Here is a 72089-nt window from a genome sequence, read left to right as displayed (position 1 = left end):
TTGACTATATATTCAAAATAAACTTATTAGAATGAGTACTAGTAGTAGTAGTTAAGCTTTGTGATTAATGGGTAGTGGCAAAATTAGGAAAAGATTAATGAAACAATAAAAAGGTTATGCCCAACTAATCAAAACCTTCATTCAACTGCCTCTCATATCACATATGTTGTCTAATCACCATCATTCGATTGTCATCATCCAACCATCATCTCTTGATCATCATCACCCGATTATCATAATTCATTCATCATCATCCGACCGCTCTCTCTCATCTATCGTCGTCTGAATAATATCATATAATCATCATAATCAAATCACTGTCATTCGACCATCATTATCTTATTGTCATCATCAAATCATCAACAATAATTGTTTCTAATAACGCTAACTATTACCTCTTCAATATTCTTCCTCATATTTATAGAAATACAATCATGTATTGCATATTTTGTAATCATGTTTTTTTTTTTTTTTCCAATTGCAAGAAAGAGCAAACTCTTATAATATATCTTCATAATGGATCATCTCATCTAGGTTCAGCTTCATGATTTTTTTTTTCTTTTATCAGATTTTTTATGCAATAATTCGATCGTCTACTATTTTGTTGTTATTTGAATGTGTTGGATCTTCATGAAAAGTTAAGACCTAAAAATTCTAAATGCAACAATGAAAAAATTTTTAATGAGATGGATCATGTGTTGACATTTTTAGAAACATGCACAAATAATGTAAGAATTAGAAAATCGGCAATACCCAAACATAGATTAAATTAATAATGAATAATAGAAAATGAACTCCAAACATAGCCTACAAATATTTGATATGATGTTATTGTTGATTTTGATCATGACTGCAACAACCGTAGTAGAATGTTGAGGACAAGATGCCATACACCAACTGAAGATACTTGTAACAAAACCTCCCCCTCTTCGACTAGCAATCTACATGCAGGCATCTACTGTTTCGTTTGAGATAAAATTTTCTTATTGCTTCTTAAAATAGTTTTTTAGTAAAAAAAAAATTATTTTTATACTAAAAAAATTGCTTTAAGAAGCAATAAGAAAGCTTCCCAAACGAAGCCTTCATCTCACATCAAACCATGCACATTAAGGCTTCGTTTGGGATGTCTTTCTTTCTGCTTCTTAGAGCAGCTTATTAGTACAAAAAATTTTAATTTTGTATTAAAAAACTACTTTAAAAAGCAATAAAAAAGCCGTCCCAAATGAACCCTAAATCACAATACTGTGCTACCAACCAAATATCTAGGCACAAGGCCTCTAAACAACAAAGTAACCTGCATACAACATTTAAAGCTCCTCACAGTAGTTCAAGCACAGAAAATACAATAACTCATATAGAAAATTCCTCACAATGGAACTACAAGCTGGAATAGCTAAATTATAGACACATGACAAAATTCGCGTCTAGGAATCTAAGGCTTCATTTTGGACGACTTTCTTATTATTTTTCAAAGCAACTTTTTAGTACAAAATTTTAATTTTTATACTACAATATTGTTTTAAAAAACAATTAGAAAACATCCCAAAAGAAGCATAAGACAATTATCACCATTCATAGAGTCTTGTATCATATTCAGATATTTCTTATAAGAGCCATTGCGAGGAAATTATTAGATTTTTATCCCACAAAGCAATCTAAAGAAAAGTTTCGTTATTTGACCGTTGAAGCACTTGATGGACGCCTCATTCCCTCCCTATCCCGAGCAGCTTCCAAAGGCGACGAGATGACGATTGTGGGATGAATCTTCTTCTTCTTATTATTATTATTATTAGATCTCTTCGTCTCCCCAACAACACCGCCCTCTTTTTCTATACTCTTGAACTTCTCCTTGCATTGCTTTCTTTGGACTATAAGATTAGCATAAGCCAAAGCTATAGACATGTCTAGCTATAAATGGAAGAAAGTAATGCTTTGAGCTTAATTTTCTTATTATATGGGGATTGATCTTCATGAGTGCAATTTATAGGCCGACTGAAGGAGCTTTAATTATGTCAACTTGTTTGGTTTTGACATTGTGGGGGAAGAGCTTAATTTCTTAATTAGTGGCAGCTTAGTCGGTGATGACTCCCTAATGAGTAATTTTAGCAAGTGTGGGTTATTGTGGGATGTCATTGTCGAAAACAATTTATCTCAGTGCTTATCTCTAAACTAATTGTTAAGGGTAATATGCATTGTGATTAGGACTAATCAAATGTATCCTCCTTAGGTTAGATAAGGAAAGAAATACTGGTGGCTAATCCAGTTTGCTAATTCTGCTATTCTGTATCAGCCATCAGCTCAATGCCTTTTCTCCACTAACTTGAATGGATATTCTGTCTAGAATTATGTTTATTAAACTAAATGTTTGTGGAGAATAATTATATTAAATAAGGGTGCTAATGAGTCAAAGATAAATGAATTGGAGTTTTGTTCGACTCTATTTATCAACAATTGATTTGAATATTTTTGCGCCCTGGAATATTTGCGGCGATAGAAAAATATGTAGTTTAACATCTTAGCGTTGTACGAAGATCCAGCACACAAGCAGATGAATGAGATACGTAGTGTTCATAAGAGACACCAGAGTTTTTACATGAAAACCCCTGAAAATGGGAAAAACCACTGGGTGTGGCCCAATTTTAATGAATCCACTAGTATTTGCAGTCGATTTTAAATGAGGCCCTTCCTTGGGAGAAGGCTTTGGCTAGATGTCTCAAATGTACATCATATAGATCACATTACATGGTGGGAGTTACAATAATCAACATAGGCATGTTTGTTTGGTCAATAGGACCATAGTTGATAGGATGGAGGGTGGAAAGACTGTAGTAGGTCACAGAGGTCAAAAGGACCGTAGTCGACAATAGACAGGGGTCAAAAAGACCGTAGTAGTAGGACGGTACTCTAATAGAACTCTAGGCGTCCGGTGGTGGTTCGGCAGAATTCAGGGACTCAAGTGGTGGTCCGACAAATGTTCGGGCCTCCACATGGTGGTTCGGAAGAAGTTGAAAGTGCTCTGCTGGCACTAGAAAGTTCGTTAGGGATGTTAGGCCCTATGAACCGGCCCAAGGCTAATTAAAAGAGAAAATCAAAATCGATCAAGGTCGAAGTCAATAGTGGCAAATAAATATTTTCATTGTCATAAAGAAGGCCATTTTAGAAGAGATTGTCCAAATCAACAAAAGTGGCAGTCAAACAAATCCAATGATGAAGCCAATGCGAGAGTTGTGGTGAATTTTTATGGATACGAATCATCAGACATTCTGGTTGCTTCAGTAAAGCATTCATATCAAGATTGGATTATAGATTATGGATGTTCATTTCAAGACATCATTCTCAGCCCTTAAATTTTTCTTTTTCTCTTCAGATTTCTTACAATCAGATTTAAGTAAGGTGTGTGAAATTTTTAATGCATCATGCTCATTAATTAATTCTGAATGTTTTTTGTTTAACTCATCAAATTCAACGAGAAGAGCCATGTGATTTGAATCAATTGTGGAATGATCTTTAAGAATAACTTCATACTCTTTTTGTAAATTTAAAAGTTCTATTTTCATATTAGCATGAGTCTTCTTGAGTTTTTTGTATGATGCATGAATTTTCTCACAAATTTCAAACAATTGATCATAGGTTGGTTTACATACCTCTTCTTCATCACTTTGATCAAGATGGTCTTCTCCCATATGGCACAAGTTTGTTATCTCATTTTCAGGTTCAGTTTGTGATGAATCAAAAGCAGATTCTGCTCAGAACGACTTTTGTACTTTCTTCTTGTCCTTCCTGAACTTGAGTTTCTCTTCACTCTTTTTTTTTCTTGAGTGATCTTGAAGTGTAGGACAATCAGTTCTCACATGTCCAGGTTTCCTGTATTCATAACATACAACATCAGAAGATCCTTTTGAATATTTATTATCCTTACCTTTTCTCCAATGATGATTTTGCTTCTTTCTTAGAAAGCTTTTGAATTGCCTTGTGCTTAAGGCAAAGTCATCGCTTTCAGAACCGGAAGATTCAGAATTTGATTTATGCGCCTTCAATGCCACCGTTTTCTCCTTCTTCTTCTCACCTGCATCAAGATTTCTTTGATTCGCTCCTTACTCGTAATCAATGAGTGAGCCAAGTAAGTTGTCAATTGAATAGGTGTTTAAATCCTTAGATTTAGTTATAGCAGTGATTTTAGCATCAAACGACGAAGGCAAGTATCTTAAAATCTTGTTCACTTTTTCAAAATTTGAAAGTTCTCTTCCTAATGCATGCAATCAAGTAACAATATGAGTGAACCGTGTATACATGTCAGAGATAGATTCATAAGGTTTCATACGAAAAAGTTCATAGTCATGCAAGAGAATGTTCAAACGGGATTGTTTCCCTTCATTGTTTCCTTCATAAGTAATACATAACCTATCCCAAATTTTCTTACCAGTTGAGCAAGTGGAAACACGCATGTAATCCTCAGATTTCAAAGCACAGAAAAAATAGTTCAAACATTTTGCATTTAATTGAGCTAAATCTCTTTCATTGAAAGTCCATTCAGTAAAAGCAACTTCGATTTTAATTCCGTTAATTTCACGAGAAGGTGGAGAATACCCTTCTTTAATTAACATCCATATGCGATAATCAGTAGATTGTAAAAACGTTGCCATACGGGTTTTCCAAAAATCAAAATGTAGGTTATCAAACAAGGGAGGTTGTGTAATCGAATATCCTTTAGTAGTGTTACGATTCTTAAAGATAGCCATGGATCAAATTCAAAAAGTTTTCAAACTTTGTTTTTATGAACCCCGCTCTGATACCACTTGAAAGTTCGTTAGGGATGTTAAACCCTATAGAACTGGCCCAAGACTAACCAAGAGGGGGGGGTGAATTGATATTTTAAAAACTTTAAGCAATGCTCAACAAGATTCACAAACCAAAACACCACAAAACAACATTACGGAAATTTAAGTGCGGAAGCAGTAAAAAACAATAACACAAAGGTTTATAGTGGTTCTGTCAACTCGACCTATGTCCACTCCCCGGAGGCGCCCTCCAAGTATTGCACTACAATCGTGACTCTCCTTTAGCCCCCACAGCTAGACGGAGAATCCTTTACAAATACCTCTTTTTGCCACAGCCGGCAAGGCAAAGAACCTTCCTCTTTTTGCTTCCTCCTGAAGCAGGCAAAGAACCTCGATCTCTTGCTGAAACTTACCTCTCCCAACCCTTCCAAGGACAAGAAACTCTAGGGAAGAAGAAGTGGAACAATGCTTGGAGCAACCCCTTGTGAATCCCCTCACAAGCTCCCCCTCACAAGATCCTCTCTCTCTCTCCCTCTCTCTCTCTCTTTTAGGTTTTCTCAGGTCAAGACAGCAGCCAAGGATGTTCAAAAATGTTGACCAAGAGCTCTTAAATAGAAGAGCTTCAAAGGAGCTCATTAATTGCAAGTTGTCAATTTTATCGTCCAGGACGATATGTACATCATCTTGGCTGATCAGTACAACTCTCGGAAGATCGGCCAGAGCATCGCCCTGAATGCAAACTGGACGATTGAAAATTGGCTTGATCATCCAGGATGATCTCACGATCGGCCTGGCCGATCTGTTCAAATCAGAGACAAATCGTCCAAAGCATCGTCCTGAATTCAAGTTGTACGATCCATATCGTCCAGCTCATCGCCCTAAATTTGTGCTGGCCGATATTTAGATCGTCCAGGAGGATAGGATCGTATCAATCATCCTAAATTACCTCCTTGATTGTCTGATCAATTAAGGCATAATTATGATTTATCGTCCTGGCCAATTACCAAAAAATACAGAATACCTTAATTGTTTATGGCGACAATTTTTTCTGTTTTGAGCCTATCGTCCTGGCCGATACATGTATCATCCAGGCCGATTGGCTAATGACGGCTGCCTTAATTAAGAACCCCTGATTAGATTCACTATTTTAAGCCAGATTGTCCAGGACGATGTAAATATCGTCCTGGCCGATATGAGTAAAAACATAAATTTTAAGTCTCTCAAGTGTGTATGTGTGTGTAGGATTACTTTGCATCAGTCACACCAAAGATTACAATAGAATCAAGAAGGGAAAAAAATAAAATTACAGACTGACTCAACCCTGATCTACCCATTCTTGAGCTGGCTCCATTTTTCCGTCCAATCTTTGATTCCTGAAAAGTTAGTAGTAAAAGGCAGTAGTAGTGGAACAAGATTTGTTTGCTATCATCAAAATCATAATCCAAAAATAGGTTTGTAACAACCTTTGGATTAAGGTTAGTTGTTAAACAAAAACATAGTATCTGGTGTATAGAAGTAACAAAGTTTAGGTATTTGAAAATTTTAATACTTAAAGTTAAAAATTCACCACCTTACATTTAAAGTGGATAGTTGGGGGAATGATGATAGACTCGATAAAGATCTCATGGTTCTGTCATCCCTAGTCATCATGATCCCTAGTCTACTTAGTTAGAGGAGGTAGTCGACCCAACATAACAGAATAATCCTTGTTGGTTGACATGGGCTTCCTCGTCTAAGGATATCTTGTAGACAGTGGTTGAGCCAAATATTTCATTTAGGGGAGGGGGCCTAAATTGAAATAGTTTTATTTTATGTCTCATCTCGAATGTTTGTACATTAAAATATGTCTGTTTACCATACTAGAGTTAAGAGGATATGTAAGAACAAAATTAAGAATGCAAATAGCATGGCTCTTAGAGCTTAGAAGACATAAATATCTGCCACGGGTGGTCTCCATTTATGGGTGAGAGAGGAGCGAAAGAGAAAAGAAAAGCCAAGATTGAAGTCATAAATCAAGAGTCGTGAGAGACGAGCAAAGGGGAAAACCAAGTAGGTTGTTTAGATCGAGGGAAGCAAGCCATTTGGGGGCAGTCTACATTTGGGCACGCGCACGCGGAAGAGACACCCGCTTGAGGTTGCATATGCCTATCAAATTTAAAAATCACTAATACAACATTATTAAATTTTTTATCAAATTTGAAAATCATTAATAATAAATTTCATATGTGTGTAGAAGATTGATATATATTAAATTATATATTAATATTAACCATGTTTTAGTTTAATATTATCCATAAAATATATACTTAATAACTTTTTTTTTTTTTTTTTTGGGCGGGGGGGGGGGGAGAGAAATTTGACACCTTAAGATAACAAAGGGCTTTGTGCCCTATCAATATATCCTATTGATTCATTACTCAAGGATTTTACGCCGTTGGGGAACATACGAGCTATAACCATGCCCGTAATATATTGGTGCCATTTGGTGGTAGATCCACCCAATTAGAGGGTCCTGGTCATAACCGTTTATCTATTGGGCTATTTGGTAGTAAAACTGTAGGTTATAGAACACGTACCACATCCTTACTGGAAAGAGATAGTTTGAGAATGAATTCTAGTGATATTCTCGACCATACATTTTCTCTTGTTAGCTGAAGTGACATTCAAATTTGTCTACCTTAACAAACTATTATGGAAGGTGGATAAGTATTTTAATGATTTATTTCAATTTTAATTATTGACATTATTGAGTGTATTTTATGTGAATTTGGAGGCATTTTGAATTTTTTAGGTCTCTTAAGGATGAGTTTTCTTATTAACACGGTCATCATCAGGGTACTTATGACTAATTTTACTTTGTGAATTAAACCTTGCTGACTCTATCAAGTTTTTGCAGAGGATTGAGTTAGTTGTTAGGTTTATGCCTTTATTAGTAAATTTTCTTTGTTATAATCCTTGAATATATAATATGAATGTATAAAAAAAAATCTTAGTCAATGTTGTGAGTGTATGTTTGTTTAATAGTTTAAGCTATGCTGACTCCTATCCATTCGTGTAGATGGATCAGGCTCAAACTTAAGTTCATTTATGAACCCACGCATAATCCTCAGATGTCACCTATGTACATCACGCTCACTAGGGCCCATGCGTGTAATCATATTTTAATATATGAGGAGGAGCATCTAAATATATAAATATAATTATTTGCACTAAGTGATTATCGCTAATGTTTGTGCAAAATTCCATTTAAAGTTTGAGAGACGCTTTCTATTTGCTTGTATGAGTGTTACAGACTCGATGGTATTATTTGATAGTGTGTTAGGCTTCATTTGTCATGCGTCGGCAACGTCGTTAAGTTTACTTCATCTTTTGCATATTGCCATCTTCTTCAATACTCAACTTACGAGAGTGTACTTCATCCTGCAAGTGAGCTGCATATCGCATCAAGAGTCTTCTACCTATTATTTGTAAGCGAGCTAAATCACCTAGTGTGATAGCTTGGCGTCATTAGTTTACTGCTTCAATTTTTCTATGGCTCACAATTTTTAATACGATTTCCCAGATTCTGCTTAGAGGTGAATTATAGCATTGCATTATGGGTCATACGTTTCCACTTGATTGCGAGTTATTATGCATTGCAAGATTTGTTAGATTTGTTCATTGGTAGTGCACCATCAACAACCATTTAAAAGTCATTCATTGTTGCATACTAGTGGACTACATTCAATGTGTATTTTTCTTGTAGGAGGGTTGTAGCGTTGCACTATAGGTCACCCATTATTTCTTGCAGGCGAGCTGCCGTGTACTGCTAGCTTTATTGAATATGTTTATGAGTCGTCAGTGAATATCCAAAAATCACATGCTTAGCTTGTAGGGGGTCATCATATTTACAACACATCCACTGTCATTTCTTTTAGACAGGGCTACTGTATGCATTGTGGGCCTTTTATAGTCGCATTCAGGCAAGTTACAAGGAATGTAGATCTTCTAATATTACTTACAGGTAGTTGCATTTACCATAACTCTTCTATATTTGCTCATAGATAGCATGTTATGCATATCAAAGGGTCTCCTACAGCGGTTTCCATGTGTCTACATTTATCACAAATTGATTGCCTCTATCTGCAGGGTCATGATATATTTGCTTGACATTGAATCAACGTTTATCGTAGGAATGTTGTAGCATTCACTACATGTTCTTGGCTAGCACTTGTAGGTATACTATTTTGCATATGAGAAATCTTTTGTCATTGCCAGCAGATATTCATATTCATCATATGCAGCACCGTATATGCTTGCAAGTATCTTTGTTGTTTGCAAATGTTTTGGTGTATCCACCTGCATATTGGTGCTGACTACCAAATGGCTTTCATTTATTATATAATTTTTCTATGCACCTCTACTGGCAGATTATTGTATTCATTTGCATGTATTTTATTGTCACCTATGTACATATCTACTATAGGTTCTATTATTTGTGGGAGGTTAGTGTGGTTGGTTGTATTTCAATGGAATTTACTGTGCGCAAACTTCTCATATTTTGAATTATGAATGTATTAAACCATCATGTTCATTATACATCAGTTCCATCTACTTATAAGCAAATTTATTCTGAAGTGTTACTCACCACATGTCTTTTATTTGTTCGTTGATGTTCATCAATAGCATTTCCCCCGTTCATTGAGGTTCGTCAAAAGTTCTTATTTGTACATTAATGTTAATTTGGATGTTCATCACAAGTTCACCAAGCATTTGTATCTTTAATAGGATTGTGTATTTATTAGTTTAAGGTCTAGTTCCCTGTTTATTAATATAAGTTATTTTCCTTGCAATTTATATAAGTTAGGTCCCGTGTTAGTTAAAATTTCAGCAGCCTCCTGGCATCTCCCCCATTTAGGGGAAATTTAAGTACTCGGGCCTTCTCACTCTGCTAAGAAAAACATGTATGGTAGGTGTCAGACGACACTATGACCATGGTTTTTAATCCATCCACGCTAAGAAAAGCATATATGTGTCTTCGAAGTACCTATTTAAAATGCATAATTTTTCCCTACATGCATAGAAGCAAGTGCACGGGTACTTATGTGATGTCCCAGAATCTAATTTAGAACAATTATTTATTTATCTTTTATTAAATAACAACAAGAGCTATTTAATATCATCTATCAATAATAAACATATTTTATAATTTAAAACATCAATATAATACTAAAGATATATATAATCATTATAACTTAGGAGTGTCCCTGCCATATTAAGAAAAGCCTGTACATGGCCTACCCTCCTCACTACAAACTTCGCATCAGGTTTCCTCCACCACGCTAAAAAATGTGTATAGGTGGTCCATAGGTGCGCTGCAAGCACCGAAAATATGGTTATGAAATTTTAATGGTTTTGAAAAAATTATACCTTCATAAGAGTTAGCAACAGTGATGATGACATTGATCATGCACAAGAAGAAACTCTCTTTTCTTTCTTTTCTTCATATTTTCTTTTTCTTTTTCTTTTTTGCTGAATTCTTTCTTTTTTTACTTTATTTTATCTTTTTTTGGTCTTTCGCCTTCTTTTCTTCTTTATTTTTAGTAATAATAATAATAATAATAATATACAAGGGGAAAGGTTGTTTGAGGTTGCTGTGTAAGTTACAGTGGAGGAATATTTAGGCTTTTGAGAGGAGTTATAGTTAGATCGGGTAGAGAGTGGTGCGATTGATGGGGTGAGTCAAATAGGAGTGTTAGAGGCAACAAAGATTTTTAGGCAGGATCATGCATCTGCATTGGAATTTAAGAAGGTTATGGAGATTTTGGCCGTCTATTAGAGACAATATATGTAGTGGATCTTGTTGGGTGGGGTTCAAATATCAAATGTTTGGTAGAAGTTGGAGTGGGATCATATGAGAGGTGAGTGTGGTCGGTTCTGGAAGGAATTGTAAGGAGCTCGGATGGGAAAGGGCACGCGTGAAGAGCTCGGCTATGTAATATCAACGGGTAGGTGAAGATTGGTATCTTTACTAAGGAACAGGCATGAGTGTTCAGTTCAGAGATATGGTTGGGGCTTGGGTTCGGTGGGTTGTTTGGTTGTAGATTGAGGATCAGTTGGGGGAGTTATGTTGTTGGAGTGATATTGGGCAGAGGTGGATGAGATTCATTCGATTGGGGTCAATTGTTAAAGCTACTTGTTGTTTTGGCATAGGAGAATGAAAAGCTTCATCCATCGTAGTTTTAGGCTTCGTTTGGGACGGCTTTTTTATTGCTTTCTAAAACGGAGTTTTAGTACAAATTTTTTTTATTTTTGTACTTTAGTACAAATTTTTTTTATTTTTGTACTAAAACTCCGTTTTAAAAAGCAATAAAAAAGCCGTCCCAAACTACGCCTTAATAATAGTCCCAGGAATGCAATTGAGGCAGCTGTATTTTGTGATTTAAGCAGATATTATGGGAAGGGACTCAAACGAGTGACATTGGTGCTGAGCAATACGAGGTATGTAGGATTTGAGCAGGATTTGCTGGCCTAGTGTCTTGGCTCTCATATGAAGGTCAATAAAGGCTCCTACACGAATGTGGTACGCACCTAGAGTGAACCATGTTTGTTGCAACCTGGTTGACCTTATGGATCTCCAAATATTTGTTATAGATGTCACACCGAGGATTTCATTTTGCATGTTTTTTGGAGTTTGTGTCCTGACATCATGGCAGTTCTCTGTCTTCATGGATTTTCACATATTGATGTTATTAGATTTGGCTACCTGCTCTTATTCCTTTATACCAACATCACTTTAGCATCTAGCATTTTTTTTATACAAGTTAGCAGGACTTTGTTGTACCAAATTTTTCTTTAATTTATATTCAGCAAAGGTACGCACCATTTCCTTTTTCTAGTATTCACTTTGTGCTTGTAACGCTGAGGCTTTATACCTTATGTTGGTTCCTAGATGAGCAGGATGATAGTCAGTTGTCACATGAGCTTTAGTTCAATACTTTTTTCTATTTTACATGATTTTCTTTCTTTCCCTAGTTTTACCAGTACCCTTATTACTTTACATAAGTTCTAGGAGTAGCATGTTACTAGTCAGGCAACTACTGTAGGAGACCTCGATTCATGTACACTGCCCTTCTTTGTACCTTGTATAGTTCCATCTTTCTTTAGTTATTTTATTGATACCCCCATTATCCTACATAGGATCCACTTTTGAATGTTCCAAACTTCAAGAGTTGCTTCCTTAGCGTATTCTCTTCTTGTCAACTTGTTTGATTTCACCTAGATGACTTGACACGTTTCCATGAAAAGTGAATCTCTACTAGTTTCTTCTACTTCATTTATTTTAAGCCTTGATGTAAAGTCTCCAAGCTTAATAGGTCACCTCACAGTTTGGTAATATTCATCCAAATTGTTAATAGCCTTTTGAGCTACTGTCCTCTTTTCCTTTGTCCTTTTCTGTTCGGTTCTTCTCTTTGAGGATTTTGATTTTGGCTCACTAGACCTTGAGGAGCTAACTTGATCAGGGTGCTATTTACAAGTAAATGCATCTATAACATGCAACCCATTCAAGTCAATCACGGGCTCGGTAGGAGACTTCCACCTAACACCAAGAACTCCTTTGAGTTGCTTTAACAGCTTTACAATTTTCTTAGAGATCGTAGTCTCCCACTTGTCATCCTGAGCTAGCTCTTTTTTGGCTTTTTCTCTAGTCGGGGGGTACGAAAGTGGACGTGATCAATTGAGTTGATTCTCTTTTAGTATGAGCTAGCATATTGTGTGATAACGTTAATTCTCCCATACTATTTTTTCTTTCAAGCCAGTCCTTGAAGACGTAGAAATCTTCAATAGAATGGCTAATTATTCGATGATATGGGCAATAATTTGGGTCGCCATTGTGATCAGATTCTTTGGCTCTCCTGCATTTTGGAAGTTCCAAACCCATTTTGAGTGTCTATCTAAACAACTTGATGATACTTTTCCTCTTGAATATATATTCATTATTAATCTTTTCTTTGAGGGATTGGAACATTCAATCACTAGATCTCATTATTTTCCTTGGTTGTTCTTCTCCACCAAGAAAAATTTGAAGCTTGCCATTTCCCCTGAATACTAGCTTTGGTTGAAGATTAGGGTTGTAGGCCTATTTTGGCTTATTTTTATACGTCATCAGCTGCTTGCCTTTATCTATGTTATAAATTGCTTTTTTACCTTTATCAACATCATACACCGCCTGTCTTATCTTCTCTGCTCTAAAATAAAATGTAGACTAGGTTTCACCTTTTTTGGCTTATGGAGCTTTGTCCTTCTAGATTTGTCAATGTGGCTTTCTAATGTTGATAAAGTTAGCTTTCAAAATTTTCCACTATATCCATCAGATCGTTATGGCGGCCATGCATAAGAATGATTTCATATTATCATTGATGTTCCCCATCAATAATTAAATTGTATGCTCTTCCACTAGCTGATGCTCACATTTCATACTCAAATTATGCCAACGGGTTAAATTTTTGGTTACAGGCTTCTCCCTTTTTTTCTTCTCTAGGGTGAGGTTTTCAATGGTTGTCTTCTCCGTTGCACAGGCGAACCTCTTCACGAACAGTCTCTAATTCTGTGAACAACTTCGCAGAATCATTCGGTAATTCATCATACAATTCGAAAACAGTCGAAGTTAAACAACTGATAAACTATTGAAAGAGTAAGGCATCACTGCCCTTAGTGTTTTTGCAAGTTGCTTTGAATTGCGCCATGTGTTGCTTGCTGAAAGTATAAAATTTTGGGCTATAATACCCCTTTGATATGACACTTGGATGTACTTTTCCAGGTACAGTTGACCCTTACCTATTAATTTCTTTGTCTAGTTTAAAGCTACGAAAGCCTTAATCTTTTCATTAATGATTATCTCCAGTTGTGTCGCTATTATGAGCTTAGACACGCTTGCTATGTTTTAAGGTATGGCTAGCATATCAAGTTATTAACCTCATTTCCACCTTCAGGGAGATTTTGGAGATTTGGAGGGTCAGTAGGTGGAGTGGGCATAGGACTTGTGACATCAATTCTTTGCATCATTTGAATCATTATGATCATTTGGGTCATCATCTCAATCATTTTTTTATTCAACTGAAAGATTTCCCTAAATTTTGCCCTCATTTTCTACCTCATCGTTCTTCACATATTTGTTAGCGTGACAATGTCAACAATAAAGGAGATTTCTTGAGGCTCTTCTTCTCTTTCTTTCGAGGAGTAACCACCTCTACTAGTGATTGTTCCAGCCTCATAATGTCGTCAGTATGTCTGTTTGGGTGCTACCGATTGCCCATCATCATCATTGCCTTCATCACCATCGTACCTTACTATGTAGAACACTTTAGCGTCTATGATAATGTCGTCAGTATGTCAGTTTTAAGTATTTTGAAGCTTTATTTAAATTTTAAATATTGACATTGTTGAGTGTATTTTTTGGGAATTTGGAGGCATTTTGAATGTTTTAGGTCCCCTACATTTGAGTTTTCTTGCCAACACGACCATCATTGTGGTACTTATAAGTAATTTTACTTTATGAGTTAGACATCGTCGACTCTATCAACTCGTCGACAGAAGATTGAGTTAGTTTTCGACTTTGTGCCTTTATTAGTGAATTTTTTTATTATAAACATTAAAGGCCTAATATGAACTTATAAAACAAATATCTCGGTCAATGTCATGACTGTAGGCTTTTTTAATAGTTTGAGCCATGCCGACTCCTATCTATTCACGATGAGGTGATTTGAGGTTGCTGTAGAAGTAATAGTGGAGGGATATTTAGGCTTCTGTGTGGAGCTATTGGTGGATCAAGTAGAGAATGGTGTAGCTGACGGGGTGAATCGAATGGGAGTATTGGAGGCAACGAGGATCTAGAGGTCAAATCATGCCGCTGCGACGGAATCAGAGCAGGTCATGGATATTTTGGCCAGCTACTAGAGACGGGATAAACAATGGATCTAGTCTGCTTGGGTTCGGTGGGTTGTTTGGCTAGAGATTGAGGATCAGTTGGGGGAGTTCGGTTGTTGGAATGATATTGGGTAGAAGTCAATGGCATTCGTTCGGCTGGGGTTGATTACGAAAGCTGGAGATTGTATCGATGCATGAGAACTAACGAGAAGACGTTCAAATGGGTGAAAGAAGCGTTAGGTGAGGATCTCGATTGATGGAGAGGGAGATGGGGTTACCAAGGAGGATTAGGGCCTGGTAGTGGCTTTTAAGTGTCGAAGAATTGAAGAAACGAAGAGCTTTGTCCATCATAATTTTAATAGCAGCCTCAGGAATATGATCGAGGCAATTAGATTATATAATTTGTTTTTTTTTTTTTATATAATTTTTTTTTTTTTTTTTTTTGACTAATTTTGATTTGGAAATATCGAGGTTGACATTTTTCAAAGGAGAGGAGAGTTGTGAGACTTCTAGATTTAGATCTAGAGTTCTATTCATTTTGTTCATGAATCATTTGTTTTAAGTAATTAAATATGTTTGAAAAGGTCTCTCCAATCTTTTCACGTTGGAGTAGCTCTAGTGGAAGATAAGATTAGATAGAGTCGTCTTAGATGGTTTGGTCACATAAAATAGCAGCCATCTGATGACCATGTAGGAAAGTATAGGTATTAAATTTGACTTATGCTAAGAAAGGTAGAGGTATACCTAAAAAGACTTGGTTAGAAAATATTAGAAATGATTTTTTTATTAGATTTAAACGAGAATTTGATTTATAATGGGACACAACAGAGAAAAAAGATTCATGTAGCTGATCCCACATAGTGGGACAAAGGCTTGTCGTTGTTATTGATATTAACTTTATAGTCATTCTATAGTCCATTACAATGATATATGGGTGGATCCAGATTCATTTTTTAGGATGGGCAAAATTTTACTTAATAATAATAATAATAATAATAATAATAATAATAATAATAATAATAATAATAATAATAATATAAAATTATTATTTTTAATTTAATCAAATTAATACTATCAAATTTATAAGAGAAATATTTTTTATCATTTATCTTTCCAATATAGATATTGATTTTAAATAATAAAAATTGGAGGTATATATCATGTAAGTTAATGCTGAACCTAGACTCAATAAAAATTCATACACTGAAAGCATATTGTTTTTCTTTCTAAGATCTCTAAACAAAAACAAAAATCAAGAAATTTCTCTCCAACTCTACTGCCAGTAAATGCTAGCAAACCGTTTGTGTTAAATTCAAAAAATGCTAATAACTTTGCTATTAATTTATTGCTTACAAGAAACGTTATGCCATAAAAAAGAATATTATTTGTTACTTTTAAACTACATTATAGTCTTTTTTTAGAGTTTTGAAGAAATGCAGATAGCAAAGTTCAGATTATTGCTGCTACACGACGCTTTGGGCAATCTGAAAAAAAATTTCAATTTGAAAAGTTTTTGAAGGGATTTGCTACGTTTTTTATTCTTTCCCGAAATGTTGGATTGATAGTGTTTTTTTATTCTTTCCAACCTTCAAAACTTTGCTACAAACTTTGAATCTTGCATTTCCTTCAAAAACATTAAAAAACAATCTTCCTACAGAAAAAAATTTCAGTTTTTGATTTTTGACAGTTTTTTAGACTAATAATCTTCAGATTAATGCAAAGTTTTTAATTTTAAAATTCAATTTTCGATTTCTTCCTCATCGCTAAAAGTTTTTTGAAAACAAAAAATTTGCATATTACATACTTTGCTTTCTTTGCATTTCTTTAAAACTATTCAAACTTTTCAAAATATTCTCAGAATGTTTAAAATGGATCATTTAAAAAAAATAGTTGGATTAGATAAAGGTACTTTTAAATTGCAGCAAGTTTGAAGGTTTTAATCTGACCGAAGGCTACAAGAATGGCAATCTCTCGTACAACCAGCACCGGAAGAGTGGAAGAAGGAAGATCGTGGGCGAAGAAGAAGGTTGTGGCTGCTTGCCTGAAGTGCGAAGCGACGAAATGAATGGGACGAAAACGAAAGCTGGAGTCAGCAGAACGGTATTTTGAGAGCCGTTCATCTTTTTCAGACTCGGGAGTCGGATGGGGCTAGAGAGTCACGGTTTGATTAAATAGGGGCAAAAATTTTTTGAGGAGGGGGGGGGGGGGTCAAATTTACAAAAGTGTCGTTCTATGCATTAAAATTTTTTTTTGTTAGGGTGGGCATTTGAGGTGAAACTAGGATCCACCCTTGCAAATGATAATAAAATTTTTTTTATATATATGATATAATATTATAAATCAAAAATTAACATAAATCCTAAAAATTTTCAATAATCATCATTATAAGCCGTACATGATACAATCCAAATAATTAACAATTATTTCATCTCAGTAAGTATACTTTGTAATTTGTTACTAATCTTCAAATAAATCTAATAATTTATAAAATCATTTTCCATCTAATTTATATAAAAGATTTTTCTAAATTGCAGTCAAATAGAAAAGTCTTGAATTCACAATATACTACTATTCAAATAAACTAAACACAAATATAATTTCACTCCCAATAGAATAAAAAAAATGTTATTTTCTTTAATGAAAAATTCCCCAATAAATCAAATTGTATAGATAACCCTATAGAGTATACAATTAACACAAAAAAAAAATACTATAATACCTCGCACCGAGAACCAAATGTGTTTAAGCATTTGGACTCATTTGATTATTGTATGCACTTCCTTCAAAAATTATCCGCAAGTAGTTGGGACAAGGCTCTTGTTTTGGTGGGTTGTTGATTACGTTGAGAATTATCCTCACGTCGTGGAACAAATACTTGATGTTGTTGTTGTTGTCACCTTCAAAAATTATCCCCACATAGTGACACAAAGACTTCTTCTTCTTGTTGTTGGTGTTACCTTCAAGAATTAAACTCTCAAATAACTAAAAAACTAACTGCAGGTGAATACATAGAATTGAACTATTGTTTGAATCATACCCAATAAGAAGAAAGATAGTCATGTGGGGGAAAATTTGATCTGCCAATACTATGTGAGTGTGTTCTCCCATGAACTTGATTCAAATTTCCAATCATTAGTCGTGGAGAATTTTGAGACTAAGAGCTGCATATCAAGCCATAGATCATCATCAGCCATCATAACTGATGATGTGTCATTCAACCTAGTTGTTGGCATCGGTGTTGTATCAATCAATTTTGTTTCTGACAAATTGGATAGATTTTGATTTGTCTGTTTTGTTGTTGGAAGTCCTATCAAATTTCTGAACAAAGTTATAATCCATTAAGATACATTATAAAGAAGGTTACCAATAAAGATAATAGAATTTCTCAACTTATAAAGAGGATTCATGGCGAAATACTCAATATTTGATGGTGGTGGCAGCTGCGACGATGGTAATGGCTCCCTATTGACAGTACCACTGGTCGACAAGTGCTTGAATGACAATTCTTGATTGAATAGCTCTCCGGGTCTTTGTGACCCTCAGAACATAACATCAATGAGCGCATTATTCGCTTGCCCCATCGCTAGAGACATTGGTTGTGGTGACACTTTTTGATGATCACTAATGTAGTTAGGATACCATTTGGTTGAAAGGTGTTCCGTCTTAAAGGGAAAAGTAGATGCTTGACGTTGCTGCCATGGTAGGCTGGGATCAAAGTTTCTTAATAAGTAATTTGTCTCATCATTGCCAGCATTACCTATGTTAATTGGTCGTTGGACCTGATTTTGCATAAGCATGAATGCCCTTTGCCTCTTCTTCATAGCTATTTGAGCTTGGATCTCAGGTGGATAAAGTGGAACCCCCGCTCTCTGCCGTCGTTTGAGTCTTGTGTTCCAAAAATTCTTTATCTCATTATCTGTTCTTCCTGGTAACTATCTTAGAAAAGATAAGAATATCTAATAAGAACAAACAAAAAAGAAAAAGTGAAACTTAAAGAGAGACTGAGAATTACGTATGTAGCCATTTGAGCCCATTTATTGCCTATTTCAGCATGATACTTGATTATAAGGTTCTCTTCTTCTTGGGTAAAAGATCCTTTTATTAGATTGGGACGGAGATGATTAGCCCACCGAAGACGGCAGCTCTTGCCACATCGTTGAAGTCCAATGTTCTTCTGAATAGCATTCCAATTCCCTTCTCCGTGTTTTTTCACATACTCCATTAGAAGTGCATCCTCTTCTGCACTCCAGGGCCCTTTTTTCAGAGATTGCGGCGCATCGTCGTCGTCGCCGCCACCGGGTGAAGATGAATCCGAAAGGCCCAAAATGGGTTCTTCTTTTACTCGGACGGGATATTTTATTTTCACCTCTGGCTGGGGAACGTCTTTATGAACCATTTTTTTGGTCAGTTTCTAAAAATAGTGCGTGAGAGAAGTCAAGGAGATGAAGGGCAATTTTTGAAGGATCAAAGAAAGTTACTTATATATAGGGAGAGAAAATAATAAGTTGGTTTTCCTTAAATCCCGGATTTAGGGGCTGTTTGGTTGTCTGAATTAGGAGTTTAAAGTAAAACAAATAAATGTATTTTTTAAATTAGGCTGTTTGATTAATTTTGAGCGAAATTTAAGGAACTCTCCGATTTATTAGGCGTGTAATAAGAGGCTGTGTTTTGCGGGAATTAGAAACCCGCTCGATAAATTCGCTGGACCAAGATTTTCTCGGCCTCGTTGCTGTTCGGCTTCATAGCTTCACAGGTGGTGTAAGATTGCACGAGAGGATTCTTCGGCTCCTTCTTCTCAGACTTCACGCGACGACGACGTTCCCTTTGCCTGTCCGATCGGAAGTTGCGCCATTTTCATCGGAGGTAAGGACGGGAGCTCGAGTTCGCATCATCGTCGTTGCTGTTCGGCTTCATTGCTTCGCACGAGGTGTAAGATTGCACGAGAGGCTTCTAGGGCTCCTTCGTTCTTGTTCGCTCCTTCGACGAGGTTACGTTTGCCTCCGATCGGAAGTTTCGACATTTCCATGGGAAGGAGCTCGGAATTTCTGAAGTTAATTTTATCCCTTTCGCGCGCTTGTTCGGCCAAATCCAGAGTTGTTAAGTAAGGTAACGCTGTCTTCTTCTCTGTTAATTTTTCCAGTTGTTGAAAATCAAGGTTTTTTGAACTTGCAGGTAAATTTTGCGGTAAATCAAAGTTTTTGAACTTGCAGGTAAATTTTCTACTTCACACGTTGCAATTGCAGGTAAATTTTGCGGGAAAGGAGATCTATTCTGCATTGTTAAGGAAGTGTGTTGGATTAAATTTCTGCATTTTCTTATAAATTGTTATTATTGTGGTTAAGAGTAAATAATTGGTACTAATTTAGTGGGGATTTGTTGATTCTAGTCTGACAGCTGGGTTATTATTACCAGTTTGTTGTGAAATTACATGATAGCATGGAGTAAATAACAGGTTATATATGAAGTTACTTGTATTCTCACCATTTCTTAGCATCAGCTTCGTCCTCATCATAATCAGGTCCAACTGCTCGCATCCTATGAGAGTTCATATTTATATCATGGACGTCGCCATAGTATGTGTTCCTTTGTATATGATCTCAGTTATATGTCTGTCTAATGATCTTTCCACCTTCTTCTTCGTTGGGCAATTCGAGTAAGTGCACTTATAGTAGCTTCTTGGATTCTAACTAACTTTAACTTGTTTCTGCCCATATTTTCTCCAATTATATCCATCATCTAATCTTCTTTGCTCTGTCAGGCTTTGAGCTGAGATATTTGAATAGTTGCAGTTGTACTCTGACTGACTGCTTGCTTGCAAGTTTGGAATCTCATTTGAAGTTATTAAAGGTGGTTGCTGATAGCTCCGTGATTGCTGATTTGCTTCCTCGAATGTGAAGATTTGAGAACCGGTGGGAAGAGAGAATCGGAACAGAGAAGAAGAATAGGAAAACTAGCTATTGTATTTCCCTTAATGTTTATTACAGCATGCTTATGAATATATAGAAACTTAGGCTAACGGAAAACAAGAAAGTAAAATGACATGGCAAATCTTTAAAATGCCTACCATAACAGTGTGCTTAACTGCTCCCCTCAAATTAACCATTCGGTGACCGAATGGTTAGTTTGGAACGTAGTAGCTGAAACCGACCGATTGGAAGAGATTTGGTGAGGATGTCTGCGATTTGATCGGTCGTGCAGATGTGGGCGATGGAGATATGATTGTTCCGAATGTGATCGGTGATGAAGTGATAATCAAGTTCGATGTGTTTGGTCCTTGCGTGGAATACCGGATTGTTGGCTAACGCAATCGTAGATGTGTTATCACAGTGAATAACCATGGGATTCATTTGCGGAATGCCGAGGTCTTCAGCCAAGCGACGAATCCACAGGACGTCCGATGTAGCCGAAGAGAGCGATCTGTATTCAGCCTCTGTGGATGATCGCGCTACCGTTGTTTGCTTCTTAACCGACCAAGGGACGAGGTTGGGTCCCAGAAATGTGCAGAAGCCCGATATAGACTTCCTGTCCGTGGTGTTGGCAGCCCAGTCAGCATCGGTGTATGAGCGAAGTATCATGGGTGCGGTCTGAATTGGCAATCCAAAACTGAGAGATCCTTTTATATAACGAAGAAGACGCTTGAGCGACTGAAAGTCACTATTCCGTGGGTGATGCATATGCTGACATATGGAATTTGTGGTGAAGGCAATGTCGGGTCGTGTGATAGATAGATATTGTAGCGATCCCGCCAATTTGCGAAACAGCTTCGGGTCCGCATATGGTTGATCATCGACGGACATTGATGGACGGGATGGAGCTGTCGTGGACGCAGGTTTGCAATCCGCAAATCCTGCACTACAAAGCAATTCCTGTGCATAATGTGATTGACTCAGGAAATAACCAGTGGTAGTTTTAATAACCTGAATTCCCAAGAACAGCGAGATGTCCCCCAATTGTTTGAGCTTGAATTCGGATTGTAGTTGCTTCAGGATATACTGAATTTGAGCTGGATTATTACCTGTAATTAAGATGTCATCTACGTATATAAGAACAAATAGGTGAATATTGTTTTTATGGAAAATGAGAAGGGATGGATCTGCCCTGCTAAATTCGAAGCCGAGTGTCTGGAGGAAGAAGTAAGTTTGTGAAACCACTGTCGCGGAGATTGGCGAAGCCCATAGATGGACTTGTGAAGCTTGCACACGTGGTTCGGATGGTTTGAGTCTTCGAATCCTTTTGGTTGCTTCATGTACACTTCATCATGTAACTCACCGTGTAAGAAGGCATTTGTAATATCAAGTTGAGTGATGTGCCATTGGTTATTAAGAGCGACGGTGATTAGCATACGAATAGTAACCATTTTAGCCACCGGACTAAATGTCTCGGTGAAGTTGACGCCAAATTCCTGGGAGCATCCTTGAGCAACGAGACGAGCTTTATAACGATCAACTTGACCGTTTGGAAGAAGCTTAGTCTTAAACGTCCATTTGCTGCCGATTATGGGTTTGTCCGATGGTGAAGGTACGAGGGACCATGTTCCCTGATTTTGTAGTGCTAGAAACTCGGAGGACATGGCTGCCAGCCAATGACTGTGTTTTGATGCTTCTGAGTAAGTGGTGGGAGTGATGTTGTCGTTTGTAATAGCGGACAAGTTGAAGATCTGTTTGGGTTTGGTAATGCCGGATCTGAGACGAGTTTGCATCGGATGTGTTGGTTTGATGGGTTTGTGCACAGCCGGAACCAACACGTTCGCCAATTCATGATTGGACTGAGAGGAGACAAAGCTGATGATTGGGGCTGGGTATCTTGAGGCTTTTCTGACTGTGGAACTGTTATCGTTGACGGAGGAACTAGAAGAGATGGAGGAACGTAGCTGGGAACAGGGTCGGTGATCTTGGGAGTTTCTGAAGACGAGAACGGAAAGATGTGTTCGCAGAACACTACGTGTCGCAAGATATAGAGACGATTCGTTGAAAGTTGAAGACACCTGTAACCTTTGTGATAGCTGGAGTAACCAAGAAAGATGCAAACCTGAGATCGTGAAGCAAGTTTGTGTGGAGCATATGGTTTTGTCCATGGGAAGCACAAACACCCAAAGGTGCGGAGATGAGAATACGAAGCTTGACGTCCATAGAGTCTGTAGTAAGGTGTTTGGTCTTGAATGGTGGATGACGGCAGTCGGTTTACTAGATAATTGGCTGTGGAGACGGCCTCTGCCCAGAAGGATAGGGGAAGATTAGCTGCGTGCATAAGTGTGCGAGTGAGATTCAGAAGATGGCGATTCTTTCGTTCGGCGACGCCGTTCTGCTCCGGCGTGTGCGGACAGCTCATGCGATGAGTAATGCCGTGATGATCCAAGAACTTCCGAAATGCTGTGCTAGTGTATTCACCGCCTCCATCAGACTGTATCGCATGAATTTTTGTGTTAAAATTATTCAATAGAAGATTAAATAGTTTGTTGGAATTTAGTGAATACTTCATCTTTTGTATGAATTAGATACAGCCAGGTAAATCGAGTAAAATCATCAGTAAAAGTGACGTAATAACGGAAGCCATTTAAAGAACCTATTGGAGCCGGACCCCAGACGTCCTAGTGGACGAGCTGAAAGGGTTTATTACACATAGAGCTACGAGGAGAAAAAGAATGTTTATGACTTTTAGACACATTACAAGAGACACAAACAGATCTAAGAGAGAAATTGGTAATGTCCGGATCCAGTTTGGACAGGAGCTGAAGCTTCCTGCTATGTGGGTGTCCAAGACGAGCGTGCCACTAAGAGTTAGTTGAGCCAGACGGCGTGAGCCCTGCTTTGTTGCAACGGACTGGAGTTTTAATGTGGTTTAGCCCATTGAGCTTGGGACCCCGAAGAAGAACCCTGTTGTCCTGTAAACTCTTAATGATAAACTCGTTAGGAGTAAAAGATATAGAGATATTGTTATCGGATGCTAGGCTAGAGACCGAAAGTAAATTGTGATTTAGAGAAGGAACATGATAGATTTGTTTAAGATAGAGCTTACGCTGAGACTCGGGAAGCGGCAGCAAGCCTTGTCCCGAGTTCTGAATGGACATATTGCTGCCATTGGCAATAGAAATAGAATCATATCCGGTGTAAGGCGCAGATTGTTGAAGGTTTGTAGGATCGGACGTGAGGTGGGATGAAGCGCCAGAGTCAAGAATCCAGTCGTTCATAGCCGCGAGTTGCTGTTGAGCGGAGAGAGCTCTGGAGTTCGTGGGAGGGGCATAGTTAAGATTTTGACGATGCCAGCAGTTTTCAGCGGTGTGTCCAGTTTTTCCGCAAATTTGACAGACGGGACGGTTTTGCTGTGAATGTGCAAAATTGTGGATATCGGAAGAAGGTTGTTGTCAATCCGCCTGTTGGGAGCGAATATTGGAATTTTTACCGCGAAATTTGTTCGAGCGACCGCGATAGTTGTTGGATCTGTTGCTATACAGAGCCGTAGAATCGGTTTGCTGACTGTCTTGCAGTAGTTGATGTTGAAGGTTTATCTCCTCACTGCTTAGGAGGGAGTATAAGTCGTCTAAGCTGATCGGTTGAAGCGATGTTCTAATAGCCGTTTTGAAGGAGTTGTAACTGGCTGGAAGACCGTTAAGGATGTACAGAACAATGTCTTCCATGTCTACTGTTGATCCAGCCGCCGCAATGTTGTCGACCAATTTCTTGATTTGATCAAGATACTGTTGTATTGTTCGGTCGGCCATACGAATCTGATGGAGCTCGTTCTTGAGCTGTATAACACGAGAACAGTTCGTGGGTTGAAGCCGGCATTCTAGCGTGGTCCAGACATCATGAGCGGTGCGAAGGGAGATCACGTAAGGAAGGATGCCGGGAGAGATCGTGGAAAGAAGAGCCGAAACGAGATTCCGGTCAATCAAACGCCACCGATTCTGATCAAGAACTGCAGACTCCGGTGGACAGACGGTAATGCCAGAAAGATGACCTTCGAAGCCATTGGCGGCGAAGTGTTGATGAAGTTGAAGCCGCCAGATCGAGTAGTTTTCAGAGGTAAGAATTGTGGGAATGAGGTTCTTGATATTAGAAATGAGAAATTTTAGATGAACAGGGATGATGAAGTCGGAATCCTGACTGGAGACAGTGGACGGTTGCCGGTGGGAACCAACGGAAGCCTCGTCGCCCATGAAGAGGACAGAAAGAGCAAAGACAGCAAGAAGGAAACGAAGAGAAAAAAAATGCTGTAGAGCTTCAATGCTCTAATACCATGTGAAGATTTGAGAACCGGTGGGAAGAGAGAATTGGAACAGAGAAGAAGAACAGGAAAACTATCTATTGTATTTCCCTTAATGTTTATTACAGCATGCTTATGAATATATAGAAACTTAGGCTAACGGAAAACAAGAAAGTACAATGACGTGGCAAATCTTTAAAATGCCTACCATAACAGTGTGCTTAACATCGAAAGCCTATTCTTCCTATTAATTGTAACTGTTTTATATAAAAATTAATTAGATGAATTGAAGTGATTAATGGACTTACAGAAGCCATATCAACTTCTTTAACAAAGTTCTGGGTTGCTGAGTCGTTGGTTCTCCTCTCACTATCATGGTGGAGTACATGATGAAAAGTCTGTAGCACGCCATACTGTGAACCTCCTTACTTCTACACTAAAAGTTGATGCAGATCAATCAGATTTAAGATTTTGTTTTAGGATAATTTCACCAACAAAAAACTACACATTGCAGGTATGCTCCTAGTTCATCAGGAGTCTGATAAGGTTGCATTTATGGTTTACTATAGCTTCCATGTTACTATTATACCCTTTTTGCATACTCACATGTGAGGTTTGTTGCCCTTGATTTTAGTTGTCATGTATCTGAATGTAGGTTATCTTTTTGTTTACCCAAGGTGTTTGGTGTAATTCCAGATTTTATTAGGATTGTTTCTTGCTTTTGTTTCTTTAGTTTCTTTTGTGTAGTGTGGCTTTTCCTACAGCCTAGTTTTTCTTTTAAATAGGTACTTTGAGTTGTATTAGATATGCCATAAGAATTACATTTTCTCTGTTCAGTTTCTATTCTCGTTTTTCCATTTCCTGAAGAGGCCGAACAAGATTTCTTTCTTCAGGTCTGGTGTTCAAACACGTTAAAGCTTTCTTCACAAGGTGTAGTTCACTACGTGATTTTTGCACTGTAAGGCTCATATAAATGGATGGTTGTTTATTTGTATCTCAAATGTATAGGATATTTGCACCCCTGGAGGCCCTGGTTGTTATTTAAATATGAAAAATACGTTCAGTCGCTACTTCATTTTCCTCCCACCATCATTTATATATGATTGGATATTCCTTCCTGACTTGTACTGTAATGAGAATGACTTTTTTGGTGTTTTTTGTTTACATGGTCCTTTATGCTTGTGGACATGTAGGATGGTGTTTAGTTGGAAACCTTGGTTCCTTCTCCTTTGTTTGTTTTAAAGAATGTTTTGTTGCCAAATGAAGCAATCATAATTGATTCGTCTTTTTCAAGACTTTGATGCGTTATTTGTTGGCCCTTTTTTAACTTATCTTAGTTATTTCTGCCATCTTATCTATTAAGACAGGCTGAGAGTGCAACTGAAAAGAAGAACCCATTTTGGGCCTTCCGGATTCATCTTCACCCGGTGGCGGCGACGACGACGACGACGAGGCGCCGCAATCTCTGAAAAAAGGGCCCTGGAGTGCAGAAGAAGATGCACTTCTAATGGAGTATGTGAAAAAACACGGAGAAGGGAATTGGAATGCTGTTCAGAAGAACATTGGACTTCAACGATATGGCAAGAGCTGCCGTCTTCTGTGGGCTAATCATCTCCGTCCCAATCTAATAAAAGGATCTTTTACCTAAGAGGAAGAGAACCTTATAATCAAGTATCATGTTGAAATAGGCAATAAATGGGCTCGAATGGCTACATACGTAATTCTCAGTCTCTCTCTAAGTTTCATTTTTTCTTTTTTGTTTGTTCTTATTAGATATTCTTATCTTTTCTAAGATAGTTACCAGGAAGAACAGATAATGAGATAAAGAATTTTTGGAACACAAGAGTCAAACGACGGCAGAGAGCGGGGGTTCCACTTTGTCCACCTGAGATCCAAGCTCAAATAGCTATGAAAAAGAGGCAAAGGGCATTCATGCTTATGCAAAATCAGGTCCAACGACCAATTAACATAGGTAATGCTGGCAATGATGAGACAAATTACTTATTAAGAAACTTCGATCTCAGCCTACCATGGCAGCAACGTCAAGCATCTACTTTTCCCTTTAAGACGGAACACCTTTCAACCAAATGGTATCCTAGCTACATTAGTGATCATCAAAAAGTGTCACCACAACCAATGTCTCTAGCGATGGGGCAAGCGAATAATGCGCTCATTGATGTTATGTTCTGAGGGTCACAAAGACCTGGAGAGCTATTCAATCAAGATTTGTCATTCGAGCACTTGTCGACCAGTGGTACTGTCAATAGGGAGCCATTACCATCGTCGCAGCTGCCACCACCATCAAATACTGAGCATTTCGCCATGAATCCTCTTAATAAGTTGAGCAATTCTAATATCTTTATTGGTAACCTTCTTTATAATGTATCTTAATGGATTATAACTTTGTTCAGAAATTTGATAGGACTTCCAGCAACGAAACAGACAAATCAAAATCTATCCAATTTGTCAGAAACAAAATTGATCGATGCAACACCGATGCCAACAACTAGGTTGTGTGATACATCATCAGTTATGATGGCTGATGATGATCTATGGCTTGATATGCAGCTCTTAGTCTCAAAATTCTCCACGACTAATGATTGGAAATTTGAATCAAGTTCATGGGAGAACACACCCACATAGTATTGGCAGATCAAATTTTCCCCCACATGACTATCTTTCTTCTTATTGGGTATGTTTCAAACATTAGTTCAATTCTTTGTATTCATCTGCAGTTAGTTTTTTAGTTATTTGAGAGTTTAATTCTTGAAGGTAACAAGAAGAAGAAGAAGAAGAAGAAGAAGCCTTTGTGTCATTATGTGGGGATAATTTTTGAAGGTGACAACAACAACAACATCGAGTATTTGTTCCACGACGTAAGGATAATTCTCGACGGTATTAACAACAACAACAAGTCTTTGTCCCACTACGTGCGGATAATTTTTGAAGGAAGTGTATACAAATAATCAAATGAGTCAAATGCTAAAACAATTTTGGTTCGGTGGGGAGGTATTATAGTTTGTAATGTTGTTGATTAATTATTGGGAATTTTTCATTAAAAGAAATAACATTTCTTTTATTCTATTGGGAGGAAATTATATTGTGTAGTTTATTTTGAATATTGTATATTTTGAATTCAATGACTTTTCTATTTGACTGCAATTTAGTAATTTTTTATATAAATTAGATGAAAATGATTTTTAAAATTATTAGATTTATTTTGAGATTTGTAACAAATACGAAGATTACTACTGAGATGAAATTTATTGTTAATTATTTGGATTGATATCATGTTACGGCTTATAATGATGATATTGAAATTTTAAGATTATGTTAATTTTGATTTTATAATATTATATCATTTATATAAAAAAAATATTTTATCATTGCAAGGGTGGATCCCAGTTCACCTCAAATGCCCACCCTAACAAAAAAAAATTAATGCATTAGAGCGACACTTTTGTAAATTTGACCCCCCCCCCCCCCCCAAAAAAAATTTTTGCCCGGATACAGAACCCCCCCCCCTCCTCAAAAATAATTTTTGCCCTAATTTAATCAAATCCGTGACTCTCTGCCCATCCCGACTCCCGAAGTCTGAAAAGATGAACGGCTCTCAAATCGCGTCTGCTGACTCCAGCCTTCGTCTTCGCCCTTCCTCATTTCCTTCGGCTTCGCACTTCACAGGCAGCCACAACCTTCTTCTTCGCCCACGATCTTCTTCTTCGCACTCTTCTCGGTGGTTTGAAGAGGTTGTCATTCTTGGTAGCCTTCGGTCGGATTAAAACCTTCAAACTTTGCTTCAATTTGAAGGTAACCTTTATCTAATCCAACTATTTTTTTAAATGATCTATTTTAAACGTTCTGAGAATATTTTGAAAAGTTTTTAATAGTTTTAAAGAAATGCAAGAAAGCAAAGTTATGTAATATGCAAATTTTTTGTTTCAAAAACTTATAGCGATGAGGAATGAAATCGAAACTGAATTTTAAAATAAAAACTTTGCTTTAATCTGAAGATTATTAGTCTCATTCAAAAATCAAAACTGAAATTTTTTTTCTGTAGGAAAGATTATTTTTAAAGTTTTGAAGAAATGCAAGATTCAAAGTTTTGTAGCAAAGTTCTTGAAGCGGAAAGAATAAAAAAACTTAGCAATCATACATTTCATGGAAAGAATAAAAAAACTTAGCAAAGCCCTTTCAAAAACTTTCAAACAGAAATTTTTTTTCTGAATTGCAAAGCTCTGTAGCAGCAATTAATCTGAACTTTGCTATCTTGCATTTCTTCAAAACTCTAAAAAACTATAATGCAGTTAGCATGTAACAATAATATTCTTTTTTATGCAACTTTTTGTAGCAATAATTAATAGCAAAGTTATATTATAATTAATGTTTTCATTTTTTTTAAATGTTTGATTTTGATATTGCGCTTATTGTCTACTTAATTAGAAGTAGCAACTTAGCATTTTCTGAATTTAACAGACCTCCATAGTCGCATAATTATAGTCCTCTGATCATACTCGCCTAACTACGATCCTCGGACCATATTCACCATACTACACTCTATCTATCGTCTCTTGATTATAGTTCCCTAGCCGCCATCGCCTGACTTCGACCACCATCACCAGATTACGGTCCTCCAAAAACCATTGCACCATTACTTCCCCGCAACCACCACCACTTGGTTATAGTTCTTCAATCTATGTCTCCCAATTAAATCCTCTAACCTCCATGCTAGACTACAATCTTCCATCCACCATCGTCAAATGCGTTTGGGATAGATTTTTCCCTGCCGTGCGTTTGGAAACGTAACCACAATGAGGTTTGAGGTTACGGGATCGTGCTCCGTTGGGAAAATTTTCATGCCCTGCAATTGCTTTTCCCATCCGAAGTTATCCTCGCGTTCGCCTACGTCCCGCTGTTCCAAGGTACAACAAATACGTGAATGCCCTTACAGTTACCTGAAAACTATCTGGTTTTCTTGTTCATCCTCGCCAAGTTCCACTATTCAGACTTTTTCCACTTCTTCTCACACATCTTAGCGCAGTTGGGACCTCATATGTACGCTATCAAAGCTGTGACGACACAGGCATCTATAGTGAAAGGATTCATCGACATACTTTTCTTCTTATTCTTTCTTCTCGCTCAGATCAATACAGACATCCAGAAATGATAGTTGCATTAAAGAAAACAAATACAATATAAAAATATAATTCACATTACGACATATCAAATTTACAATCAAAAAGTGGCGTCCAAAAGAACATATACAATAGTCGTGCAGGCTACAAAATAATGCATGAACCAAAAACTTCGAAACTACACTAGAATCTGAAAGAAGCTTCACGCATGAAGCTCTGTACCTGAAATCATTAACCACATATAATGAGCTTAAAAAGCCCAGCAAATCACCAAAACCTACAATTGAAATCAAAACACGGTACGGAAGCAATATACATGTCAATCAATCAAATCAATATCAGTCACTTGCACATGATCGTTGAGTCAATGCAGAAATATAAATCGGTACAGAGGCAGTAATCAATACAGAAACGATAGTCAATGCACAAACAGTATCAAATACAAAATAGTAAAATCCTCAATTGATAGTAGAAAAATTAGTAAATAGTATAAAAATCCATAAAGCTCAATAAATTAGTATGTGCGTCAAATCAATAAAAAAATCATCGGATAAATCATATCGGTCAGTATCAAGAGGAATTAATTCCATGCAATAATATCAATCGGTATGAAATCATATAAAATAATCAAATCGATACATTGTAAGAACAGTTAAAATCAAATCATTACAGTAAAGACATATTCTATATCACGTGGTCAGTGTATCATATGAAGCGGATCAATATTCGATGTATCAATGAATCCATATTATCGATGAATCAATAATATTGGTATCCGTAGTATCAATGAATCAATGCAATATCAATATCCCTATCAGTATCTCTATCCAATGACATGTACAGTATGCAATATCAATAAAATCATACAGTAACAGTAAACTCATAAATCAGTCAATAAATCCATTCAATATCAATAAAGTAATCATAAGAACAATATTTTACACATGCATTCCAGTACATTAGTCTTACTTAACAAGTACAATCACTGACTATTAAGGCATTTTTCAATGTTAGTATCGATGTTAGTAATCCGTTGGCTCAGTAAATAGAGTCGTCACCCTTGCCCGTCGGCACAGTAATCTCCTTATAACTCTCTTCAGTAATCACTTGATCAGTAGAGGATAACACCAAACCCTTTTTAAAGGAAAGCCCGTCGGCCCACCATCCTATACAGGTCAATCTCCAACCAACGGTTCAACCAGTCTTTACTTGTCTTTCAGTAATATAATAATAGTAGATTCAATCATATATTCACATTCATATACATCTCATTAATACATTGCAATCAATAATACAATTTAACTCAATCGAAGGAAATCCTTAAAATATCGTACAGTCGACAGAAATCCCAAATAGAGACAAAATACACAGTTTCAAAAAATTACGAAATAACGAGAAATCGGATAAAACATCATCTCAAAACTTTTGTTGTATTGAAGCAATATTTTTTGACATCCAAATAATTTTTTATTCGATAAAAACTCCACATAATTCAAAATACCCGATGAAAACTTTCCAGAAAATACTCAAATCATGCAAAATCATCATTTCTATAACATATCAAAAGTTACGCAGTAAAAGTTTCGTCAATACAAAGATATGCATATTTTTCGGTAATGGAAACACAAAACTGAGTAGAAAAATAGAAAAATACGAAATTAGAAATAGGATTCGGAGTTCTTACAATGAAATAAACAATTCTTCCAACAGCGGCGTCGGACGAAAATAACACCGCGGCCTCCAAAACCAAGCCTTTTTCCTTCCTTTTCCTTCTCTTTCTCTCTCCTACTTTTCTCTCTCTTCAAAATATCTCAAATCATCTATTTAATGAACTCGATCCTCCCGACGATGTTTTCCATTCGTCCTGGGACGAAACTCTCTGGACACAGATCGTACAGACGATGATGGATTTCGTCCCTTGACGATGCTCTCGAGCAAAAATTTGTCCCGGACGAACCTGCATTTTACTCAGTTCGTACAGGCAGTTCGTACGTGCTAACCATACAGATTTTCACAATTTTCTTCAGTTTGTCCCGTACTAAGGTCAGTTTGTACAGACTAACTACACTCAAAAAAATGAAATTTGGAGGGGTTTTACAGAAGCCGATAACCATTTCAATTTTTTTTATTTCTCCGAACGCACAGCTGCAAGAAGCCCGGCTCAGCGTTTCGCAACTTCAAGTAGCTAGCAAGAAGGTCTCTCCTTTATATGTGTCCAGGTTCTCTCTCCCCTACCTCATTCTTTTTATTCTCATTGCCATTTTTTTTCCTTCTGCCACGACTTTCTCCTGCTTCTGAAGAGCTGATTACTTGCCCTGTGATCTCCCCAGCATTTCTATTAGGTTAGCTCTCTTCTGCTCGCATCCTTCTCAGATTGTTCAGTCAGCAGCCCGTCCACTATTGATTACCGGTAAGTTAAAACAAAATTGAATTTAATTTCATTAAAAAAACATCTTCAAAATCCCTTTGCTTTTCCATGTGACTTTCACTTTGTCGTTTATATCCAGCTTTCCTCTATTTCTCATCTTGAAAAGCTTTAGTTTTTACTATACATTTTTTTTTTATAGTGATTTTTTGGAAGAATATTCGTGCCAGATGATGAATCTTACATAGTTGTACCTTCAACTTTATATAGTCGTTTGCAGAAATTTTAAGTAATTATTGCACTCTCACTATTTTAATCTTCAAGCATTTTGTTGATATAATTTTTCAAAAAATAGAAATCAGAACATATTTGTATTATTACGAGAGAATGTTTTATTATAAAATAATATTAGAGAATCTAAAATTTTAACAAATTATTTTGAAGTATGATAATACAATGTCAATAAAAATTTATAGTATTTTTTATGTATAACTTATCAAATATTTAATAAAACTATTTTATTTTAATTCAAAATTATAGTTTCTTAACATAAAAATTTAAAAATATATATATTTGAATAAAATTTATCCATCTTCATATATATAAGGGTATAAGAATAATTTATTCCTATACGGCTACAACACAACTTGACAATTATATTGCCCAAACAAAATGCATTGCTTTCTGTACAACAATTTCAAAAAGCAACTTTCTATATAACAATTTTATAACCTACTTTACTGACAGCTGCAACCGTCTCAAAGGCACCCTTATTTTCAAAAAACAAAGATCCTTCAAACATATTAAACAAATTATGCTACAGCAACGAACCACAGTATAATTAGGCTGGAAAAGATGATCAAGCCTTCTCTTGATAAGAATACCAAATGCACTGGAATAAACAAATTTCTCAATAAATGCGTTGAAGACATTGATGCAAATACAATCGCATTACATGCTTGTTTACAAATGTTAGTAAATTTTCAGGATACGTACCTATTATTCAAAAAATATTGATCCCTTGTTATTTGCTGGCAATTTGCAGGGATGTTTTCTCAACGTTCACTCGAATTGTAGGGATATTTTCTTCCAGAGATGCGACTTTGCACATTATCTATATACATTCCATGTATAAAGATAGACCTCATGATTGATTCCAATTAAGGCTTCATTTGAAACGGCTTTCTTAGTGCTTTGTAGAGTAACTTTTTAGTACAAAAATTTTAATTTTGGTACTAAAAGCTGCTTTAAAAAGCAGTAAAAAAACCGTCTCACACAAAGCTTAAATTGAAACAAGAAAACTGAGCTGCTTCATGATTTAAGCCTTTAGTCATTAATCATTGATCATATCTGTTTACCAGCTGCAGCTTTTCGTGTGAGGAATTATCATCTCTTATCAAGGTGTTTTTTTTTATTTTGGACAGTTAGGGGATTCTAGCCCGTGTGAGATGAGAGAAATTTCTTCCGTCGACCACTCGGCTGTAGACCCGATCTCTTATCAAGGTGTTTCACACACTCTGTCATCGATCGATGAACGCCGCTTCCTTTTCTTAGCTTTAACTTTGGGAAGAATAGTCTCAAGTGCATGTTTCTCTAGCTTTGGATGCCTGAGGGCCCAAACCTTCTGCAAATCCGGTACCCAACTTGTGAAAGAAGAGAATCTTCTAGCCCTGTTTCTTCTCTTCTTAGCTTCCATCAGCTGTTGTTCAGCTGTGCAATTCAGGATTTGCTGGTTGAGCATATTTTGTTCATTCATGTAGACAGAATTTGGGCTGTTCATGCTGATATTGTCGCCCCTTTTTAGCCCATCTTCATTGCTTGCAGGTACTGAATCTGATGCCTCCAATTCATTCCCATCAAATGAGAAGAATTCCATTTTAGTATAGATTTCATGAATGACATCTCGTAGAGAATGCTCGTACCTGTAGCAATGACAGGGCAAATAGTTTAGAATGTATTCTTCCTACTCATGACAAACTATCATGTTTGGATAAAAAAAAAATGAACAAGGCATGGAGGAATGAAAAAATCTGAGAGGAAAAACAAAAGGAGAGCCGAATAAAAAAGACCAAATAACCTGAAGGTGCAAAATTTCTATTTAACACTCATTGGCAATTGAACATTTTGCACCATCCACCTATTTTGGTTTGCCTTTTTCTTGAAGATTTTGCATTCCTTAAAGCACATCTCATTTGTTGAAAGAAATAAACATTTATACTCATTATGAATACTGCAATGATGTATTGTTAACATAGCCAAGACAGAAGTTCAAAATACATCCCTTGTTAGTTAGAGATGTTAGAAAGCATCCGTTTTGACCTGACTCATGCATGACATAGCACAGGATGATTATTTTATTCTATGAATTCAGTCTGGAAGAGCTATCACACAATACATGTAATAGTTCTGAGGAAACTGTAAACTAGAAATAATCGAGTGGCTGAATATCAACTAAATGAAAATTTCAAGGCTTATTTAATTCGTTATTCAAGAGGAAGCCGTTGAACAAGTAGCTTCTAAAATGTGACATTTGCACACCATAATTACGTGGGGCTCCAAAGAAATGATGAAAAACTCCCATCCAGGAGCGATGTCAAATGGGAATAAAACAATTTTTATTTAGAAGGTTGTTGCATCCTGGAATATTCGTGGCGGTAGAGAAATATAAAGTTTAACACCTTAGCTTTGTACGAAGATCCAGCACGCAATCATATAAGAGAGAGGGGGTGTAGCATTCATAATAGACACCAAGATTTTTACGTGGAAAACCCTGAAAAGGGGAAAAACCATGGGGTCTAGCACAGTTTGAATGAATCCACTAATATTTGCAGTTGATTACAAATGAAGCTCATCATTGGATGGAAGGTCTTGGCTTAATGTAACAAATATACATCATATCGAGTGTGTTATATGGTGAAAATAGGAAGCATCAATGTTGACATGTTCGTTTGGTTGGAAGGATCATAGTCGGCGTGAGGAGGTCAGAAAGAACATTTTCTGGCGACGGAGGTCGGAAGGATCATAGTCAGCGGGTGACGGAGGTTGGAAGGACCATTGTTTGACGGCGAAGGTATTAAGGACAATAGTCGAGCAAAAGTCCGGCGTCGGGGGGAAATCCAACGACGGTCAGAAGTCCGACATAGAGAAATCCGACGAAAGTCTGGCGACAGGCAGAAGTCCGCCGACAGGCAAAATTTTAGCGACGCTCGGTGGCCGGAAGGTGATCGAGGAGCCTAGTGGCAAGAGAACTCTTCCTTCTCTTCTTGCTTGGACCTCCTTCCTCCCTTGGAGTCCCCTTTCTATAAGAAATGAGGGGTCTATTTATAGTTTTCTAAGAATGGCATGACTAGTAAATAATTGGGAGATCAAGGGTAATTTGGGAGTGGTTTGAATGGACGGTTGATGTGGATTCCCTCGATCATGGACCAATTATTTGGTATTTGAATGTCTTAATAATATTAGAATTTGACGAACTTGGGCCCGTTAGATTTGTCTCGTCGAGCCGCTCAATTCAACTATAAGCATGTCATGTTTGGAAATCATTTGGTAATCCAAATTATGGTTTGAACCTTCCAAATATGCTTTGAGTCTTTGATTTTGACCTATTTGGACTCAGATTTACTCGAGTTTGGTGTCGTTGGGTTCGTATTTCCGAAATGTTCAATTCGACTGTAAGTTTGTTAAAATTGGAGTTCATATGGTCTTCAATTTAATTTTTGAAGTTTCCAACTTGATTTTGGGTTGAGATTCTGCCCGATCAAGATAATTTTTGGATGATATATAAAAGGTACATTAAAGAATCATTAAAAAAAATATGTAGAAAGTTTCATCCCTTTATAAGGACTCATTCTTTCGGTTCAAAGATTTCTATAGGCGTAGATTCTCATCGTTAATTACCTCTCTAGTTTTGAAGAAAATCTTGATTAACGCTATTCTCAACTCTGATTATATTCTTTTCATGTTGCAAAGGCTTATTTTTTGCTCGATTAATTGGAGAGATTGAGTATATTATTGTTAAGTGCTGTCGATATAAGGATGCTCAGATGGATGAGTGGGTTTACACACAGGATATGAAATGAGCATATATGTGAAAAGGTTGGAGTAGCTCCAATGGAAGATAAGATTAAATAGAGTCGCCTTAGATGGTTTGGTCACATAAAATGACGGCCTTTAGATGACTCGGTTAGGAAAGTAGATGTATTAGATTTGACTTATGTTAAGAAAGGCAAAGGTAGACCTAAAAAGACTTTGTGTTAGAACTTAGAACATATAAGAAATGGCCTTTCTCTATTAGATTTAATGAGAATTTGACTATTAACATAACACAATGGAGAAAAAGGATTCATGTAGCCGACCCCACACAGTGGGATAAAGGCTTGTTGTTGTTTTGTTTGGAGTATATGATGGTTTCTCTTTAGCTCAAAGGGAAGTCGATAGGGGCATAATGATATGTCCTTCAAGATCACATGCTTCTATCATCTTAAGCCAGTCATATACCCTAGTATATTAAGGTTAAACTTGAGGATCCTTATCAATAGCTATAGGTTACTTCATCCTAGGAAATCTGATGCAACCTAAGTTCTAAAATCAAGTAAGAGAACATTAGGCATCCAGAAAGACACCTCCTTTCAATATCACATAAACAAACACCAAATGATAAAAACTTAGTAGAAAACCAAATGTAGAAAAATGATTAAGAAGTCGCACTAGAAAGCAAAACAAACAAAACACAAATTATAATACCATCAGAACAACCATGAGTGATCGCCTCACATGCACATCACATTATAGGGAAAGGTACTCAAAGGAAAGGCAAACTAGTGATCCAACACAAGCGAGGCTCCTCTGGCAAATAACAACAGAAAAGGGCACAATACTTCCTTACAACTCACTTTTTTTAAATAAGAAAGATGCTAGTGGAAGGGAAACTATGGAGGGGAGAAGTAGAAGGAAGACCGAGAGGAAGAAATGGGGATTAAGAAGAAAATAGCTCGCAAGCTAAGAAGAAACCCTCTGATTTTTTTTTCACTTTAATAACCCCTACCATAGAAATTCAACCACAATTTATACGAGGGGAAAGAGCAATAATTTGCTCACATAAATGTGACTCCAAAACAACCAAAAATAACCACCCAAATCAGCCCTCACAAGGAGAAGCCAAAGCAACCTGCACAGGAATTAGCAAGGGGAAAACCAAGCAGCCAGCAGCAGGAAACCGAACAGTTATATGGAAAACCGAGAAGCTAGCAAGAAAACTGAGCATCCAACAAGGAAACCAAACAACCAACCAACTAAAGAAATAAATGGGCCAAGCACAATCAAAAGCAGCCCATATATAATCACTCAATCAACCACCAAGGAGCAAGGAAGTAAAATTGACAATGGTGTGAACCAACCTAAGAGCACCAAACACAGCATGATCATGGATTGTTTTCCATCATAGCATCCAATAACACAAAAATTATATATATATATATATATATAATATAAATTCTTGTCTACATCAAAATCTCATTCAACGATGATGAAATCTTGCTAAGAGGGGCAATTTTAGGTCAACCTAGGCTAATAAAAAGTTTTAAACTCAGGATGCATCAAATGAAACTAGAAGCTCAAATATATAACCATTAGATAATGATTTGAACTTTGGTCATCATTAGTTGCATCATCACAATCAAACTAATCACTTAAGCAAGGGCCATATGCTACATCCTTTCTATATATATATATACTTTGGTCATCATTAGTTGCATCATCACAATCAAACTAATCACTTAAGCAAGGGCCATATGCTACATCCTTTCTATATATATATATACTTTGGTCATCATTAGTTGCATCATCACAATCAAACTAATCACTTAAGCAAGGGCCATATGCTACATCCTTTCTATATATATATATACTTTGGTCATCATTAGTTGCATCATCACAATCAAACTAATCACTTAAGCAAGGGCCATATGCTACATCCTTTCTATATATATATATACTTTGGTCATCATTAGTTGCATCATCACAATCAAACTAATCACTTAAGCAAGGGCCATATGCTACATCCTTTCTATATATATATATACTTTGGTCATCATTAGTTGCATCATCACAATCAAACTAATCACTTAAGCAAGGGCCATATGCTACATCCTTTCTATATATATATATACTTTGGTCATCATTAGTTGCATCATCACAATCAAACTAATCACTTAAGCAAGGGCCATATGCTACATCCTTTCTATATATATATATACTTTGGTCATCATTAGTTGCATCATCACAATCAAACTAATCACTTAAGCAAGGGCCATATGCTACATCCTTTCTATATATATATATACTTTGGTCATCATTAGTTGCATCATCACAATCAAACTAATCACTTAAGCAAGGGCCATATGCTACATCCTTTCTATATATATATATACTTTGGTCATCATTAGTTGCATCATCACAATCAAACTAATCACTTAAGCAAGGGCCATATGCTACATCCTTTCTATATATATATATACTTTGGTCATCATTAGTTGCATCATCACAATCAAACTAATCACTTAAGCAAGGGCCATATGCTACATCCTTTCTATATATATATATACTTTGGTCATCATTAGTTGCATCATCACAATCAAACTAATCACTTAAGCAAGGGCCATATGCTACATCCTTTCTATATATATATATACTTTGGTCATCATTAGTTGCATCATCACAATCAAACTAATCACTTAAGCAAGGGCCATATGCTACATCCTTTCTATATATATATATACTTTGGTCATCATTAGTTGCATCATCACAATCAAACTAATCACTTAAGCAAGGGCCATATGCTACATCCTTTCTATATATATATATACTTTGGTCATCATTAGTTGCATCATCACAATCAAACTAATCACTTAAGCAAGGGCCATATGCTACATCCTTTCTATATATATATATACTTTGGTCATCATTAGTTGCATCATCACAATCAAACTAATCACTTAAGCAAGGGCCATATGCTACATCCTTTCTATATATATATATACTTTGGTCATCATTAGTTGCATCATCACAATCAAACTAATCACTTAAGCAAGGGCCATATGCTACATCCTTTCTATATATATATATACTTTGGTCATCATTAGTTGCATCATCACAATCAAACTAATCACTTAAGCAAGGGCCATATGCTACATCCTTTCTATATATATATATACTTTGGTCATCATTAGTTGCATCATCACAATCAAACTAATCACTTAAGCAAGGGCCATATGCTACATCCTTTCTATATATATATATACTTTGGTCATCATTAGTTGCATCATCACAATCAAACTAATCACTTAAGCAAGGGCCATATGCTACATCCTTTCTATATATATATATACTTTGGTCATCATTAGTTGCATCATCACAATCAAACTAATCACTTAAGCAAGGGCCATATGCTACATCCTTTCTATATATATATATACTTTGGTCATCATTAGTTGCATCATCACAATCAAACTAATCACTTAAGCAAGGGCCATATGCTACATCCTTTCTATATATATATATACTTTGGTCATCATTAGTTGCATCATCACAATCAAACTAATCACTTAAGCAAGGGCCATATGCTACATCCTTTCTATATATATATATACTTTGGTCATCATTAGTTGCATCATCACAATCAAACTAATCACTTAAGCAAGGGCCATATGCTACATCCTTTCTATATATATATATACTTTGGTCATCATTAGTTGCATCATCACAATCAAACTAATCACTTAAGCAAGGGCCATATGCTACATCCTTTCTATATATATATATACTTTGGTCATCATTAGTTGCATCATCACAATCAAACTAATCACTTAAGCAAGGGCCATATGCTACATCCTTTCTATATATATATATACTTTGGTCATCATTAGTTGCATCATCACAATCAAACTAATCACTTAAGCAAGGGCCATATGCTACATCCTTTCTATATATATATATACTTTGGTCATCATTAGTTGCATCATCACAATCAAACTAATCACTTAAGCAAGGGCCATATGCTACATCCTTTCTATATATATATATACTTTGGTCATCATTAGTTGCATCATCACAATCAAACTAATCACTTAAGCAAGGGCCATATGCTACATCCTTTCTATATATATATATACTTTGGTCATCATTAGTTGCATCATCACAATCAAACTAATCACTTAAGCAAGGGCCATATGCTACATCCTTTCTATATATATATATACTTTGGTCATCATTAGTTGCATCATCACAATCAAACTAATCACTTAAGCAAGGGCCATATGCTACATCCTTTCTATATATATATATACTTTGGTCATCATTAGTTGCATCATCACAATCAAACTAATCACTTAAGCAAGGGCCATATGCTACATCCTTTCTATATATATATATACTTTGGTCATCATTAGTTGCATCATCACAATCAAACTAATCACTTAAGCAAGGGCCATATGCTACATCCTTTCTATATATATATATACTTTGGTCATCATTAGTTGCATCATCACAATCAAACTAATCACTTAAGCAAGGGCCATATGCTACATCCTTTCTATATATATATATACTTTGGTCATCATTAGTTGCATCATCACAATCAAACTAATCACTTAAGCAAGGGCCATATGCTACATCCTTTCTATATATATATATACTTTGGTCATCATTAGTTGCATCATCACAATCAAACTAATCACTTAAGCAAGGGCCATATGCTACATCCTTTCTATATATATATATACTTTGGTCATCATTAGTTGCATCATCACAATCAAACTAATCACTTAAGCAAGGGCCATATGCTACATCCTTTCTATATATATATATACTTTGGTCATCATTAGTTGCATCATCACAATCAAACTAATCACTTAAGCAAGGGCCATATGCTACATCCTTTCTATATATATATATACTTTGGTCATCATTAGTTGCATCATCACAATCAAACTAATCACTTAAGCAAGGGCCATATGCTACATCCTTTCTATATATATATATACTTTGGTCATCATTAGTTGCATCATCACAATCAAACTAATCACTTAAGCAAGGGCCATATGCTACATCCTTTCTATATATATATATACTTTGGTCATCATTAGTTGCATCATCACAATCAAACTAATCACTTAAGCAAGGGCCATATGCTACATCCTTTCTATATATATATATACTTTGGTCATCATTAGTTGCATCATCACAATCAAACTAATCACTTAAGCAAGGGCCATATGCTACATCCTTTCTATATATATATATACTTTGGTCATCATTAGTTGCATCATCACAATCAAACTAATCACTTAAGCAAGGGCCATATGCTACATCCTTTCTATATATATATATACTTTGGTCATCATTAGTTGCATCATCACAATCAAACTAATCACTTAAGCAAGGGTTAAGAGGGAAATTTGAATGTAGGGACTGTTTAGGGATTTCCTTTTGATTTGTATGCATTAAGTAGTAGATTTTCCTAGGGTTTGGGCATTTTGAATTTGGCTGAAATTTGAGATCTCGTAGAACTAGGATTTCTTTGGGCTCTAGCGGCGTCTAGAGATTTGGGAGAGATCGATCCTCCTCTCGAATTGAGGATCAATTGTATCTTTGCTATTTCCTTGCAACTACTAGTAAAATACAAGTTTTTTCTCGAATTTTTCTGCAGTTTTTCCTGCTTTTCTACTATTTTTGGCTGTTTTTCTGCTGTGGATAGCAATTTTACATTGGATCTACTTGGTTTTGGTGAGAAACACTTGGAAATACAAGTGTTTCCTATCATCAAACCACCTTGTGTTTGAACACAAGTAATAGCTCATGCATACATATCCTTAATAACTTGAATATAAGCATTATTAACCCCTTTTCTTTTCTATAACTCTCCATAGCACTTCTCTTGGAACTTTATCATATTCATCATCTGATGGGAAATCATTAAAATTAAAGGATCGTCATCTTTGCATGAAGTTAATTTGAGGTGAATATCTTTTAATTTCTTGTTGTGCATAAACAAATTTGTACAGCTTAGCCATGATAAAGCAATTTCTTCTCTTTGAATTCACTAGATTGAGTGTGCTCCAATTTGTTCACATTCGGAAGTGAAACATGTTAGAATTGGGAGTCTGACTGTAAACCCTTTGATTCAGGTGTTTCATCTACAAGCTACATCCCCTAACACTCCAAATTAAGTCTTTCATCTACAAGCTACATCCTCCGACACTCCAAATCACGGGTTAGAAAAAAAAAATAAGACTAATATTACATATTTAACAAACTTAACCATAAATCTAGTATTAAGTTGATAAATATTATATCAAGTGTACATATTTTGCATGATAATTAGGAAGCTCTCATGCCAAACATTTCCTCCCTTTTTATTATTCTTCAAGTTATGTATCAACCTTCTAGACTTCAAGAACATAATGCCATAAGAATTATTAATCAATATAAGTATATTTATCAAGCTTATATTCTTTGTATCAGACCATCTTTTAGACATGATTATAACCCTATCTAGCTCCATGTCCTCTTGATTTCATCTATGATACATCAACACTTCTCCTCAAAGAGGCGTGCAGTATCTAACACTTATCCGACATGACATGCATCTGATACACCTCTGACAAATATCAGACACATTAAAAATGTGTCTTATTAAAAAAAAATTAAATATAAATTGGGCATGCGTGTCTTAAATATTTTACTAATTTTTTTAATATAATTTCTTGTATTTAAACTTTTTATTTGTTTAAAATATAAAAATTAAAATTTCTTATTTCCCCTCCGCAACACCAAATCAATTACCCACACTCAATACCTCATTCATCAAATATTCTCATTTTTATTCTCTTTAGAGGGTCGCGACTTTGATTTCACAATAATGCTCGATGTCGTCTCAACATCGACATTTGACGTCCTTATAACATCGACATTTCAAAACCATCTTTAACATCAAAGTCTGACACTATCTTGACATTGATGCTCGATGTTGGTAATTTATACACCCACAACTAAACATCTCATCTTTGTCCATCTTCATCTTAACACCGAAGACCAATGCCCTCTCAACAACAACAACAAATGCCCTCTTGACATTGACACATGATATTTACTACATAACATCTATGCTAAACTCTCAACATCATTGTTGTCTCCTCTCTTGATGCATGATACATGACATTAACGCATGACTCTCGACATCTCAATATTAATCATTTTAAGCATAAATTCTAGTTAAATGACTTATTATTTCTATATTATTTTTAATATTATACTTATTCAATTTTTATACATTGTTTTTAAAATATAAAAATTATAATGTTATATCTAACCCTTGTTTGTGCCCTATATTTTTAATAATTGATGTGTCATGTGTCCGTGTAGTGTTGTATCTGTGTTGTCATGTCCGTATCTATGCATCATAGGATTTCATCAATGTCTTTTTTAATGTATGTGAACTCCTTCAAAATTCATATCCTCAAATCATACATGAATGGAGGTTTCAACCCTCTCCCATAAGCTCCAACAGAACAAATCATGTTGTAGTAAGCAAGGGAGTTTGCAACCTTAAAAGGGATAGCATTTAGTCATTTACATTAAAAAAAAAAACTCTTTATGTCCATGCACACACATGTTCGTGCCTCCCTAGTAGTCTCTAGAGACAATTTTTGTGATGCACAAGGCCTATCTCCCTATCTATCGTCCATCATGTTCATCATGTGGTGATTTCTAGAATCCCTTGCACCCCTACAAGGCATAGGTTACAATGAAATGATGAGTCCCAACCACTACCCTCACGCCCATAGAGCAAACATCAACTCTATAATCAAACTATTGTTATGTCAGATGTTTCAACCAATGTTTAAAATTGCATAATCGAGTATTGAGGCATTTTTCGTTTGTGAGGCGAGGAATAAGCCTCAAGGCATTTTCAGGCGTAAGCCTCAAAATCAAAAGATTGCATAAATATAAAATGATAAATTTTTATATACTAATGAGTAAATAATATAAAACATAAAAAGACACAAGATATAAAGTGAAATCAAAATATCCCAATAATAAGACAACATGAAATATGGTTCAACTTAAATTCTATCTTTCCCAAATCACAGTATTATTTTCATTAAAATAAATTCCAAAAATAAATAGCAATGACATATCACATAAGAACTCATAAGTCATCAGCACTGTCATCACTAAGGGGGTTTTCATATGAATCATCATTATGATGAACTGCTCTCTCCCCTTGCTCCTCTCATATAGAGTCCAATATCTTCCAATCAGCTTCTTCCTCAATATCAGTTATCTTCCTCTTCCCTAAATATTTTTGAACAATATAAAAATGAATAATAGTGTAATACATTAATAAAAATCTAAAAAAGCTATATTATTTATATATTTTTTGTAATTTGTTCTTGAGTTGTGGTGGATTTAGACATGGTTTAAAATTGTGCAATAAGAGGCTCGCCTCAGCGCAATTTCATTCTTTTAATCCTCAAAGCCTATGCAATGAGAGCAGGGAATGAGGCATACGCCTCAAGTTTTAAAAGCGTCCACCTCTTAAAATTAAAAAAAATAAAAAGCAAAACCCTTACATAATATTTTTCTATTCGGTTCGACCCCGCCCCCCTCGCGTCTTCCGTTATTTTCGAACTAAGGGTTTCTTCTCCCTTCTTCGAGCGACATTTTCCCCTCTTCATTCCATTCGATCGGCATCAACTTCCTTCCACCGAGAGTTGCTCTTCGCCTCTTGTTTGGAGTTCTCTTCTACCACAAGTTGGCCTGGAGTCTCCTTCGACTGACCGCTAAAATTTCTTCTTTGTTGTTGGAGTTTAGGATTTTTTTAACAAAGGTGAAATAGCTTTACTTCCTCTTCTTCTTTGCACTCAAATGTGATTTTTTTATTATACCATTGCATTTATCGACATCTTCCTTTGGTTTCATTCATTTTTGGTGAAATTTTTTTCTTTATAGGACTTTTTTATTTATATAATATTTAGATCTTTTTTTGTTAGACTTATGTTTATGTGAACATGTGGTTTAGGCATACATAATAAAAAGTATAAGATGCTCAATAGATATGTGTATAAATTAATACCGAAAATTTTAATATGAGAAGTGTACTACATGTAATATGAGTGTAAGTTATGCACAAAGAATGTTTTGATCTTCTATGATACAAAAAATTTTTGTATATAATTTTCAATGTCATTTGATTGAATGGTTGCCATTAATAGCGTAAGAAAATGAAAATGATAGGACATTTTTATTTATGTAATATTTAGATATCTTTCTGTTAGACTTATATTTATGTGGACATGTGGTTTAGGCATGCATAATAAAAAAGTAAAAGTCTATAAGATGCTCAATAGATATGTGTATAAATTAGATTGTTTTTTTATAGTGGCTTGATGTTTTAATCTTCTATTTTATATTCTTCTCATAAAGGATGATCAGAAGTAAGGATAAAGTTGAATCAGGTCATACAAAGGATCCAGCATGGAAACATAGCACTCAGGTGTAGGGCTGCAAACGAACCGAGCCGAGCTGAGTATGTGAGTGTTCATGTTTGTGTTCATTTAATATCAGCTTGTTCAAGTTTGGTTCATGTTTGTTCGAGCTTTAGCATTTGTGTTCATGTTTGGTTCATTTAAATTAAGGAGTGTTCATGTTCGGTTCATGTTCAGTTCATGTTCGTTCGTTTAGTGTTTATCGAGCTTGTTCGCGAACATATTTAACTAATTTTTTTAACTATCAAATAAACATGCTCATGAACATATCTATAAACAAACACATTTATAATAAAAGCAATTGTCTATGTAACAATGGTAATGATTATTTATATTTATTAATTCTGTAGTCAAATAATAATTATTTTTATCGAGCTTATTCAGTAGTTCAAAATCGAACATGAATTGAGCTTTTATCGAGCTTTTATCGAGCTTAATGTCGAGCTTGTTCACGAACTTCAAATGATGTTGTTCGCGAACATAAATGAGCCGAACGCATTAGTGTTCAAGTTTGTTTATTTAAGAATTGAGTATTTAAAATATTGTTCAAGTTTGTTTGTTTAGTTAATTAAACGATTGCAAACGAGCTTTAATCGAACCGAACAACGAGTAGCTCATCGAACGTTTGGTTCGCTTGCAACCCTACTCAGGTGGATGTAAGAGACAATAACATATGTATATCTAAAATGCAATTACTATGACAAAGTTGTGAAGGGTAACATGACTAGGATGAAGGATCATCTTTCAGGGTCTCACAAAAATGTTGCACTATGCTCTAAAATTTCTGATAATATAAGGGATGAGAAAAAGACATACATGAATAAGTTTACCATGTTAAAACATCTTGTACAGAAGCAATTTGAGGACAGAGTTGATGTTGACTCCTACCACGGGAGTGAGCGTAGCGTTAGGGATTCATCTTCTTCGATGAATCTCATTTCATCTAGGGGTACTAGAGGTCCCATTGATCATTATAAGGTGCAAACATCAGAGGATATGCCTCCTACTACACAGAAGATGGCACCAAAGAATGTAAGGGAGGCACGAAAAAGATTGTAAGGATATAGGCAGATTCTTCTATGAAAATACAATTCCATTTAATGTTGCAACATTACCTTCCTATTTATAACTTGATTCGTTCAGTTGGAGCATTTGGGAGAGGGTTCAAACCTCCAACCATATCTGATTTGAGAACACGAATTCTGAAGGAGTTGGATAGCACTGATAAAAACATTGAAGAAATTAAAAGAACTTAGGCTCAAACAGGTGTAACAATTATGGAATATGGATGGTCTGATATAAAACATAAAAGTTTGATCAACATTCCCATTAATAATCCTTATGATATTGTATTTTTAAGGTTAGTTAAAGCATCTGACCAGGTCAAAAATATTGAGTTCATATTTAGATTATTAGATAGCATTATTGAGGAGATTGGAGAATAGTTGGATGTATAAGTGGTTAAAGATAATGCAAGCTCTTACAAGGCTGCGGGGAAAAAACTTATGGAGAAGAGAAAACATCTATACTGGACTCCATATGCTGCACATTACATAGATCTGATTCTTAAGAAACTTGGGGAGTTGCCTCAACATAAGAATGCACTTACTAAAGAAAAAAAATAACTAAGTTTATTTACAACCACTCTTGAGTTTTGGCTCTTATGAGAAAATTTTTAAAGAAAAAAATTCTGAGGCCAGCAACAACAAGATTTGTCACCGCTTACTTGACATTAGAGAGTATGATAGATGCTAAACAACCTTTAAAGTCTATGTTCACCATCACATAGTGAGTTGTGCTTGGGCAAAGAAAGCTGAGGAAAATGAGGTTTAAAAGATTGTTTTAAATGATAGATTTTAACAAAGTATCTTGTATGTCATTACAACTACTAGATCTTTGATTCAAATTTGAAGGATGGTGGATATAGAGAAGAAGCCTGCAATGGGTTTCAACTACAATGCTATGGATGAAGCTAAAGAGATGATTACTATAACTTAAGAGGCGAAGAGAGAAGCTTTAGGGAAATTTGAAATATTATTGATGATTAGTGGGAACAACAGCTTCACCGACACTTGCATGCAGCAGGCTACTACTTAAACCCTCAGTATCAATCTATAGAGAACAAGTCTAGAAACCCTGAACTGAGCCATATTGAAAAGGATGGAGACCTCATAGTATTAAAAGGAATCAGATTTTCATTAAAAAAAATCTTCCAACATCTATACAAACTTGATTACAATATTTGTTAGAGGACATCGACGAAACACATTGAATTCAATCTTCAAATCAAGATTTAAATATTTAATTAATCAATCCATAGGGCCTCAAATTCGTTTAGTGAGAGTGTGAGACTAGAGGTATCCATCAGTACCACTAGTAAGACCAAAACTAGAAGATCCATTCTTTTTCATTTCATGCATGTTCTATTAGCGTTGACGCCTTACCATTGTAAAGGCATTCATATAGTTCAATATCTCTCATTTAACTTCATCTTAAACTTTTCACATGGCCCCATATTCTTATAATTTTAAGCAAGATGATCATTTAGTCATTTAACACCTCCTATGATAATTTTATAACAAAGATTGCATTTTATATACATCTAGACTTTTTTCGCCTTCTCTTTTAATTTATCTTGAGTCTCATATTTCCAAGTTATATATTTTCCCTTAAGAACAACTTTCATCATTATTGTAGAAATGCTACAGCTATAATGAAGCCTTTAAAAAAAAAAGACAATCTAATTCTAGTTATTCATAGTCTTAAAAAAAATAGAGTAGATGAAGTGTAAAAATAAAATTAATTCTATGAACTATGAAGAAGGAAATTTTAAAAGAAAAAAAGAGTTAACTCTAAAAAGGAGAAGGCAAATGAAATATATATATATAGAAAAAAAGTGGAAGGAATAAAAAGAGTAATGAACTAACTTAATGAAGCTTGAACTTATGGCTGGTTTCTGAAGTGTAGCTAGCAGCAAAAGCCCTCATAAAAAAGAAGAGAATAGGTTTTTAGGTTTTATTTTGATTTTCATTAATTTTTTAAGATAAAATATAATTGTTTTAAAGCCTAAAACTCATAGCCTAAAGGTTTCTATTAAATGCCCAATTAAACTAATTAAACTAATTGAAAAAGATCATAACAAAGTCAAATAGACTCTCTAAACATAAGATCAAGGAAAGATGTAGGTTTTAAATCTTTTTCTTAACGCCTCAAAATAAAATGAGTTTAGGGGGCATAGGTCTTAAAAGATTTTCTAAACCTTAAACAATATGAAATCACTAATATGAATTTGTAACATATAATGCATGTAGAAAAAGAAAAAAAAAATAAATCCTTAAGTGTTTACTTTCCATGCAATATAAAATCAAAAACATTAGTGATAAATAGGATGTTGCCCTTCTGGCATGCATTGTTTTATAATTACTATTCAAAAATAACAAGAAAAGTAAATAACAAAATTAAAATATTATTTAAGAAAATATTAAGTATTAAACTTCAATAATAATAGCTTATGCAAATATGTTATAAAAATGGTTATGGACCTAAAATTGCAATCTAACATGCATAATTATAGTAATGATGTGGAGCATCTCAGATATCATCATTATCAAGTCAAGTTTACTTTGTACCCAGGACCTTTCTATATATGCTTTTCTTTTGATTGAATCCAAAGTACTTGCACTTATGTTTTGGGTCACAAGTCATTTCTATATTTTGAGAACCCTATGTGGTCAATCCTAGTCGTTTCATTGAGTCGCAACATGAATCATTGAGATATATTGAGTCATGCATGCATTTGAACTTGGCTAACCCTCTTATTTAACCTTATTTTGATCACAATCGATCCCCACCATATTACTTAATTGTCATGTCACCACGTGGTGGTCACCTATCATTTACTACTATATCACTATGACTCTTTTTCTCTCTTTCTAGCTCTACCAAGGTGACCTTATAATGCCTTAAAACTACATTAATTTATTATTTTCATTGAAAAAGCCCAAAAACCTTAGAAACTCACCCAAACCCATCAAAATCCACACACTGCCCCTTCCTAAGCTTGGTTGGCCCTTTCTACCTGTACTAGACTTTTGGGCTATCTCATGTATAAGTCTATAAATAGTGGTCATCTCATCATGTAATTACTGTTATATTGAATAAAAACTTGAGTTTCTTGCCTCTTCGTGTATATTCACTTGGGTTCTTTCCCACTCAAGTAGAGTGCCTAATAAGTGAATGAGTGCATGATCTTTGAAGAAGAATTTTCGATGGATGAAATTTAACGAAGGACCGTTAATAGAAAAACTTCAAGTTATCCCCCCTTCCATTATCAGCTTTGCTAACTCCATCACTATTAGATCCTTCTCTAGCTTGCCATTGTTTTTCTTACCATTTTAGGGCTAGGAAACTTGTATTGGTTGATATAGTTCTCACTTGCATCATAATTTTAATTGTTGGATTCTTTAGGTTATCACTCAATCCATTACTCTCTAATACTTAAAGTAAGGGTTTTTGGTAAAGAAATATTCTCATGAACATACATCTCCCTATCACAATGCATTCTAGTTTACTTTTGCATAGCATTATAATTTCGCATTCATGCTACATCAGGTAATAACCATGCACTATGTTAAATTTGAACAAGAAATTATGTGTACAATCATCACACATTTTATACACACGAACTAGTTAGTCAAAACAACTACTGATGCAAAGACTTATGAAGAAGCTTTTATATTGAATGAAAAGATAAAGGACAATAAACATCTCATAAATCAAAGTATTTTTTTCTCAACCAATTAGCACCTGGATTTTATGGTCCTTGTTGCGTAATCGAGGAGACTCTCTCCACCAAAGAAATCAGCATGCAGATGGAACTCTACATTTCGTAGTAGTAAGCAACAATCTTTTATCAACTTTTGTTTTGCATGCTTATCGAAGTTTGATGCAATCTTCGATAGAAGTATCTCCATTCTGAACAAGATTTGAAGTTCATGCCTAATGCAAGTTAAGAAGCATATAGATTTTAAATTTTGTACTGAAAATGCGGCAACTTAAAGTAGCTGATTATGAAATTCATAAAAACATGTACATCAAGGATACATCCTAATTTTCTCTTCATTGCTGCAAATAACAGAAGCTATTTCTACTGTAGAAGATGCAGAAGTGGAGCTTTTGCACTTGAGTTCAAGATCTTTAGGTTTCACCAAAAGAAGATCAGATATTTCAGTGGCTATTTTGGTGTCAAACAAGTCTTGCTCTTTCCTCCTATTACGATCCTCCGCCAGATCCCTTCCATATTTAATATAAAGTGCATCAATTGACATAAGTACAAGACGCTCTGCCAAAATAAACAAGTCAACTTCCTTTGAGCACAAAGCATGTTCAATTTTCTGAGAAATACTTCCCAGGAAAGCATTCGAGTCTTCACTGCAAATGAAGGATGACGCCAATTGACCTGGTGGTTGGTTCAAACAATTGTCACCAGCAGAAGAAACAGGTTCAGAATTTTGTTGCGAGCTTGGATTTTCCTCTTTAACTCCTTTCACACTTAAGGAGCTATCTACTCCGTTTCGTTCGCTATCAGAAGAAATGTTTAATTTAATAATCTGTTTCATCCAGCATTTCAAAAACCGTAACTTTTTAGATCTGGCGACTGGCAAATTAAAGTATAACTCTTCAAGGACAATTGCCGAAGTGAAGCCATCAGACTGGCTAAACACTCTATCTGTGAAAGTGCCCCATGAGACATCATGGGGCAGATTCACCTGTGTTTTTTTTCCCTTTCTTCTATCATCATTAACTCTATCTTTGGCGGACAAGGAAACATCAAGATTTGAGGGAAATATGTTAAGTAAGGCATAATTCAAAGTGAAAGGCTGCAATATGCCATTAAATGAGTTCCCTTCACCGTCCAGAACAGAAACTACAGCTGAGCAGTTTCTATTATAGAGAAAAGTTAGAATAAGCTGCCAAATAGGTTTCCTTGCATCCAGTTCACCCTGCTCATCACAAAGCAATTTAAGAACCTTATCTGCAATGAATTCCTCTTTAGCATTACCAGTAGCTTCTATCCCAGATGCTCTTGAAATTCCGTGCAGAAGTATTAAAGCACAAGGGTTTTCTGTGGACTTCGTTGCCTCATTTACTTCACATACCTCTCTAATGAAAATCCTTATACTGCCTCTCCCACATGTTTCCAAAGAAAGCCATAGCATTTCGGATTCTTCAAACACTTTTAAAACAACCAATTCAAGATCACAACTTTTACACTCTAGAGTTGCCCCACTGGAGTCTGTGATGCCCAGAATCAATTCAGCGCGATTCTTCATATAACTGCTCAACGACTTTAAACCCATATTACAGCCTATGTGTGGGAATATCAAGCCAAATGGTACAAGCGCAGATCCCAAAACAATCGCATCAGTCCTGTAGCATCCCCAACCCAATTCCTTCACGCCGCTTTCGAATAGACCTAATCCTAACCTTTCTACCTCGCCTAATCGTTCGAAACTAACATCAACCCAGCTGACATGGATATCTCTGGACTCGAGCCGTTCCTTGACAAGGCCAAAAATTTGTAAGAATTTCCTCAGGAACCGATCAGAATCTAACAACGCCCCCTCACTCAAATATTCAGACAAGCAGCTGGGTGATTGAGGGATCGGAGAAAAAAGCACCACTAAATTGGAACGAATCATTATGGAATGCAGCATACCTCTATGGCGTTGAATTTGAGGCTCCCATGCATAGTCGTACTCTAGTTGGAGCAGCGATCCAGCAACAAGAGACGCGCGAGAACAAGCAGGTCGGTCATAATCGAGTGGATCTTGAATTGAGAATACGGAATTAAAGATGCTTATAAGGTGATCTAGTGTTTGTAGGGGACTATCGAAGGAGAGGAAGGCGGGAGATTTACCTAGGAGGCGGCGAAGCTTAGAGGTGGAGAGGATGGGAGAGAGGGAGGAAAAGAAGAACTTGAAAGCCGCGAGAGATGAGGATATAGCCGGGAAGGAGAGTATCCGTTGTGCGGCGGCGAGGACGTTGGAAACGTAAGGTTTAGTGTTTTCCAAGACGAGGAGAGGATGCAGATCTATAAGAAGTACGATTCGCTGGATCCGTGAGGGGTTGAGGGCATCCATTGTTCTGTAGAGAAGCAGTTGAATTTGTGGAAATTTTGAGAAGAAGAAGAAGAAGAAGAAGAAAGGGTACCGGAGCTTATGGGTTGAGCATGGCCGGATTTCTGCATTGTGTATTCCCGCTTGTCTTTTGCTTGTGAATTTTTGGCGGGAACCTGATTTGGCTTGTGGAATTTGCGGTGTGAATTTAAAAAGCAATAAAGCCTTTGCTCGGATCTACTTCAATTTGGATTCCTAATTGAAAAAAATTTTGAATTGAGTTAAGGTTTCATTTGCGACAGCATTCTTACTATTTTTCAAAACATCTTCTAGTAAAAAATTTATATATTTTTTCTATGTGCATGATATATGCAAATTTATAAAGAACAAATGATTTTCTATTCATCCATAGTCTAAAAATATTTATATGTGCATATAAATAGAAAATAAGTATAATAATATTATATTTTATGTATGATACTAAGTGTTCACTCATTTTAAAATTTGTGATTGTTGAGAACTGGAACATTCGAGACGGTAGAGAGATAAAGAACTTAATTTCTTCGTTTTGAACAAAGATCCAACATACAAACAAATAAAGAGAGGGGCACAAGTCATAAAAGGCACCAAGATTTTTAAATGAAAAATCTTGAAAGGGGGTAATCATGGGGTTTGACACATTTAAAATGATTTCACTAGTATTTATTGTGGATTACCAATGAGGCTCTTCCCTTAGGGGAAGGCATTGGCTTGATGTAGCAAAATACATCATATATAGCACATTACATGGTGGAAGTTGGAAGAATATCATGATATGAGAGTTGTTATCAAGAGAGTGTGGTCTTGTTCATTCAGCTAGTAGAACCGTAATCGACAGGCAACAGTGGTCCGAGGGATAGTAGTCAATGGGTGATGGTGGTTGGATAGACTGTAGTTGGTGGGCGATGTTGGTTCGAGGGTCTATAGTCAACGGGGGAAGGAGATATGAGGGACCATAGTCGGTATGTGACGATGGTTAAAGGGATTGTAGTTGGCAGGGGGATGAGGTCAAAGGGACCATAGTCGGTGGGTGACGGTGGTTAAATGGACCATTATCAGTGGGGAACTGAAGTTGAAGGGACCATAGTCCGTAGGCAACGGTGGTTGACGACTGGCTGGTAGGCTGGCGACAGTCGATCTGAAGTTTGGTGACAGTCGTAGTCAAGCAGAAGTCTGATGATGGTCGACAGTAGTTCGACGGTGACAGATGATGGGCAGTAGTTTTACGGCGATCGCCGTGCGAGATAGTGATCTGACAATGGTTGGGCAAAAGTTTGGTAGTGATTGACGGTGGTGCCTAAGTGGAGCTTTAGATCCTTAAAGCCTCATATCTCTCTCCAATATCCAGCCAAAGATTCAAGCTTCAAGCCCTCATTCATGTGGGAAGTGAGGGTATATTCATAAATAGTTGAGAGCATCATGCTCCCTAAATATGTATAAGATCCAGGATAAAATTGGAGTGGTCAATTAAACGGCTCATATCGATTCCCTCGATCATAAAGCGTTCATCAAGCATTTAAGTGTCATAATGATTTTGAAATCAAACGTTCTTGGTCTCGTTCGATTCGTCTCATCAAGCCACTCGATTCGACTGTAAGCATACTTCATTTTGATACTATTCGATCATACAAAATTATGCGTTGAACCTTCCAAATGTGCTTCGATCCCTTTATTTGGACCCATTTGGGCTCGGATTGGACCAATTTTGGCATTGTTGGGTAGTCATTTTGAGACATTCAATTTGACTTTAAGTTTACTGAAATTAGAGTTTGGATGGTTCCAAATTTAATTTGGAAGTTTCCAACTTGAATGTACCTCAAGATTCATCCTCGATCAAGATAATTTTTTGTGATATATCAATGATCATTAAATGCAGGGTCTAATTATTTGTGATAACTATTGAAAAGCCTAATGACTTGGAAAGCTATGACAATTGATGATCATATGAGACTAGTGCATGATCATGACTAAAATTTAACAAAGAAGCAAGAACATTCGAAGAAAGTTCTTTAAATGAACACTTCCTTAACAATAGCAAAGAATATCTTGAAAATTAATATGAAGGGTGAAGTGGTTGTTATCGAAGTAGATAAGAGAGGAATCTAATATATGGTAAATCAATGTATAATGCTACAATTTCAAAAAAATATGAGTATAAAAGTTATTTGATTGGACTACAAATTCTATAGAGGAATAAGAATGATATTTTGATCTCTCATTAGCATGCAAAGAAATTTTTGATGAGCAATCGCTATAATATTTATACGGCAAAGCAAGCTATTACATGTATGCCTACAACAAAATATTGTAAGAGCTTGATGACTTCACAAATAGACAATTCTCTTTTTTGCTAATTAGTCCAATATGGGAGTGAAGGGTACATGTAAAATTCTTATCGAGTTAAAAAATAAAAAATCACTGACTTACTTTTAATGTATGTTATACCAAGCTTGACAAATAACGATTTAAGTTACAATTTATTTATAATATTATTTTTTTAAAGTATTTGGCAATATCAATGTAATAATTTTTTTTCTCCCCCTTATTTGATCACTTTTTATGGAGAAATTATTTTGTGCGGACACCGAACCAACTGTAGGCGAATCAAAGCGCTACGCCACCAGGTATACAAAGGGTTCACAATTGTTATACATAAAAAAGAGGTAATGTGTGCATCTTGATTCGCCTCCAGACAGCATCCAGTGTCCGTACAAAATTTTTCGTTTTTATGAGTGAATGTTATAGAAGAGTTGCATTTCTCTTTACTTGTTGACTTAGTTATAAGCAAATAAATATACACATTAAATAAAAAATCAAATAAAAGCTACATCAAACTATTATAACATTTTAGATTACTCAAAAATTACATTCCATTTAACAGCTACAAACACATATCTATCATTTGGATAACAGTAGGGCCGAAAATTCACATGACACAGTTTGGCGAACGTTTGATCAAAACGGTAATATATACAAATAAAGAAAACTAAAATTAGTTAATGTTTCACAACAATGTATAGGCCATAAGTCTTTGTAAGAGAACAGAAGACTGATCAGATTCCCGAAAGGGCCGAATCTAACGAGCTTTATTTTGACGTAAAAGAGAGTTTGCGCTTAAGACGAGCTGTTGAGGAAATACGCAATAGCCTTATCAGTGTCATTATCGTACATCGCAAGAGCTTCTGTTACATTCTTAGAAGCAAAGCCCATCTCTCGGAGAAGATTGTAGCCTCTAACGAATTCTCTAACCTGGAATGGGAGGAAAAGTATCATTACTATAACAACAACATAGAGTTTTTATCCCGCTACGTGGGGTCAGCAACATGAATCATTTTTCTCCGTTGTGTTCTATTAAGGGTCAAATTCTCATTTAAATCTAATATAAAAAAAATGTAATTTCTAATATTTTCTAACTAGGTCTACCTCTATCTTTCTTAACAAGGTCAAATCTAATACATCTACTTTTTGATAGTAAATACTTGAGTTTGCAAGTAACTCTAGTGGGAAATGCTCGAGTTTGCAAGCAACCCTAACCAGAATTGATGAAAATAGCGACAAAACTTCAAGATCTCCAATGAAACAGTCCAAAAACAATAGATTATATTATAGGAAAAAAATCAAAGGCAAGAACAAGCAAAGATACAATTGATCCTTAATTCGAAAGGAAGATCGTTTTCTCCCAATCTCTAGACGATGAAAATAGAGCCTAAAGCCACCAAGAGAACTCCAAGAGAAAACAATAATCATGCATGCCCTAAGACTAACCTCTCCTCATCTTTAAATACACGATGACAAACAGCGATTATGTGTCGGAACTGGCCAAAGAAAACGCCGGCTAATACGTTTGTTGAAGAAGATGATCGGTATTGGCAAGCTATGCGATTCAAACCGATAGAGGGAGAAGGAAAGTCTGTGTCGCTGGAGAAGACGATCGGGATGGAAGACGAACTGTGCGATTCCCGCGCTCTTTAGCGTTTTAGCGATTTGGAGTTGACGGCGAAGAGACGGAGTGTTATTTTTGATGAGATAACTATTTTCAGGTGGTATATAGGTAAATAGAAAAGTTTAGGTGTTTAATAGGTAAATAGAGTTGTTTTAAGTGTTATGTATGTAAAAATCCCTTAATAAAAATCATATAATTGGTGGTTATACTTTTAATAATCATAAATATCAAAAAAATCATTTATATAATAAATTTACCTGGCATGAAACCAAATTTACTCTTCGAAGGTTACATAGTTTCTCTCTGTCTATGCTTCAATTTTTATAACATAATAGATTTTACATAACTTTGATTCCTTTATAATTAGCAAACTCTCTAACCCCTCCGTTCTTAATATTGGTACCAAATTACCCCAATCATTTAGCATCTTCTTAATCATCAAAATTTCATGAAAAACTTTACTGAATAACTATAGTATCCCCTATAACTCTCCAAATCTTAAAAGAGCATCTTGTATAGACCTAAAACTTTACATTCATGCATCTTTTTAAAGCCAACTCCACCCCACTTTTTGATCAATTGAGGAATGCATCGAGCTTTTTGTGCGATAGAAAAGTACCGCTAAAACTTAAGGAAAATTTCTATAAGATGGTGGTGAGACCTCCAATGCTTTATGATGCAAAATGTTGGCCATTAAAAGAGAAACATAAAATTAAGTGTTGTAGAGAGGATGCTTAGGTGAATGAGAGGCGTCACTCTTAGAGACGGAATGTGAAATAAATATATACGTGAAAAGTTTGGAGTAGCTCTAGTGCCAAATAAGATTAGAGAGAGTCGCCTTAGATTGTTTGGCCATATAAAATGTCAGCCTTTCGAAGACTTAGTTAGGAAAGTAGATGTATTAGATTTGACCTATGTTAAGAAAGATAATGGTAGACCTAAAAAGACTTGGTTAGAGAATATTAAATATGATATTTTTTAGTAGATGTAAATGAGAATTTAACTCTTGACATGACACAATTAAGAAAAAATATTCATGTAGCCGACCCTATGTAGTGGGATAAAAGCTTGTAGTTGTTGCTATTTCAAAACATTTTTTTCCATATAATAATATCTCAAAGTAAGAAGTTCCTCTTGCTTTAACTTTTTTATCTTTAACCAAAAACCAACTATTCTCACTTCTAGCAATCTAGTGCATCTAATGACATGTAAGTCTAAATGCTTATTCTAATATCTTAAATAAAATTTGAATCTCCTTTTTCTTTCTTACTACAAAGCTATTAGATAAATGATAAAAAATTATAGTATTTTGCACATTACCCTCTGGCTAGACTTCTATTTTTTTTATATGATCAATGTCTCAATAGCATTCAACTTTTACTAGTTAAAAGCACATTTTTACATTATGCCTGAATAAAGATTTTAACCTCCTCACTACACCAAATCTACGCATTAATATACTATATCTTTCTGCACTCTCCTAAAACTTTTACAATAATCTTCACAATGGAATTAGCAATTTATCCCACATTATGTAAAGCTCAACAAATAAATTATAATTTCCCTCGCGTTATTGAAATATTGACAAGTTATTATCTTTCAAATTCTATTACCTTATAAATTATAGTTTCACGCATTAACATCCCAAGCATCGCAAGTAAATCATCTATGCGTCAACTCATTTCTTGCAGTATCAATTATATTGTCTATTTTTACTCCACCAAGCCCATTTTTTCAAACTATCAATCACATGCATCTATTTCTTTATCAACATCTGAGCATCTGGTTTTCCTCCATGTACTCTCTAACTTCCTCCAAACTCTATTCCCTGCATCTTAAGCTTGCAATTTCATCTTCTCCCACCAAATATCTACTCGCCATGGCTTGCACCACAGTTCCAATTTCCCCCATAAGAAGTTTAATTATTTTCTTCCAAATGGCTTAATCTTGTAAAAGCTTATGGTAGTTGTTATTCTACTGTTTGTGATTTCTTCTTTCCCTTGGAGATAATTATCTGAAAGCTCACTTAATTAAATCTTAAATATCATTTTATAAGCAGAAAGAAGTTAAGTTGAATCTGATTTGTTAGACAAACGTTAGTACTATCATTTTTGATATATTTTCATAAATATTTTTTTCTTCATTTTTTTTTTATTTTTTTTTAATTTTTTTTAATTTCTTCATTAGTACTGTTAATCATCATTTAGCTTATCAGAGGTTTAATAAATATCGCATAAAGAAAAATATCAAGTACTTTCCTCGGGTTAACTTTTCCATCTAATAACCATTAAAACACAGCATACTTGCATCGTTAACTTAGAAAAAAATTCACTTCCAAACCTACACTGCTTGCAGCTCTCTCCCTAAGTAGTGAATCTATAAAAAATAACAACTCACAGGACTCTAACAAATTGGACTAAACCTCCAGGGAGATAAATGATATATACTCTCATTAGAACCTAGTTGCTGATATACTTTAATTACAAACAACCCTAGCAGATATTATCAGGAAATTAGGTTTCCCTGTGTTTTCTATAATATTTAGTCAAATGTGATGCTGCACTTAGGTTAAAAACCATAGTTCTGTTATCAAAATTTGCATAAATTTTAAGACAAAATTGGGCATTTTGCCTATATCAGATTTCTGTTGTAAACTAAACTTTTTTTAATAATTTTTTAGAAGTTCATTTGAGAGAAGATGTAAAGACATAATAGGTAAAGTGATAAATAACATCCGTTGATGAAGATGCTGGCAATTATGATGATGATGCATTGTGAAAATTAAATGGAGAAACTGAATTGAATGTCTGTGCTTAGTTATTCTCGAGCATCATTCACATGAAGGATTACTTAACAGTGCAGTTACTGAAAAATCAAGGACCTCCATCCGTTGGTAGCATCATTGTTGTTTTAAATATTATCTATCTTAAAACAAGTTATCTAAATTGCATTATTTGCTTGAAATACTATATTTGCAAAATAGTTCCCGAAAATGTAACTGCCATTTACGCACTCAATGGACCTTTTGAGACTTTTCAACCTATCACTATCTTCTCAATTAGCTGAAATAATAGCTGATCATTTTTATAACCACAAACCATTTCTACCGATTGAAATACAATGCCAGGACTACTACAAAAAGTTCAGCAGTAATAATATCCAACATCTGCCGTTTAATTTGCTCCACGTATTGCATAAATCCTAGAGAGGAAAATGCATTCTCTTATAAAATTGAAATACAACTTTTGAAAAGCCGTGATAATTGGCATGTGATAGGTCCAACCAGCCCCCGCATGGGCCGGCCATGGTATACCAGAGGCAGTTCAAAACGCCTCTCCCAAGACTTGCTGCCTAAGCTGGTAGGGCCCACAGCCTTATTTTAGGCTTGCCGACCAAGGTGGGGTCCACTAGGGAATTTAAATTCTAAATTAAATACATATATGGAAGGTGGGGAATTTAAATTCTAAATTAAATACATGTATGGAAGGTGAGAGCGGCGGTTAGGGGCAAGGAAGGCTTATAAATAGAGATGAGGGGGCAAGGGTTAAGGCATGCTTAGATTGGTGATCTCTTGGAGTCTCTTGGAGTTTTGGGCTCTAGACTTAGTGTCTAGAGATTGCGAGAGAACGATCCTCCTCTCAAATAGAGAATCAATTATATATTTTCTGATGTTTGCTTTGCTTTGAGTTATTCAATAAAAGCCTACTATTTTTGTGTTGTTTCATTATCTTTCTTATGTATTTTCCCTGATTTTACCAATTTTTGGTTAGGGTTGCTTGCGTTCTCTAGTAAATCCGATAGGATTACTTGCAAACTCAAGTATTTCCTATCAGCATGACCCATGGAGAGATTCGTGAATCTTATAATTATGATAAGAGCAAGTTACTATTCCAACATTCATGATCAGATTGAAGGGAAGAAAAAGCTACCATGGTAGTTGATAAATCAACATTATGATCACTGATCTTTTTATTTCACATGCAATCCGATACCAGAAACAAATGGAATTTGGAATCAAAGCAATGAGTTGAATATAAAGCTACATAAATTAATAGTTTATGGTTTAAACTACAGTATTCATGTAGGAGTCATACTAAAAATAGTGTGTGTGTGTGTGTGATTATAGGTAAGAGTTTGAAAGATAATATTGTAGAAATTAATAGAATTGAAGATAAAATCATAGCTTTAAAAATTATTTTTGATACTAAGATTATTAATATTATAAGTGTTTATGCTCCTTAAATAGGTTTGGATATACGTTCAAAATTAAAATTTTGGAATGATTTAGAAGAATAAATATAAAAGATATCACTTGAAAAAATAATTTTTATTGAAAGAGATTTAAATGGATATGTTGGTAGAGAGGTAGAAAATTTTAAAATTATTCATGGTGATATGGGTTTAGAGTGACAAATGAAAGGGGTAGGACCATATTAGATTTTTTTTTAGTTTATGATTTTATAATTGCCAAGACCTTACTTAAGAAAAGAGAGCATGTCATCCCTTATAAGAATGGATATTAAAAAACTCAAATTGATTATTTTATTATAAGAAAAATATATCGTTTAGATTAAAAAGAATGTAAAGTTATTAAAGTTTATGTACCCAGCATCACTTATTAGTTTTGAACATTAAGATGAATGGAAGAAATATGAATAATAAAGTAAAATATTATCCTAGGATTAGAATTTAGATGAACACTAACAAAATTATTTTTAAAAATAAGATTCAAGAACTTAAGATTTTGACTCTACACGAGAAAACTAATGTTATGTGAGAAAAAATAACTAATAATATTAAGAATATTGCAAAGGATGTGTTTGAAGTATCAAAAAAGCTCCTAATAGTAAAAATAGTTGGTGGTTGAATCAAAATGTGCAAGAGAACACAAATAAAAAATTTTATTATAAAAATTAATTTAGATGTAAATACTCCAAATATTAAGAAAAATATAAAGAGGCCCGTAAAGAGTATAAGAAAATAATATGATGCAAAAAATTTATTAATGATATATATAATAAATTAGATACTAAGAAGGGCGAAAGATATATGAATAAGTTAGCCATGCAAAGAAATAGGAGAAAAAAAGATTTAGTTCAAGTGAAGTGCATTAAGGATGAATATCAAAAAGTGTTTTTATTAGAATGGAATATTCAACAAACGTGGATGAGATGTTTTGATAAGTTTTTCAATAAAGATTGTGAGAATATGATTGATTTTAGTGACATTAGCATCATAAATGAAAATAAAGTTTTTTATTTTGTTCGACGTATTAGTAAAATCGAAGTTAGAGAGACTTTAAAGAAAATGAAGTGAAAAAGCTATTGAACCTTATAATATTCCAATAGAGATATAGATATGCTTAGGAAAAAAAAGAATTTATTGGTTTATAAAAATTTTCAATACTATTTTGAAGACAAAAGATATCAAATAAGTGGAGTGTGTTGATTCCTATTTTTAACAATAAAGGTGATGCACAATAGTGATCAGATTATAGAGGAATTAAGTTAATGTGCCATCCTTTAAAACTATGAGAGAGAGTTATTGAGGATAGGTTACGATGTGATACTAATGTTTCTCAAAATCAATTTCGATTCGAGCCGAGTATGTCTACTATAGAAGCTATACATTTATTGAAAGGTTTTATGGAGAAGTATAGAGAGAATAAGGAGGATCTACATATGATATTTATTGATTTAGAGAAAGCTCATGATAAAGTTTCAAGAGGAGTGCTATAGAGAGTTTCAGAAAAAAAAAGGGGTTAATAATGCTTATACTCAAGTCATTAAGAATATATATGCAGGAGCTATTATTTGTATTCAAACATAAGGTAGTTTGACAAAGTATTTTCCTCTTTCAGTTGGATTATACCAAGAATCAGCTTTAAGCCCGCTTTATTCATGGATGTTCTTACAAGATATTTGCTAGAGAATGTACCCTACTTTCTACTTTGTTGATGATATTTTTCTTGTTGATAAGATTAGAGAGAGTTAAAGGTATACTTGAATTATGGAGGTCAATCTTAGAGTCTAAAGGTTTTTGTTTGAGTAGAGCTAAAACTGAATAAATAGAGTATAATTTTAGTTGTAATAAATCTAGTGGGCGGATTGTGACTTTGGGCAATCAAGTCATTAATATGAATACACGCTTTAGATATCTCGGGTCTATTGTTCAATGATGGTGAAATAGATGGGGATATTATTAGTAGAATTTAAATTGGATGGTTGAAGTGGATGAATGCATTGGGCTTGTTGTGTGACAGAAAGCCCCCCCTCAAACTTAAGAAGAAATTCTATAAGATGGCGGTGAGACCAACAATACTTTATGGTGCAGAATGTTGACTATTAAAAGAGAAGCATGATATTAAATGTTGTAGAGATGAGGATGCTCAGATGATTGAATGGCTTTGCTTTAGAGACATAATGTGAAACAAGCATATACATGAAAAAGTAGTAGTTGTAGTAGCAGATAAGATTAGAGAGAGTCGCCTTAGATGGTTTGATCACATAAAACGTTAGCCTTTCAATGAACTGGTTACGATAGTAGATGTATTAGATTTGGCCTATGTTAAGAAAGGTGAAGGTAGACCTACAAAGACTTGGTTAGAAAATATTAGAAATGATCTTTTTTTTTATTAAATTTAAATGATAATTTGACTCTTAACATGACACAATGGAGAAAAAGGATTCATGTAGCCGACCCCACAGTGGGATAAAAGCTTGATGTTGTTGTTTTTTTATTCATGTTCTAGAAATTTTATCCTAATTACTTGCATAAGTACGTAGCCAGAACAGAAAAAGGGGTATACCTTCACTGGATTGTCTCCATAGTTTAAAACTCCAAGAGATGCAGCTTCACGAGGGAGTCCCTCATTAACATACTTGTCCACCAATGGATCTCCAGTCGAACTCTAAAAGAAGAAATATAACAAAACTCCCTTCAGCCAAAAACATCATTATGAAGAACGTGGCTACTAAATGACATTTAAATAAAAATAATAACACGCAGAATGAAGTGTTTTTGGGACACAGCTACGTGAAAAGCACAGCAGGGAAGACATGGAGACAGTATGCAATAAAAAAGTAAATAGTTTCGGTTTAAAATCCACAAGATCTGAGGTGAACTTATGAATAAAAAGGGAAGAAACCAAATCAATTTAGTTAAAATGTAAAATTATAAATTTCTAGGTCAAAAGTGAAATGCCAAATCTCTTAATCAATAAAACTGCTGCTAGACTTTTTTTTTTTTTTTTGAAGTAAATTCTTCACCTGTAACCAGTTATGGATGAAGCAGCTAGCTGTCATGACTAAAGCAAAGGTCCCAAACTAAGAGCCAAAGACGGAAAGCAAATTAATTAAAATTCCTAGAAAAAGAACCAGTAAAATAAGTGACAAAGCAAGTTGCAAGCATTATCAATGTCGACTTCACGAGTCCCTCAAAATTTAGCTTCAGCACCACTGGCACTACGGTTTTTTATTTCTGTGCTTTCCGGACCACTAAGAAGCGTACTTACACTGACTTAGCATCTAAAAGCATGCGGATTTTCTGCAGACACGAGCTCTGCCTTGGTAACCAAGACTCGCTCTACTAATTTGATAACCTTAAACAGCATATAAATACCCATGAACTCTTCCATTAAATTATGGGGCAAAACTCCCAAGGTTAATAAGGGAAAATCTTTCACATTTGTAATATAAAATAGAATGCAGAATCCATGCCATGAAAAGCTACATGGTACAGTTCTTTCCTCAGCTTTGGAACGCTGAAGGTTATAATAGTAGAAAGAGAGAGTAGCTTGTGGAATTGAATTATGAGACGAGGGTGAGAGAAAGGCAAGTAGGCTGGGATCTAGGAGCCAAGACAATGTAAAAACAGGGCCAGAAAAGTATAATTAGTGAGCGAGAGCCAGAAGCTACACAAAGATTTCAAAATCTAGAATTACAGATCCGGCTTCCAGAATTTCTAATTCAAATAAAAAGGTCTAGAACTCAAAATCCAAGTGCAGTATTCCATTAAAAATTTGAAATATTTACAGGGTTATAATAGTAGACAGAGAGTGTAGCTTGGGGAATTGAATTATGAAACGAGGGTGACAGAAAGGCAAGTAGAGAGGGGCCTAGAGGCCATGAAAATGTAAAAAACAGAACCAGAAAAGTATAATCAATGAGCGAGAACCAGAAGCCTAGACAAAGATTCCAAAATCTAGAATTAATGTTCGGCTTCCAGAATTTCTAATTCAAATAAATAGTTCTAGAACTCAATATTCAAGTACAGTATTCCATTCAAAAATTTGAGAAATCTACAAGAACTGGAAATCAGCAAAAACTGGACCGATGAAAAAAAATTGAGCAAATTCAGTATCAAAGTCGCACTGACAATTTTAGAACTGAAGCAAATCAAAAGAGTAAGGCTGATCATCCAAGTTTGTTTTAACCGATTTCCAAAACCCCAACATAAACATGCTATTTTGTAACCCAAAGCCAAACTCATGCACGTAAAAGAACTAATTCAAAACATTAAAATACAATCTAACTTCTTAAAACTCAGATGGAAAATTCTCTAGCAAAAAGGACTTTTGAAGGCCTCCTTGGCTTGGGATCCTTCTTTTACTAAAGAACCTGGAGTAAGTTTTAGCGCTAATCCACACTGAAACTGAGTAAGAGTACATAACCTATTAGCAACCACCCATATGGATATTCCCTTCGTTGCTATTGATTAACATCTAAAGAATTGGTTTAAGAATTATACGCCAACATGGCAACATCACTCAAATGTTCAATCCATCAATAACAGGCAACAATCTTGAAAACTAATCGCCAGCAAAAGTGGATGCAATCACGCATAAACCACGTTTACATAATATATTGTAGGAAGAAAAAACATACACAGTAGATTGCTAAACATCCATTCAAAACAATGGAGATAAAAGTTCAGTGAAAAAAAAAAAAGAAAAAAAGAAAACCACGCATATACAAGTAGGAAAATCATAGCATCATCATCAAACTGCTTTGTAGTGCACATAAGCATATCAAACCATAGAAGTAGAAGGTGCAGCTTTCGATGGCTGACTTTCTGATGCAATTTTGATCCAGTTCTGGTTCCCTTTCTCAGCTTCAGCAAGAATTCTTCTCTCAAAATCAAAATCAAATTGGAAAGTACAACGAGGGACCTCTGCCAGTTGTGGTGCCAATTGAGGCTGGAAAGAATCTAATGATTAGGGGAGAAAAACTATTCACTTTCAACAAAAATGATACAACTACAACTACTTTGAAATATGAAACAAGGGACCTATGCTATTAGTGGTTCCAATTAATACTGAAAAGCAGCTAAAAATCGGGAAGACAATCATTCACTTGCAACAACAATGTTACAACTACAATTGCATTTTACTTTTTAATCAGTGTGGAGCAATAATAAAACTTAGGTTTTGTTTGGGAAGGATTTCTTACTGTTTCTTAAAGCATCTTTTTAGCACAGAAATTTTAATTTTTATAATAGAAAACTGCTTTAAAAAGCATAAAGAAAGCTGTCCCAAACGAAGCCTTAATGGTCATACTGAAAGCAATAATTAATCTCTAATTTGCTTTAAACCTGTAATAGAAAGTTATGACAATTATTCAATTTACTCATAAATTAGTTAATTATCCATACTTATTTGTCAAAATTAAACGTTAAAAAACCTACTTATCTTAACTATAAGTCATCCCAATCAGTCTATTAATCAAAACAATTACTTAGGCATGCTTCCAAAACATGTGAAAACGCTCATATAGGCGTTTTCACAATTTCAAAATACATTCCCTTCCAAAAAACAAGAAAGGGAAACGTGGTTGTTAAAGAGTTTTTTTTTTTTCACACCTAAGTGCCTGTTTTAGGAAACTAATAACAAAAACAAGAACTGAAAGTGAATCCAAATAAGTCCTTGAAGGAAGGAGCCAACGAACGTGCATGTCAGACTTTTCATTTGAAATATGACCATGACGTTGGTTTTAAAATGTCACGCCAAATGTATCATTTTGGGGCATCACTAAGTTTAGACTGTTCGTTTTTTTTTCCTTAGGTTTGTTATGAAACAAAGTAAACATAAAATTTATAAATTTTAACTCCTATCTATTTTTATATAGTAAATCAAAATTAAGGGTACTGTTTTATATTTTGTCGTTGGAGTCAAACTCTAAAACTAATTACTACGGAAAAGAAAAAAATATTTTTCTTTCCTAAAGGCCTGAAACATCTATTTCTTTCTCAAGACAACACTATTATATCATTTTAAAACAAGGCTTATGTATTCTCAGTCTTATACTGTATTGATCATAATTTTTATTGTTATATCTGCTAAGTCTTAATAACTATATTCACTTCAAGTAAAGAAATTAGCTCAGTTTGCTTTTTAACATACTGCGATCTTTAGGATTATTTATGTTGAAGCCATCACAAGAATAAGGCCTAATCTAATTAAGTAAATCATTAATTTTTTAAAATGATTAACTATCTAAATAGAAATTTCGGAGACAATTTTGATTTCAATGAAGACAATTAAGATTTTAGAATTTATTTATGACAATTTGGTCAAACTCCATCTTACATGAATTCATTTCACTCTCACCTTGGACTTGACGCTCTTGATCTCTTCCACTCCAGCTCAAGAGCATCCACACTCTCTCAAATCCACCTCATCAGTCAACTTGACCAGTTGACTAGTTAAATGGTCAATTAAAGCCTTAGGAGAGTTCAAAATGACCAAGTTACGTTGCGATTTGTATCTCCCTGCATTCTAGGTTGTTTAAATACTTCATTATAATCCTAAAAGCTCTCTAATTGTGCCTCAACCTGAGCTCAAGCTGTGGCTTAGCTCAAGAAGGAAAGGAGTGATCCCCATCCCACATGAGGCCACCAATGGCCAAAAAGCTTGGCCAGCCTTTGGCCCTGCTCCCAAACTGTTTGGGACACTTGTCCATGATCCAAGGGAGGGCCCTAATGCATCAGGGCCGTCCAATTCAAACCCAAGACCTAAAGTATGCCAAAGGGTCTCATTCCATTCATTCACTCAATACTCAGCCCCCAAAGCCCCTTTAACCAGAAACTCTTTTCGTTTTGACTCCACATTCCCTTTTCACTTCCCTAGTTCAACCCCACCGGTGAGAGGCCGCCGGCAATGAACTTCCGGCCATCTCATCCTCGAAGTCCGTCCAAGGCCTAAAGCTCGAGATCCAGACCATTTCAACCGTAGATTTCTTCTAGTGGATTGTACGTGGATAGTCTTCAAGCTCAACAAGTTATAGAACGTCCAAAATGATCGATTAAATTGCGGTAAATCCTTAAACCTAGATCAAATCACTTAGGTTTAAATAGCTTTTCAAAAAACTGATTTTAAGCCAAACAAACGATCCCCGATCAATGCTCTTCACACCCCCAGGCTCAGTTTAAAATTTCACTAAGTTTGACCGAGTGGTTTGAGAGAAAAAGCCATTTTTTCTAATCCTAGGATTAATTACATAACGCATGCACCGGTATGTTTTTTGGGTCATTGATAGCGCGATCAACAACCCTGATATCATCGTTCCTTCGTCTGATCAAATTGCGGGTCTGATCCGGCGGACTCGATGCTCGTTCGGTTGGATCATGATCGTTCGTACATACCGCGTGCGGATGAACGACGATGATCCTATGCTAACTCGAAAAAGTGGACCGCGCCGTCCCGCCACCGCATCTCCATTGATTACCAATGATTGTCGACGGCACAATCATTGGTAATCAATGCGCTACCGCGCAATCATTGCTCGCGGTTTGATCCTGCTCATGTTGCACCAATACATCTATTTATGAATGTGTGTTGTATCTGATATATCGATACATGGATAAGCCTCCGGTACGGCACCGATACGTGTCAGATACGCCAAAGCCTTATTGATGAGGACATCAGCCAGAGATTTCGACATGTGTACCATCGACGAAATCGTAGATCGACGGCTACGATTTGAAGCCTTTACTTTTGATTTATTTTATATTTTGTTTATTTTGCATTTCAGTTTTCTTATTTTACCCTTATGGGTAGTGAATTCTTATTGTAGCCCCGAGGGCATTTTAGCCTTTCTTCTTTTCTTTATTATTAAGGCCAATATAAGAAGTCTTTTCTTTGTATGAGGTTAATGATGAATTAATAAATTTTTTGGATTTTGAGTTCTTGTTTGTGAGCTCTTAAGAGGAGGGGTGGAGCCTTGGAGAGGCTCAAATGAAATACCCAATAGCCCCTTCAGGTGAGCTCTTGGTTTCTCTAATTTTCTTCTTTCTTTTCCTTTCTCCCTTACCTGCCACCACCCCTAGCCACCCCTCCTTGCCGCCGACCAATCCCTTCACCATCTTTCATCCTTCCCCAACTCGCCATCTCTCCTCCACATCCCCAAACCACAGGCAACCCCATCCTGCCACCCCAACTACCGTATTCCAACCCCAACAACCACCGCCCTCCTTTGGCTCCCTAGCCGCCAACCTCCCTCCACCTAGCTTTACTATTTGAATTTCAAATTTCACATAAGCCTTCATTACCTTCCTAAAATATCACTTTGTCAATTAGGAAAGTTCATTTATTTGAATTCAATTAAATATTTGAATTTCAAACCTCTCCTATTGATAAATCTCAATTTAGGAAGCCTCCCTAATCTAATTAAATCTGAAATTAAATTTCAGATTTGATTTCCACCCATAATAAACACTTTGGGCCCACATACATTGAACATAGACATATTTCTTCCCCTCCATTAACCGTTCGATTGAATTGACGTGTCCCATATCCATATCATGTAGTATCCGTGTTGCCGCATCCGTATCTGTGCAACATAGGTTTCTGCAAACCAGAAGGCACCGCGTTGCCCCCCGCCGCCGCCGCCGGTTTTAATTTAATTACTGCAATGCGCTACAAGATTCTTCTTAAGATTTACTAGTCCTTGTTTAAAACATTTGCATGCAAATTTAAATATGATAAAGGTAACTTTTTTTTTTCTTGCAGGAATTCAATCCTACAACTTTACTTTGGGTAAGGAACCATACCATTGGGCTGCTAAAAAATTTAGTTAGCTATATAGAACATGCTTTTCAATTCAGTACCCTTTAATCTATGTTTGAGATCATTCATTCTCATATAAAATACAAGCTATGGCAAATCGTGCTGACAGTAAAATAGGAAATGATGAGGCAATTTTTAGTTTGGTCATATGACATCACAACTATCGATTTAATAAATTTATATCATTTTTATTTAATTTCAGACATCTAGACTCTACACACATTGTCAATTGTTGAATTATATATTTTAGGGGATTTATATATCCAATGCCGAAATCTTTTTATTTATTTGTATAACACTCGAATATTTAAATCACATCAAAATTATAACTAATATTAACTTGTTTAAATTTGAAATACACATTTTTATGCATACGCATTGTTGTGATTTAAATAGTAAAGAACGGATATGAATAAAAAGATCACGTTTTTTAAATAAAGATGAAGAAGTTAGATATATATAAATACATAAAATTTTGTGATATGTATGTAAATCCTACTATATTTTATTTCAAATATCCTGTGAAATGATAGTAATCATATTACTTTTAGATATATTTTATAATTTTCAGTTGGCCCAGCATGGACAAAGATGACCTAAAATTGAACACGAGATCAAACGATCCAATCACTCAAAACCCTCAGTTTCTAGGCAGGATTTTAAAGCTATGATTTTAAAGAGGTTGGATAGACTGAAGATAAAAACCCAAGATATATGGTTAATAGTTGCTAAGTGCTTTCCATGTCCAATAATCTTCTTATCAAGAATAACTTGCAATTATTTAAAAAAAAAAAACTTACAGGTGGATTCATTCGATACTCTGGCTTCAGTACAACTTTAATACCTAATCCTGCTGCAAAAAGATGAAAAATCTTAATGTTCTGGAGGAAAACATTTACGTGTAAGAAATTCAATGCCAAAAAAATATAAAGGATAAAAACAATAATTGGAATTGAAGTCGAAGTCGAAGCCTTTAACACATTAATTGATAGAGAACCATAACTACTATTCGAATCAAACCCAAATCAGACCTTAATATGATCGATAAGAATATTAGAAAAATTGCAGGCTGGATAAAACAAGTCAGAGGATTTGACCAACAAACAAGTTCAGGTTAGCCTGTAAATTGGGTTTAAGTTCAAAATAGGGCTAGTCAGGTAAATATATTAATGTAAATCTAATATCTAAGGCTGAGTAGAGCCATATAGTTTCCATGTATCCAGCCAACATGTAAATATCAAATCCGGAGAATTTATAATAGTCCTGGTAAAAGAAAGAGTCCAACTTATTGAGTTGCATGGGTCACTGGGTCCCTAGGCTTTTGCCAATATCTAGTAATAGAAGAGTCAAAACTCACATATTGATTAATTTCCATGCTATTATAAATAAGAAAAATATATAAAGAAATTCTATTTATCAAAATACAAAGAAAGATACATTTATCAAAATACAAAAGTAAAGACATGGTGGAATGGATTGAAAAATCGAAAAAACACATAGAAAGATACATATATCAAAAAACAAAAGTACCTAGATTAACAGGAATATTGAAGGAAGGGAAACCACAATAGGCATAAAGAAAATCTTTTTAATTTATGAAATCCTACAGCCATCATACTAAATTGAAATACTAGTCTTTATCTTCTCAAACTACCTACAATGTATGTTGTTTGGCAAAGTTTGTTACAAGGTAAATGCTATCTACAAAAGTATGCTTTTGTACCATGACAAAAGAAAAGAGTAATGAAATAAAAATTCGAAAAGAAAAGCTTTAAAAGCTTGGAGGAAATCGTCCAACATAAATAAAGAAGAAAAAAAGGAAAAATAATATCAACTTTGATCAACAAGAAATGAAAAATACAAATCAATAAAATAGAAATGAAGTGAACACAAATTGTGCCAATTTTAGGTATCTTGGATCTATTGCTTTTAATAGGAGAAAGATAGAGAGAGACAACATCATGGAAGCCTATTAGAAGGCCTGAATCTAAATAC

At 35.3% G+C, this 72089-nt stretch overlaps 3 protein-coding genes across 4 annotated transcripts; all 3 read right to left on the bottom strand.

Moving 5' to 3' along the window:
- Positions 1-18086: 18086 nt before the first annotated feature.
- LOC110112528 (transcription factor GAMYB-like) lies at positions 18087-19080 on the bottom strand. The gene is made up of 2 exons (XM_020844779.2): positions 18697-19080; positions 18087-18616 (listed from the first exon to the last, which is right to left on the bottom strand). Exons 1-2 carry the CDS (start codon positions 19078-19080, stop codon positions 18224-18226), a joined length of 777 nt encoding a protein of 258 aa, XP_020700438.2. The 3' UTR covers positions 18087-18223.
- A 14779-nt stretch (positions 19081-33859) lies between these two features.
- LOC110112529 lies at positions 33860-53292 on the bottom strand. Of its 2 annotated transcripts, XM_020844782.2 has the most exons (4): positions 52851-53292; positions 51035-52760; positions 50738-50929; positions 33860-34309 (listed from the first exon to the last, which is right to left on the bottom strand). In XM_020844782.2, exons 1-4 carry the CDS (start codon positions 53071-53073, stop codon positions 33886-33888), a joined length of 2565 nt encoding a protein of 854 aa, XP_020700441.1. In that variant the 5' UTR covers positions 53074-53292; the 3' UTR covers positions 33860-33885. The 2 variants fall into 2 exon arrangements, with proteins under 2 accessions (XP_020700441.1, XP_020700439.1); XM_020844780.2 differs by having other exon boundaries at positions 51035-53292.
- A 2614-nt stretch (positions 53293-55906) lies between these two features.
- Positions 55907-70947, bottom strand: LOC110112526 (the record flags this gene model as incomplete). Its single annotated transcript, XM_020844776.2, is given in 4 exon segments — positions 55907-56337; positions 63840-63941; positions 66066-66227; positions 70895-70947. Coding segments are annotated over 4 exon segments (452 nt in total), but the record flags the coding sequence as incomplete, so codon positions are not given.
- Between the last annotated feature and the right edge of the window lie 1142 nt (positions 70948-72089).

This window comes from Dendrobium catenatum, unplaced genomic scaffold (assembly GCF_001605985.2).
Source record: "Dendrobium catenatum unplaced genomic scaffold, ASM160598v2 fragScaff_scaffold_797, whole genome shotgun sequence".
NCBI classification, from domain to species: Eukaryota; Viridiplantae; Streptophyta; class Magnoliopsida; order Asparagales; family Orchidaceae; genus Dendrobium; species Dendrobium catenatum.
This window is presented reverse-complemented; position numbering and strand designations above follow the sequence as displayed.

Coding starts and splice junctions, on each gene's coding strand:
- LOC110112529 (XM_020844780.2), bottom strand. CDS start 53,073: ATGGATGCCCTCAACCCCTCACGGATCCAGCGAATCGTACTTCTTATA. Junction 50,930..51,034: donor AATGAAGAGAAAATTAGGAT/GTATCCTTGATG, acceptor AACTTGCATTAG/GCATGAACTTCAAATCTTGT. Junction 34,310..50,737: donor ACAAGGACCATAAAATCCAG/GTGCTAATTGGT, acceptor TCATTGCTACAG/GTACGAGCATTCTCTACGAG.
- LOC110112528 (XM_020844779.2), bottom strand. CDS start 19,080: ATGGTTCATAAAGACGTTCCCCAGCCAGAGGTGAAAATAAAATATCCC. Junction 18,617..18,696: donor GGGCTCAAATGGCTACATAC/GTAATTCTCAGT, acceptor TTTCTAAGATAG/TTACCAGGAAGAACAGATAA.